Raw genomic sequence first — 70,928 nt, 5'->3', positions numbered from 1 at the left:
TTAATTATACTAATATTTTATATAAATATAATGTATATTACATATTAAATATAGTTATTATTATATATTATTATATTTAAAATAATAAATATAATTATATAATTATATAATTTATTAATATTATATACATGTATATATTATAATTATATGCACATATAATATACGTTTATAAATACACATATATATTATCAATATATTATTATATATTATTAATAAATTTATAATATATATTATATAAATATAATTATATTTAACTAAATAATTATAATATATATTTATTTAATATACTAATATTATAATAAAATATATAATTATAATAAAATATTATAATTATAATATATTATAATATAAATACAAATATAAATATATATAATAATGATACTAAATATTATGTAATTATAAGATTTGGGAATCACACTTGGGTTTTGGACAAAACCTACCAACTTACTAAGGAATGGTGGAATGCTAAATTTTTAGATATCATTCCAAAATTTCAATTCCGATAGTTGTGAACCAAACATGAATCATGGGGTTTATTCCAATTTCTCATTCCGAAACCCCTTTACCAGACGCCACCTTAGATCCTATTTGATAATCCAATTCGACACTTAAACTCAATAAAATCAGATCTTAACATATTTAGACTGTTTGATAACCAAAAATTGAACATTTGAATTAATCAAAATGAAATTGAATTTCCTAAACAAAACTTACTCTCAAAATTAAGTGACAAGCTATTCATTTATCACTAAATTATACTCAAATGTATTAGATTTAATACTTAATAATTTAATAATTTAATATATTTAAATTTTAATTTTCAGACTTCAGTTTTATCAAACGTATAGAGTACGTTTCTTTAATTTTTGTGGGGTGTATGGGTCGTACTCACAATTAAATTTTCCATACCGACTTGTTTCTAGTGACCCAATTGATAATGCTGCGGTGGAAGTCAGCCCAAAGAAATGGAAACCTTTACTTGTAAGTTCTTAGGTGGTGACAAGATAGCCCAACCTATTTCAGTTAATACTAGGACTTGCTCATTAATATTGAGATCTGAATCCATTTAATTTAAATGCTAAATTGAGTTATCAAATACGGTCTTATTAGAGTTGAACGCTTAATTAACATCCACCAGTTAAACAGGTGGAATTCTACCTATTTATACCCAAACAAAATCAATTACACGGGAGAACCCAACAATAAATCGACAAACATTAACAGATCAAAACCTAATTAAACGCGAAATTGACAACTATAACTGAAGCATGAGTAAGGGGGCAAGATGAGTAAATAAGAAAGGAATCAACAAACACGCATCACATCTCAATACATGATACAATTTCAAGAAAACTTTAATGGTAGATGACTAGCTTGCAAATGAGGTCCGGAGACGGGAGGCTGCCAATTTGGTGAAAATTGACCATGCATGACTAGATAATGAGAAGACAATAATGAGGGCTGAGATTTTAACTCTTCTATATATCTCACTAGCTTTCTACATCAACATCACAGCAGTATTTTATTCGTTAGTAGAAAAAAAGTAAGCAAACAAGTAAATATATGAATTTACTTGTTTGGGCAGTGCCATTGGCAGTGCCAAATTCAAGCTGCTCAAACCCAAAGCTACAGGAAGCAATGGCTTTAAGAGCTGCCACGCTAGTGGCAAAACATCAGGATTGGAGAAGAGTGGAGTTTGAAACAGATTGCAAGCAGGTAATTGATGGGATAAATAGAGAGGAAGATGATGTAACAATTGCAACAGTGATTTCAGGCATTAAAAAACTAAAGTCCAGTTTTGATGAAAATTGATACATTCTACACTGAGTTAAGTTTCTTAAATTTGTTTTGAATGTATCAATTTTCCCATTTTCTTTTTTTTTTTTTTTTGTCCTGGCTAGAATTTCTTTTTCATTGCATTTTTCCATGGTAGCTTTTCAGTAGCGAAGGATAATTTGAGGTGTCACTTTTTTAATGAGTGATTCTTTTTTCTTCTTATTTATACAATGGTTAGGATTATGGTATTTTTTTTTTATAAAATAAATTATGATTTCTTACGCATTATCTTAACCACGTGTTATAAGATCGAGTATAAGAAAATATGCAGGATTTTGTGAATGTTCTATCCTAGAATTTTCCAAATTAGGTGGGAATTCCTCTAATTGATGTTGCATGGCAATTTTGAGACGCCAGCTGATTATTTACTTAAATATATTTGCTTACATCTCATCATTACAATTTCCAATACACCTTTTTATCTTCCCAATTACCTTTTTATCTCACATACATCACATCACAAAAATTGCTACAGTAAAAATATCACAAATAACTTACAATCCAAACAAACATACGTCACTGCAGCAGCAATCTCTTGATGAACAGTTGGGATATTATTCGGATTTGATCTTCCTTTTTTATTGTGTATCTCTGCAAGAAATTCTTATATATAATTCAAAGATTATTTTCTTGGTTTATAAACAAGAAATAGTTTGCCTACGTCTCCTTCCTCTTGTAAATTTGATTATTAATTCTTCCGTCTTGACTGATCTCATGAGGTCCTTGTAGATGCATATCTGTACCTACTTCATACTTTGTTTTCCCCCATAAACATAAACATGATTGTAGGATGACTAATGAACTTGTGGATAAAACAGCAAGATGCAGTATACTCCAACTACAGGTTCAAATTGACAAAAAGCCGAAAATTTTAGGACTAATTAGCCAAGTGTTCATGAAAAACTTCAACAAGTCCGAAAATTCTAGATTTCTTAGAATAACTTTGTCTTTTTTTTTTTTTTTGCGTAATCATGATATCTACAAACCACCCCCATTTTTGGCGTAATTACATGGCACTTCTAATGGTTCAAAAATATTATTGACCTCCTTTAAAACCATATCTATTATAACAAACTCACCCCCATCATAAAAGTATTCTTAAAATAATAACTTAAAGAGAAAGATGTATTTTTATTCCATCTTTACCCTTTTGTGTTGGCCTATCGTCAATTTTTTACCAAATTGATTTCTAATATATTGTTGCTGGGTAGAACTAAAAATATTGGAAGGGAGCATTAAGTCCAAAGAATTGGTAGAATAGTATTTTTTTTCTATTTTTGAATTTTTCTACTTACGTATAATTGTTATAATAACAAAAGAAACTTAATTAAAAAATTGGTGCATGAAGACCAAAAATGTGGCGAACAGAGACGTTTGCGTGCAACAATTATTAGATTAGCAATTTTTGTTTTATAGATTTAGATTTATTATCTTCCTTTTTTGCATATATAATAGTTAGAATAATGAGGATAATTTGATATGAAGTTAATATAGGAAGAATAAAAGTCTAGAGGGCTGTTTAGGGCAAAATAATAATTAGAATTCCCAAATCTTATAGATTTTTTTCCAAATTCATTTTTGCATAAATTTTTTTTAAAAAAATCAAGAGTAAATATAGGATTGGAATAAAATGACAAAAGTAGAGCAACAGGGATGCTAAGCACTTCCAACTTTTCCCCCATGTAAATGTTAGTTTTATTAAGAGTAAAATATAAGAGAAAATCATTCAAAACGTCTCTCACATTTCGTCGAATGAATTTTTTCGTCCTTAATTTTTAAAATATTAACTTTACATCCCTTATAAATTGAAATTAGTAAAATTTGGTCATCACTGAAATGTTTCATCATTCGCTCTTTTCTAACCACTTTTTAGCTAGAAACAGGTTTTCTTTGCAAATTCAAGTTAGCAAAAATAATAGTAGTTATTGAATATGTTTGCACAGAAACAGTATTACTAAACAAAGTATGTCAGGGTTTTTTTTTTTTTCCTTTTGTCATTTCTATTACATGCTAGTCATAGTCACATGTTAATCACTTACACGTATAGCTGCATGGGCACGTATAGTTAGTCATCTTTTATATATAGAAAAAAAGTGAAATATGAGAAAAGGAAAGGATTGAAACCTAACGAAAGAGAGCAACATCAAAATAGAGTTTTGCATGTAGCGACATATTTATTGCTTTGATTTTTTTATTCTGGTTGAAAATTTAGTCTCAAAATTTCTTCTGGCAATAAAATTCTCAACTTGAAACCAATCTACTTGGGCCTAGTTTAGGATTGTAATGGCTTATAAAAAGTATTTCTGATACAAGTGCTTTTAAGTTATCAAAGTTGAGGTTGCTGAAGATGGAGGCTCAGGTCCCTGGTTCGAACCTTATTGCCAGCAAATTGCTGAGGGTGGTGAAATAGTCTGCGGGGTCCACTTCCTGCGGGACACACCAAAAAAAAAAAAAAGTTGAGTTTCTTTTAAGTTATGAAAAATTAGTTATCAAACCCAAGTTGGACTCCATAAATTATAAAAATTAGTTACCAAATACTCTAAAATTACCTTTAATGCTTAAAACCGCTTGCCTTAATCAACTTTCATGCTCAATGCATTAATTCCTAAATTTGTGAATTTTTTAAAATTTGTTAGCAGGGGAATATTGAGATTCAAGAAGTGATGAGGAGAAGGGAACTAGAACTTAGAGCTAAGGATGGCAATGGGGCGGGTGTCGCGGGCACAGGGCAGTGGCGAGGGCGGGGGCGGGTCCTCCCACTTAGAAACAGGGCGGGCATCCGCTTTAAAAAATAAATAGATAAAATATATATGTATATAATTATATATAATATATAATTTAATTAGTTACAAACTTATGATAATGATATTATTAGTTATATATATTATATAATGTATATTAGTATATGTAATATAATTGATATTATCAATTATACTAATAATCATATATGTGTACTAATACAAATTATTAATTGGTTATACTAAATTTTCTAATACATTTATACTAAATCCCTAATTATACTTAATACAATAACATTTTTTTCTAAAAAAAAAAAAGCACAAGTACAATAATGAATTAGTGATTGTATTTGTGCAAAAAGTGAAAACTTGACTACTTTAGTTGTATTTATTTTATCATGTTGAATTGTATTCAAATAAATTTTGTTTAATTATTTTTATAAGTTTCAATTGTGAAATTACAATGAATAATAATTTGGTGATGTGTTAATATTTTAGTACTTAATTATTTGCTAAAACTTAACTATAACAAATTTTTATTAACCTCACGAGTGCCCCATGAAAGAAGCGGGGCAGGGGCAGGGGAAATTTGTAGGCAACCCCGCCCCGTTGCCATCGTTACTTAGAACTGCGGGGGGCTCTCGAGGCGCGGGTTGGGGGCGGGGGCGTGGGGGAATTTTTTCCCCCCGCTTAGAAAAGGGGCGGGGGACGGGGGAGTATACCACCGCCCCGCCACCCGTAAAAAAAAAATATATATATATATATATAATTATATATAATATGTAAGTTAATTAGTTATAAACTTATGATAATGATATTATTAGTTAGATGTATTATATAATGTATAGAAGTTTATGTAATATAATTGATATTATCAATTATATGAATAATTATACATGTCTACTAATAAAATTTATTAATTAGTTATACTAAATTTACTAATACATTTATATTAAATTTCTAATTACACTTAATAGAATAACAATTTTTTCTCAAAAAAAAAAAGTACAAACACAATAATGAATTAGTGATTGCATTTGTACTAAAAGTGAAAACTTGACTATTTTAGTTATATTTATTTCATCATATTGGATTGTATTCAAATAACTTCTGTTTGATTGTTTTTATGAGTTTCAATTGTAAAATTACAATGAATAATAATTTGGTGATGTGTTGATATTTTAGTACTTGATTATTTATTAAAATTTAATTATAATAAAATTATATAATAAAATTTTATTAACCCTGCGGGGGAAGCGGGGCAAGGCGGGGCGGGGCGGGGCGGGCGCGGGGGGAGCGGGAGGCGGGGGACGGGGGGAACTAATAGGCAACGGAGCGGGGGACGGGGGAGGGGTCCCCCGCCCCAACCCCGTCCCGTTGCCATCCCTACTTAGAACCTTTAAGTCCTAAGATTGTGAATTAATCATACGGTTTTTTCCCCCATTGTTTCTTTCGATTTCCCAAAACAAGAGTTCCAATTTGAAGTTAACACAAAATAGTAATTTCCTTCCAATTTTACTATATCAAAAGGTAATTTTTCCAATTCCCAACACACATATATCAAGTGCATATTTTGATTTTTGAATTCAAAATGTACCCATATAAATGTATCCACTATGTTCAATTAAACATAATAATCATCTGTCTTCATAAATTTTTTTGTCGTTCAAGTTGCTAAAATGCCCAATAGGACAACAATAGAGTACATGACACTAACTTTCAAAAAAACAAAAATGTAAATGAGAAGGGGCTAGAAAAAGTAAAGAAGAGTAGACAAAAAACATCGTACAAAGCATACAAACGTTATCCGGATAAAAATCGACCTTTTCTTTACTACTCACCACTCAATTTCACCCTGTCATCTCGTTCTCCAATTATTCACAACTCCTTCAATCCTCAGATCTTACCTTTACTTGAAACGCAATCAGGCAGAAGAAAATGTCGAAACCCACAAATCCCTTCAACCTCTTTCGTTTCCTCTTCATTTTTCTTGCATTGTGGAGATTCCCTGTATTGGCGAACCATGACGGACCATACAGTCGCAGTAGCAGCATAGTCTTCACCACTCTTGGAAGAGCAAGCTATTGTTTTGATATCTATTCGCTTCCACTCTGGGTCGCACCCGCTAGCTCCAACGAACTTCAGCTGACTGATGGAGTTTCCGTTAATTTCAACGGCTATTTTCCTTCGCCCTCATCAGTCTCCATGCTCTTCGGAGCACCTGATCGGACCCAGGGTGATGTCTCTCCTCCTCCTCTCCATCTCGTCTATGTTACGGAAAGAAATGGTTCTTCGCATGTATTTCTGGACTCGCTTTATTACGGTGGACGCGAGCACGCTGGATCGAGAGCAATCCTCGAGGAAGACCCGTCTGAGTCAACTCGGAGCGAGCTGACTCGTTTTCAGTTCCCTCTGGTGGGTTTGGAGCAGTCCGATGGCCGGGTTTCGATGAAGGACAAGCCGACTTTGGTGGGTGAGTATTTGATTTACGTGTCGACTCATGAGAACACGGGTGTGCCTCGGACGAGTTGGGCTGCTGTGTACTCGACCCACTTGAAGACCGGGTCGACTCGGAGATTGACGCCGTACGGGGTGGCGGATTTTAGTCCTGCAGTTTCGCCTTCCGGGGTTTGGACTGCGGTGGCGTCGTACGGGGAGAAGGGGTGGGATGGTGAAGTTGAGGACCTCGGTACGGATATTTATTTGTTCTCGACTCGGGACGGGGCAAGCCGAGTCAAGGTGGTTGAACACGGTGGATGGCCGAGTTGGGCTGATGATTCAACTTTCTACTTCCACCGGAGGTGCGAGGATGGTTGGTGGAGCGTTTTTAAGGCTAGTATTCTGAAGAACCAAAAGCTCGGTGTTGACTCGGTGGTGACTGAGCGAGTCACCCCACCGGGTTTCCACGTGTTCACGCCTGCAGCTTCGACGTCTAACAAGAGCTTTATTGCTGTAGCAACAAGAAGACCCGACTCGGAGTTTCGCCACATTGAGCTGTTCGACGTCGTTTCGAAACAATTCGTCGAATTGACCCAACCCATATCGCCCAACGTCCACCACTTGAACCCCTTCGTCTCTCCGGACTCAATCCGGGTCGGGTACCATAAATGTAGAGGGTCAAGCAATGGGCACATGAGAACCAACCTGATACTTGAGAACCTTAAGAACCCGTTCTCTGAAAAAATCCCCCTTTTCCGATTTGATGGATCTTTCCCTTCATTTTCGGCGGATGGATCACGGATCGCCTTTGTAGATTTTCCGGGTGTTTATGTGGTAAATAGTGATGGGTCGGGTTTACGGAAGGTTTTCGAGAGAAATGCTTTCGCAACCGCGTGGGATTGGAAAAGAAAAGGGGTGGTTTACACCAGCGCAGGGCAAGAATTTTCAAGTGAAAGTACCGATGTGGACATAGTCTCTATCAATGTTGATGATGAAAATCTTAGCTACAAACGATTGACTAGAGGAGGAAAAAATGATGCATTTCCATCCGCTTCGCCCGATGGAAAATGGGTTGCGTTCCGATCGGGTCGATCCGGGCACAAGAACTTGTATGTAATGGATGCCTTGGAAGGAGAAGCGGGTGGGCTTTATAGGTTGACGGAGGGTCCGTGGTCCGACACGATGTGTAACTGGTCTCCGGACGGTGAGTGGATACTCTTCGCATCTGACCGAGAAAATCCGGGGTCGGGCAGCTTTGAGCTGTTTATGGTGCATCCGAATGGAACGGGGCTCCACAAGTTGGTCCAGAGTGGCTCGGGCGGGCGGGCGAACCACCCGTGTTTCAGCCCGGATGGTAAGTACGTTGTGTTCACCTCGGACTATGCTGGAGTGTCAGCTGAGCCAATATCAAATCCTCATCACTATCAGCCATACGGTGAGATATTTGTGATCAAATCGGACGGTTCTGGGATACGCAGATTAACTCACAATTCATATGAAGATGGGACTCCTGCCTGGGGCCCCAAATACATGAAGGATGATGATGTTGAATGGCCTAATGGTGGAACGACGTGTTCTTTCGAGGACTGTCACTGGCTCAATATCAGTCCTGACAATAATGCTGCCACGAAATGTTCGAGCCTGTACTCTGCACCTGTTAAACCTCAGTGTTATACTAATTGAGTGGACAAAAACTGCTTGTCTTATGATCATGCACTTACCACTTGTTCTAGAAAATCTAGTCAGTTTATGATGAGTACAATGATGTAAATGTTGCGATGAACTGCAATCACGCACTCCATGTAAATGATGAGTACAATAACGAACTTTATGTGAATGTTGTGAACTGCCCCTAACAAACAAAATTTTGGCTTTATGAGTTGTGGACGTTTGTATGGGTTAGGGAAGTTTGTACTAAAAAGATGCCAAATATGGTGCCATCTATATATTTCTTATCTAACCAACCAAATCTGATAAGTAGTTGGCTATCAAAGAACTTTAAAATTCTTGGTTTGTATTCTTAAAAATTTATTTAGCTTTTTTTGTGGAATGAAAAAAAAATTGTTGAAAAATTGTGTTGTGGAACGTAAAATTTTAAAATTTCCATTCAAGCTTTCTTGGAAAAGTTTGCCAATGGTGTGGAGTCATATGATATTAAAGAAAACCAAAAAAAAAAAAAATTTGTGTTGTGGAATGATAAAAATTTAAAATCCCCAAAACTTCTACGCTAGTTTTCCATCATCTTTCTTTTTTTCTTTAAATCATAAATAGATTAGTCTTTGATAATTTTTGCTTATTTTGCAACTTTCATAAGATTCTCACGCGTAAATAAGATGCAACTTAGTGTTTTTATGCCATAATAGTACCTTACTTTATATTTTGTTTGGATTCTAAATTATTTGGAAAAAAAATTAGTATTCTCTAAACACATTTTTCACTGCACTTTTACTTTTTTTTTATCCCATATAAATCAATTAAAACTGTGCTATAGTAAAAAAAATTATCAAATAATCTTCATTCCAAATGCACTAATTAATTAATTTTACGTAACTAAGGTTTTCTTAGGTGTTGAGATAAACACATTAAATTGTTTAGATTTTTTTTTTTTTTTGCAGATTTTCTAAAATTTTTTATTATTTTAAGGTCGAATACATGGTGTAATTGTATTCAAATGGATCTAAATATTATTGAAAATTAATCATTTATTAGGTTACAATTGTCATATGCGTTAAAAAATTAGTTAGGTGTATTTTGGTCAGGGAAGAGGGAGGGATAAAGTGTGATTAACTTGAAAAACTCAAATTTTCCATTTTCTTATTGACAAAAAAGGATAACGCTCTATTTTTTAGTTAGTAAACAAACTTACTAAATTGCAATCTAACTTATATACAAAGCAACAGTTTCTTTAAGGGAAAATTTTCAATCACCATATATGAAACTAAAATTCAATAATTGTCATGCTAAATATGCCCATTCAATTTAGTTTTAAGTTTACACAGGGGCCTTTTCTTTTCCACAATCTTCAACATAATAACTTCTCTAAAAAAAAAAAAGATAGATCGAGAACAAATATACTTATTTTGATAAATGATTTTTCTAATAGGTTTCTAGTACCTTCATTAGTGCGCCTAATATACAGTAAATTTACTGATACATGCGCTCATATTTATTGCACTCTTGACGTTTAAATATTTTTCTAAATTAATAAATTCTTACCAAGAAATTAATGTTTGAAACTCACTGAATACATATTAGTCAAATCCTTTGATTAAAAAGCACATATACTAAGGTGTGCTGAAAAATTAGCACGCTTCCAGTTGACATGGCAGCGGTGAACCTGTATCCTCACTATTTAGTTTTTTTTTTTTTATTAAGTGTGAGATTTTGAATCTTTCCACATACAATCCCTTCTATTGTATCACCTAACACAATCCTCTATCACTATTTAGTTTGGTTTGTCGAGTCGTTTAGTTACTTTGTTTGTGTGTAGAAATAAGATAAATATTAGAGAAAATGGTCAAATAAGTTATATCTGTTTATAAGCAAAATTAACCCAAAAAAAAAAAACGTTTATAAACCTAACTTAAGATTTCTGACTATTTCACTGGCTTCCCTCTAGATTTCGAAAATTACACTAATCTATCTTGAGATTAATTATCTCATAACATTAGGCCCAATCGATAATTAAAAAGTAATATTAGGAGAGAAAAAATAACATGATTCTATCATTGCCCCTCATATATTACATTATTTAATTAATTTAACACCAACCCACATGTTAAAGAAAAATGCTAAAATTTTTTGTTTATCATTAGAGATCAAATCACCTATAGCATCAAAAAATAGTATACTATTTTATAGCTTTCACTTAATACAAGTTTCAAATTACTCTTTTCAGTTACGTACCCATTGTTAAACATGATCAACAATAAATAATCAAAAAATTGTAACTAAAATATTACATAGAATAAATTTTAATATTATAAATATTCTTGTCAATATATTAAGGTTAGTTGTTGAGATTTTTATGGTATTAAAATTTGCTCTTTCTAATATCTGTTTTTTTATTATTTGTTGTTGATAATGTTTGACAATAGGTTTGTAATTGAAAAGAGTAATTTGGATATTATATTAAGTGAAAAATGTAGAATGATATACTATTTTTAATGTCATATGTGATTTAATTCCTAATGTTAAACAGTAAATTCTAATGTTTTATTTAACATTTTTGCTAGTATTAAATTAATTAAAAATTTAGTAGATGATGGGTAATGGTAGAATCATATTATTATCTCTCTCCTAATATCACTTTTTGATCATTGATTAGATCTAGATTTTATAAGATAATAAATCTCAAGGGAGATTAGTGTAATTTTTAAAACTTGAAGGGAGGCCAGTGAAATTGTCAGAAACCTCAGGGGAGATTTCTGAAACTATCCCTATTTTTTAAGATAAAATTTTGGTTACTAGGGCTATGTTTGTCTATCTGAGATTGGGAAAGAAGAAAAGGAATTAATATTTTCCTTGGTTCATGATGTGGCTTTTACTTGTCTCAGCAGTTGCTTGATATTCGTTTTTGTTTCAACTTTTTTTATCATTCTTTCTGATGGTAGATGGCTACTAAACCACATACAAAAAAGGTATTTTTTTTCCTGGCAGAAAAGAATATGAATATAATTGCTGGTGTACGATTTGTTTGATCAAATGTATATAAGGTTCCCATTGGCATGCGCGTATGCATATGACATTGCCAATATTTTGAAAGAAAACGAACAAATTTTTTGCCCATGCAATCAAATCTCAGGATTTCCACGCCTAACCTTCCATGATATAATGGTGGGTTTTCATATACAAAAGAATTTTGTTTTTTCATTTTACCGTTGACAACCTCAATTACTTCAGTTGCTGCTAATCTAGGACACAAATGGCTTCATCATTGTTGTTTTCCTTCATAAAATTTTAGATCTCCTTTGCTATATTTACCCAAAGTATGAGAAAAACTTGATACTGGTGTTTGCTGGTTTGATGATTTGACAATATAGGTGGATTTGTTTGAATATGCCTAACATAGATGATCACCTTGATTTGGTAAGCTTGAAATTCACACTATGATACTATCACATTGTGTTCACCTCCTAGTTCTCCTCCTCAATGTGAAACTGAACAAGTTGTTTCATAGGATGACAATAAAAATTGGAAAGGAAACGAGAATATGTTGGAGCATACACAAAGGAAGGAGGATACTTAGACCTTATTCTATGTTGGGGGAAACACCTTATTAATAATTTTCATTTTTTAAAACAAAATTGTGATCATTGATGATAGAATTGTGTCGTGCTTCATTTTTAAATGAAAAATAAATAATTAATAGTTTAGAAAAAATGAATTTTGGTCAATTTTTGAGCGAAAATGGGAGTTTTATTTTTAGAAAATAAATAAAGAAAATGGGCCTAAATGGGACTTAAAAGTGCGACAATTTTGATCCAAAAATAATAGTTTAAAAAGGGATTTTAATAAAAATTAGGGGTCGCCACTTGGTATTGAGTTAAAGTGTACCAAGTCACCTAAAATGAATTTTGAATAAAAAAAAGTAGAAAAACCCTTTTTAAACGACTCCAAGTCTTCCGAAATCAGAGAAAAATGTATACAAATATACATGATCTAAAGGAATGCATCATAACGGGTGCGGGGAGCTAAGATTCGTAACTTCAATTTTTCCTTTTATAGAGGGAATACGAGCGTGTTAAGGTTAGAAAGCCAAACTCGTCCATATCCCATATTCGAAAGGTATTTCTTCTATCTAATCATGCAAATGTACTAACCTAGTTCTAATTTTTAAATGGAATGCATGGCTAATGTCATATCTCACACGTAGGGGTAAGGGATATACATATAGGGGGAATATGGGATAAGGGATATACATGTAGGGGGAATAAGGGATAAGGGATGTGCATACAAGGGAAATATCATGCAAAATGATAAAAACCTTAAAAGATAGAAAATATGCATGAAAATGTAATGATTTATCACACAAACATGATCTAGCGCGTGGATGGTCCCTAAGGGTCTAATGTTGGGGTAGCCCATGTCTATATTTTCTCACTAGCATTGGACTAATGAGAGATCAGAAAAAGGGACCACGACTAGCGTTGGACTAGTGTGGAATAGGGAAAAAGGACCACAACTAACGTTGGACTAGTGTGGTGACGTCACACATTGATTATAACTAAATTAAAACTTAATAAAGCAAGGAAACACATAAGATCACATAAATGCATAACAAATAATCATGATATCTAAATGCAAGATCCTAAGAAAGCGGATAACACGTAACACATAAGCATGTAAAAACACACTAGACAAATAAAGCAAATAAAACCCTAACTATTACACTTGGAACCCTAACTACAATCTAAGGGGGGAGGAATAAAATAATAAAATAGATACCTAACTATTACACATTCTATCTAAATACATATCTCGAGCTCCCTAACTATTACACTTTGGCATTTAAATGCCCTTCAAATAATCAAAATTGAACGAAATTAAAACAAATAAAACGAATAAATAAATAAATGAAATGAAAACATTTAAAAGGCATGCAATCACGCACATAAGATCACATAAGAGCACATAAGATCAAATAAAATCAAAATAAGGGATAGAGTGTACCTCCCTTTAATTGGTGACCTAATGAAGTGAAATTACTTATTTACCCTCCAAAACAAAGAAAAGATCAAGGCATCACTTTAATTAAAAATAATCACAAGAAATGAAAATAAACATGAGAATAAATCAATCAAAGCATTCAAAATAAAAGTAAACAACCCCTAGTCAACAAATTAAAACAAACAAGAATTCAATTGAAAGAACTAAAGAAGGTTTAGGGGTCAAATCACTATTATTGCAAATATTAGGGGTCTACATTAAAACAAAATAAAATTAATGGCTTAATATGAAACCTACCTAAATCAATGCTAAAATTCCCAAAAATGAATGAAAAAACCATTTGTTATAATTAAACAACAAAAATACCTATAATTCCTAATTATTTACTAAACACCAACTCAAAACTATAAATCTATCAAACAATTATTAAACTTTCAAAATTTCATCCCAAAACTCGTGAATATTCTGTACAAGAATCAAATTAAAGCATGCCAAAGGAAAACAACATGTTAAAGGGGTAAAATATATTAGTTTTTTCAATTTATTTGGTCATAGTAGAGTAAGGGGAAACTTTAAGGGTTAAAATGTAATTTCTCTGAAGTTTCCATGCAAGCTCTATGCAAGCTATGAAGAAAATGAGCTTCTGCAACTTTTTTTATGCTTTTAAACCTCAGCAACCTCACGCGGCAGATTTTCACAAACATCTCAAGTCAAAACCCAACCTCAAGTTCTTATTCTAGGGAACAGACTCCTAGCAGAATCACTAAAACATCAACAAGACTTCCCTATTTCAGCTGAAGACAACAGATTTCGGGAAACAAAAGAAAGAAATGAAAAGATAGATACAAAACTACAAACTTGCTCAACTAAAGGAAATCTAATGTTAGTCAAATCATTCACATGCAAAACCATGAGCAAAGTGCAAAAATTTTTTGGAAAATTCCATACAAAGCCACGAGGAAACTTTCTTTTTCAGCAACAATGTTTCTGCAATTCTGATGCAGAAATCCCATGTGAAACTTCAAACAAAACCAGCTAACCTATCACCCAAACACCCCTTGTTGAGCCACAAGGTTTGACCTTGTGTGGCAAAATTCTTCGTCCCAGATTAGATGCTGCGTAAGAAAGTTTTCTTCCTTTCATCCCACATCGCAGCAGACAGCAGGAAGGCTTCGTTGGAGAGCCTATAAACAGAAGGGGTTTATGAAGGAATCAATTGCACCACTCAAGAGAGTTATATGGGTTATTAGTTTCTTGAGTCATCTAACTCATTTGTAGTCAAATATTTTAGATTCTCTTATTTTGTATTTAGGAATATTTCCTAAACCTTTTATAAGTGCCTTTCGGTTTAGAAACCACTTTCCTATGACTTTTGTATTTCTTCTTCATAGTAGAAATATTGTTCCTCCTCCGTCCGTGGACGTAGATCAATTTGACCGAACCACGTAAATCTTCTATGTCTTTTATTTGCTTTGTTATTTTGTCTTTATTGGGTTGCCACAACCCTTTTATATGGTCGATTTTACCGCCTAATTATTATATGGCTGGTGTCTACTGTCTAATCATTATATGGTCGGTTATACCGCCTATTTTATTTTAACTTTAGTTTGTTTATTTTTGGGCTAGTCCTAACAAACTAATATCAGAGTTGGTTGATATATTTTGCAAGACAGGTTCAATTCGTGGGGCCCGTTCATCTGGTGGGGCCCATCTATCTTGTGGGGTCTGTTCATCCCATGGGACCCGCTCACCCTGTGGGACCCACTCACGAGATTTGCATATTTATTTGATCAGTTTTTTGAGACAAATTTCAAGTTACAGATTTTGTGGCAACAATGACGATAACAAAAACAGTTGTCGAGAAATTCGACAGGAATGTCAACTTCGGCATGTGGCAACTCAAGATGGAGGTCATTTTGGTTCAAAACGGAGTTAACTTGGCAATTCAGGGAATTGAGAAAAAATTAGAAGATGTAAAGGATGCGAATTTCGCCGATATGGATAAGAAGGTCAGATCCATCATAATCTTAAATGTCTCCGATGGGGTATTACATGAGGTAGCAATGGAGACTTCGGCCAAAGTTATGTGGGATAAATTAAAAGTTTTGTATATGAAGAAGACAGTTGAGAATCGGCTATATCTGAAACAGAGTTTATATATGCTTCGGATGTCTGAAGGTACATCTATACTTTCCCATCTTGATAAATTTGATTCCATTATTATGGATTTAGAGAATATAGATTCGAAAATTGATGATGAAGATCAAACCCTATTACTTTTGTGTTCCCTTCCCCAGTTCTTTAATTATTTTCGTGATACTATGATTTATGAAAAGAAAACAATTTAGTATCAAAAAATTAAATCTGCATTAAAATCTAAAGAGCAGATAGATAGGGATATTACTGGGGAAACTAGTGGAAGTCAAGCCGATGGCTTGTTTGTTCAGAATAGATCTGAAAAGAGAAACACAAAAAATAGAAGTAGATCTAAATCCAGACATAAAAATATGGTGTGCAACTATTGTAAAAAAAAGAGTTATGTTATCTCTGATTGCTTTAAATTAAAAAATAAAGAAAAGCAAAAAGGGAAATTTGTTGAGAAAAATACTGAATCCGCTGAAACTAGTATAGTAGATGATGAGAATGATGGAACCATTTTCTGTGCAACAGAAAATAATTTTAGGCCTAACAATGAGTGAATTTTAGATTCGGGTTGTTCGTATCATATGTGTCCCATTAAGGACTGATTTTCAACATATGAATCAACTGAAAGTGCAGTTGTCTTAATGGGTAACAACGCCGCTTGTAAAGTTGTTGGTAAAGACACAATCCAGATTAAAATGTACGATGGTATTGTGAAAACGCTCACAAATGTTAGACATGTTCCAAATTTGAAGAAAAATCTCATTTCTTTGGGCACTTTTGAGTCTATTGGGTGTAGGTATTCACGTGGAGATGGAATTCTCAAAATCACTCGAAGTGCTCTTGTTGTTATGAAAGGACACAGATCTAGTAATTTATTTATTTTGTAGGAATTTATTGTTACAGGTGCTGCTACTGTTTCAACATCATCTTTGTCAGATACAGACATTACCAAAATATGGCATATGCATTTGGGGCACATGAGCGAAAAAGGTTTGGGCATACTGAATAAAAGAAGACTTTTTTGTGGACAAAGTACCGGATCGTTGGAATTCTATGAACATTGTATTTTTTGGAAGTAAAAAAGAGTCAGGTTCAATTCACCAGCAATTCACAAGATAAAAGATACTCTTGATTACATTCATTCAGATTTATGGGATCATTCTCGTGTTTCTTCTAAAAGTGTGCCAGGTACATGTTGACTTTCATTGATGATTATTCAAGGAAAATTTGGGATCTATTTTCTTAGGTATAAAAATGATATTTTTCTAACTTTCAAGCAATGAAAAGTTTTGATTGAAAAACAAATAGAAAAACATATTAAGCGGTTGAGAACAGATAATGGCATGAAATTTTGTGGAGGTGAATTTAATAGATTTTGCAAAAATGAAGAAATTGTTCGGTATCACACCATCAGGATTACGCCTCAACAAAATGGTGTGGCCGAACGTATGAATAGAACGCTTTTGGAGAGAGCAAGATGTATGATCTCCAATGCAGGGTTGACAAACGATTTTTGGGCAGAGGCAATCAATATGGCATGTTATATTATCAACCATTGTCCTTTTCCATCTCTTAATTTCAAAACTCCTGAGAAAATTTGGTCAGGTACTTCTGCTGATTACTCCAATTTAAAAGTTTTTGAGTGTCCAACATACATACACGTAAATGATGAAAAATTGGAGTCGATGGCTAAAAAGTGTATTTTTCTTGGGGTGAAAGGATACAGATTATGGTGTCTTGATTCCAAATCTCCAAAATTTATAATCAGTAGAGATGTTACTTTTGATGAATTGTCTATGTTATCTTCCAAGAAGGAGTCTTCTAGTCCTTATACTATTGATAGTACACAAAAGCAGGTAGAGCTTGATATTGGCAGTTTTGGTTCTTCTCAGTCCAAATTTTCTATTCAGCAAGTGTAAGTAGATGCACCTGAATCTACTGTTGAAAATAATTCAGAAGAAGAGGAGTATTTCATAGCTAGAAATAGAACAAGAAGAGACATTCGACCACCACAAAGATATGCAAATTTAATTGTATATGCTTTGTCTGTTGCAGAAGAAACTGATGCAGTTGGTGAGCCTTCCACTTATTCAGAAACAGTTTCTTGTGATGATTCTGCAAAGTGGTTGATTGCGATGAATGAAGAAATTGAATCTCTTCATCAAAACGAAACTTGGGTTCTTGTAAAGACGCCGTTAAATAAGAAAATAGTTTGTTGCAAGTGGATTTTCAAGAAAAAAGAAGGTATTTCAGGGGTTGAAAATGCAAGGTATAAAGCACAATTGGTTGCAAAGGCCTATAGTCAGGTACAAGGTGTTGATTTTAATGAAATTTTTTCATCTGTTATTAAACATAGCTCTATTCGTGTTTTGCTTACTTTAGTTGCCATGTATGATTTGGAGTTAGAGCAGTTTGATGTTAAGACACCTTTCTTACATGGCGAACTTGAAAAACAAATTTATATGAAGCAACCCCAAAGTTTTGAAATTGAAGGTAAGAAAGACCATGTTTGCTTATTGAAGAAATCCTTATATGGATTGAAATAGTCTCCAAGACAGTGATATAAGAGATTTGATTTCTTTATGTTGGGTCATGGTTATTTAAGAAGCATGTGTAATAGTTGTGTTTACTTCCGGAAGTTAAATGATGGTTCTTTCATTTACTTATTGTTATATGTTGATGACATATTCATTGCTGCCAAGAATTTGTCGAAAATTCACACTCTAAAACTGCAGTTAGATAGTGAATTTGAAATGAAAGATTTGGGAGCAGCTAAAAAAATTCTTGGCATGGATATCAATCGAGATCGAGGAGTAGAAAAGTTGTTCTTGACCCAGAAAAATTATCTTGAAAAAGTATTGGAGCATTTTGGCATGAAAGATACTAAACCAGTATCTACTCCTTTTACTAGCTATTTTCGGCTATCTGCTGCTCAGTCACCACAATCAGATGAAGAGGAAGAATATATGGTGCGGGTTCTTTATTCTAGTGCAGTCGACCGTGTTATGTATGCAATGATTTATACTCGTCCAAATATATCACATGCAGTCAGTGTTGTTAGCAGATATATGTCTTGCCCTGGTAAAGCACATTAGCAGACTGTGAAGTAGATTCTCAAATACTTGCGAGGTACTTCAAATGCATGTTTGGAGTTTGGAAAAAATAATAACACTTTGATTGGTTTTGTAGACTCAGATTACGCCGGAAATCTTGACAGAAGAAGATTACTCTCAGGTTATGTATTTTGCTTTGGCGGTTGTGCTATTAGTTGGAAAGCTACTCTACAACCTGTCGTAACTTTGTCTACTACAGAAGCAGAATACATGGCTGTGACCGAGGCAATCAACGAAACCTTATGGTTGAAGAGTTTATTTAGCGAGTTTAGTCTACATCAAGGTGTTACTGATATTCACTGTGATAGTCAAAGTGCCATACACTTGACTAAAGATCAGATGTATCATGAGAGGACGAAACACATTGATGTGAAGTATCACTTCAGGATATCATTGCTGAAAGAAAAGTTCTTATTCAGAAAATCAATACTAGGGACAATCCAACTGATATGTTTACGAAACCTCTTCCAGTTTACAAGTTCAAGCAGTGCTTGGACTTGGTTGATATTCATTGTTGGTGATTTACGCCCATTGGGGTTTATGTGGAAAAGGTGGAACAGTTTTACTATTGTCGATGGTGAGACTCAAAATTATGCCAAGGTAGAGATTTGTTGAGCCACAATATTTGACCTTGTGTGGCAAAATTCTTCATCCCACATTGATGCTGCGTAACGAAGTTTTCTTCCTTTCATCCCACATCGCAGCAGACAGCAGGAAGGCTTCGTTGGAGAGCCTATAAATAGAAGGGATTTATGAAGGAATCAATTGCACCACTCAAGAGAGTTATATGGGCTATTAGTTTCTTGAGTTATTCAGCCCATTTGTAGTCAAATATTTTAGACTCTTTTGTTTTGTGTTTAAGAATATTTTTTAAACCTTTTATAAGTGCCTTTTGGCCTAAGAACCACTTTTCTACAGCTTTTGTATTTCTTCTACATAGTAGAAATATTACTCCTCCTCCGCCCGTAGACGTAGGCCAATTTGACCGAACCACGTAAATCTTCTATGTCTTTTATTTGCTTTGTTATTTTGTCTTTATTGGGTTGTCACAACCCTTTTATATGATCAGTTTTACCGCCTAATTATTATATGGTTGATGTCTACCGCTTAATCATTATATGGTCGGTTATACCGCTTATTTTATTCTAACTTTAGTTTGTTTATTCTTGGGCCAGTCCTAACATCCCTTAACAACTGAACACTTCAATTAACAAATGAACCTAGCGTTGATTACAAAACTTGGATTGAGGGCATGACAAAAAGCAAGGGCAAGAACAAGGAAACTTTAAAGAGGGGAAAGCTACGCGCATTCAAAATAGATACTATACCCAGAGCTATTGCCTATGAACACAAACTTCAGCAAATCACATCTTGCGGCCAAACAATGTTTCAAACAGAGCTGGAGTAAATAATGTTTCAAAGTTGCAAAACAATGTCAATGTTGCGGCCTGCCGTTATACCACATCTTGCTGCAAGTTATTCATGATAACATATTCTAAAACCAGCAAACCAGAAGTTCATGCCAACCAAGACTTCTTGCGACTAAGCAACGCATCATTTACCACATGCTGCAACAAAGCCGAGAGCTTCAACCCTGTTGCAGCAACTCTCAGCCTCTCATAAGCATTCTAACATGTTCAAACAAGAAATGACTCGTTGTATCCAGACCACGAAGCTTTCTTAACCATTCTTATGCAGTTTCGTTTTTCCTTATTCAGCCTAAAAGTGTTCATGCAAAATGACTCAAACTCAACCTATTAATTTACCAACCGAAACCAAGTGCAGTGATCTTCAACCCATTGTTACCATTACCCTAAGAATACAACTACCTATTTCCAACAGATTCGAAAGTGCAACAGGTATGAAAAGTGCAGCAAAGATGTCAAGGAAGAAGCTTGCGGTGAGCATGCACATGATATACCAATCGAATAACAAGCCAACCACAAACTTCAAGCAAACTAAAAACATGGAATCTGGAAGAATTGCTGCAATTTCATTGGATTTTTTAGACATAACAGATTCATCAAAACAAGGACGAACCCAGCGTATACACTGCTATTGTCATACCATGAAACGGTGGGAGTCAAGACATGGTTTGGGACGAAACTCATGCAGACGTCGTTCTTATTTTCACAACAAAAGACCCCAAAACATCAGACGGGTTCCTAAACAGATTCTAAGAACAAAGTGATGATAGATAGGAAACCTCAGACATTGCTATACCTAAGAATGCAAGTAAACAAGAAAAAGGGAACAACTTTGGACTGTAAAACACAAACCAAATCGCAAAGAAACCACAATTCGTTTGCAACCCAGTAAGCTTCTTCACCAAAGACAGAAATCACATCTCAACTTAAACGTATAAATACCAGGGAAATGTAAGAAATTTTACCAAAAGTAAGGAGAAAAAATGTCAGCAGATAAACTTGCCGCCAAACCAGTGCCTTTCCAGCGTTGTTTCCTCTCTTGGCCTTCCTTCTCTCAGTTTCTCTCTTTATCTTCCCCTCCAAAACCCTTGGTTTCTTCCTCACTTCCTCCTCAGCCGTAGCCTTTCTTTTGTTCTCTGGCCGAGCCCCCCTTCTCCACTGCCAAGTCTTTGCTTTTTGCTTGTTCCAACTCTCCCTTTTTTCCTCTCAATCTCCTTGCTGCTTCTAGGTTCCCCTCTCTCGATTTTTCTTTCCCTTCTTGTCCTCCCCGTCGGATTTTTCTTCCCTTCCTCCTTGCTGCTCGAGACCCTTTTTCCCCTATTTTCTTCTTTTTGTGTTCAGCCTTTTCTTTTCTTGCTCTCCATTTCTTCTTCTCTTCCCGTAGCCTCCCTTCAACCCTAGCCGCCAAAGCCCTTTTTCTTCCCTTCCAGCTTCTTACCCGAAGCCCTTTCTTTTCTTTCTCTCATGGCCTTGTAGTTTTATCTGGTTTTCCTCACTCTCCTTCTTTTGTTTTTCTTCCTTTCTCCCTCACAAATCTCCGTTCTTTCTATCCCATAAACTCTTTTTCTTTTCTGTTTTCCCAGCCCCCGAAGCTCCTGGTTTTCTCCTTAGTTTCTGGTTTTGCCTCAGTTGCTTTATAACCATCACCTTCCATCCCTTATCTCCTCATTCCGATTCTCTTTTTGAGGCTATTTTTCTGAAATCTTAGAGCCCTTAGATGATTCTTGCCACACAAGAATTTATGGTTTCCAAATTAAGGCCAAATGGCCTGTACTAGAGTGATCCAAGGGAGCCAAAAAATGAGTGGAAAAGAGCTGGAAATTTGCAGCTGTATTTTGGTACTGTAGCTTCGTTCAGCTTGTACAATGAAGAAGAAGCAGCGCGTGCGTATTACATGCGCGCGTGACTCCTTTTTTTTAATTATTTTTGTCTTTTTTTTCTTCAAATATCAATTTAGGTAAACAAACAAAGTTAAAAAAAAACAACTTAAAGCAAATTGAAAATTTTCAAATGTCAATTATATATTTTTTTGTTTTTCAAATTGAATCTAAGAGGATTAAAACAACTTTTTTGTGAAAATTTTCTCTTTTTTTTTCCAGAAATTTAATACAAAATATCTCAGAAATAAAATAATGAACCCAATAAAAAAAGTAAAAATAACACTAACTGTAGACATCAAATTTTTAGTATAGTTTTATTTACTATTTTTATTTTCATGTTAGTTTTTATTTACTTTTAATCTCTTATTTTTTATTTTTTATAATTTTATTTTTAGTCATTTTAGCATAGAATTTATCGAAAAAAGAAAATCATTCACAAAATATGTTTATTTCTTTTAGATTCAAGTTTACTGTTTATTAATTGAAAAAGGGAAAAACAAAACAAAACAAAAAATTTTTTTTAGCATTTCATTTTTATCTTTTTATGCTTAGTTTTGCTCATTTTATTCAATTTTACTTAAGTTGTTATTTTTTCTTTATATTTTATTTATTATTAATTAACTGAAAAGAAAAAGAGAAAAAATGAAGAAAAGAAAAAGCTATTTCATGCAAGAATCCAATCGGATGACCAAGTGAGAAGGGCTGAGCTGAGGTTTACTGGTGACCATTGAAATGAGGGTTTAGGGTCTTCCACTGGATATAAAAAGGCTGAGAAAAGAAACGCAGCCAAGGGGGGAGAGTTTTGACGACTAGGGAAGAAAGAAACCAGAGAGAGGGGGACGGCTGAAAAGGAGGGTGAAAACAAAAAGAAACAAGAGGATTTGAGAGAGTGAAGGAACTGAGGAGAGTCTGAGAGAGAGGGGAGGATCGGTTGGCGGCTGAGAAAAAAAGGTGAAGGAAAAAAGGGCAACGGGGAGAGTGAAACGAAAGAAAAGAAAAGGAGAAAGGCTTTCGGCCAAGAAAGATTGGTATTGATGGCGGAGTAGAGAAAAAGCAGAAGAAAAGGAAAGGGGCTGGGCCAGAGAATCTAAGAGGGAAAAGAAAAGGGAGAGAAAGGGAGTTCGAATAACAGAGATTGAAGGAGGCATTGGCTGGACAAGAGGAGAAACCAAGGAGGGAAGTGAAGAGGTCTTCAAGTCAAACCAAAAGAAGGAAAGGAGCTACCGGAGTTTCTTCTTTTTTTCCATCGCTGCTAAATTCCATCGCAATAGCATTGTAAGATTTCTGTTTTTTAGCTTTTCTTATAGATAGTTTTATGAGAATCTTGAGTTGGTTTGGTGCTTTAATGGTTATATGTTTGAATGGTAAAATTATTTCATTTGGTTTGAGCCTGCGAGTATAAAGAGACTCCCGGTCACTGTTTTCTTTATATTGGTATGGTTGATAGCTTAAAGCTATGGTCTGTCAGGGTTCTAAATCCGTTTGGTATTGTCCATTTTTTGTTCCCAAGCTGTAATTGAGTAGCAAAGGCATTAACTTTGAAAGGAAAAATGATATTTACTTGGCCAGTTCATTTGAAAATACGTCTGAAGTCATATGTTGGATAAGTTGTGAAGGTCCCCAGTTTGTGCGTGTTTTCCATTCTGTTTTTCATGCTGAAATCCAAAGGTCTTACATTTGCAAAGTTGGAAGATTGTTTGAGGATTTTGTTGGCTGAATTTAAATGGTGTTTAACTGATTTTTGCGCATAAAAAGAAATCTGCTGCAACAAGCTCTAAGCTTTCAGCTTGTTGTAGCAGCGTTGGTGAAGCTTAGTCTTAGGTTTTGGTTTGGCCTGATTTTGTTGCTTGTGCCTGTTTGCTATCGGATGGTGAGCTTTTGCATACGTTCACTACCATTTAAAAGCAAGAAATGCAAGACATAACAGTTGGCCGCAACAATGACTTTGCTTGTAGCTTTAGTTACTCCTGATCTGTTTGAAATTTTGCTTGGCCGAAAGATGTGTTTGCAGAATTTGGTGTTCATAGGCAATACTAGTTTCGTGTGTGAAGGCTCTTTTCTTTTGTTTATTTTGGGTTCGGTCTTGGGTGAGGGGTAAGCATTGTGATTTCATTCTTATTACTTGTTTCTTTTCCTGTTTCGCACATTCCGGTCTTGGTGGCTGAAATGGGGTAGTGTAGTTCATTCTCTTGATGTCAATTCTTGGTTAGTTCATGCTAGAAAGATATGTATAGAAATTTTGTTGTTTGATTCAAGTTGAGTATGATTTGAAATGGTTAACTTGCTGTTGAATATGTAATCTGATAAGACTGCCATAGTGAACAAGGAAATTTTGCAAAATATCTTTCCAATGTTTGCACGCTCTTTGGTCTGATTTTTGTGCTTGAATCTAAAGTTTATATTGCAATGTGAGAGGATTAGATGGTGGTCTTGTTGTTTTAAGTTTGAATCTTGTTAGCAAGCTACGGCTGGAATAGTGCAGAAAGCTTAAGAAGTTGCTGAAACTTTGTTGCAGAAGCATATGTTTCGTAGCTTTGCATGCTTGCATGGGAAATATCTTTAAAATATTCATTTTTGACCCCCTAATACTTGTTTAATGTTGCTATGGCCCATAAAATCGTAAAAGTTAATCAATTTTGTCATCTTAACATGCCATTTTTTCTTTAGTATGTCTCGACTTGTTTTTTGGGTAGGTTCTTAAGGAGTTGTAGGATGAATTTGAAGGGTCTAATAACTTTTTCTAGATTTATAGTTAATTTGATTTTTGGAATTTTGGCATTTTTGTTGTTCAATCATGGCAAATAGTTTATTTATTTATTTATTTTTGTGAGTTTTGTCATTTGATTGGTAGTTTTTATCTTAAGCCATTACTTTTAATTTCATTCCTTTTAGACCCCTAATATACAATAAATTGACCCCTCGAAATTCTTTGACTTTTACAAGCAAGTCTCTATTTGTTTTAATTTCTTAAACATGGGTTGTCTGCCTCCTTTTAAGTGTCTTTGATTGATTCAATTTCATGCTTATTCCCATTGCTTGTGATTGCTTGTTAATTAAAGCGATACCTTGACCATTTTATTGTTTTGGAGGGTAAATAAGTAATTTCACTCCATTAGGGTCCCAACTCAAGAGAGGTACACATTTTCCCTTATTTCTTGCTTTATTTAACCCTACGTGCCCTATGTGACTTTACATGTTTAATTGCATGCCTTTTGAATGTTTATTTATTTGTTTATTTGCTTTATCGGCTTTAGTTTTGGATATTTTATTTTAGTTCAATTTTGATCATTTGAAAGGCACTTGAATGCCAAATTTGTAATAGTTAGGTATTTATTATTTCATTTAATATTTCCTTTTAGATTGTAGTAGGGCCTCCCTAATGTAATAGATAGGGCTTTCTTTACTTTATTTGCCTTGCGTGATTTGCATGCTTACTTGCTACGTGTTACCGCTTTCCTAGGATTTAGCATCTAGATATGCATGCTTATGTGTTATGTGAAACTATGTGTTTTGCATGTCTACTTACCTTAGTATTATATCTGATCATGTGAATGAATGCACGTTACCGTGGCTAGTCTAATGCTAGTCATGGTCTTCCCCTCGAGCCCTCACAAGTCCAATGCTTGTGAGAGAACGTTAGTTAAGGGCTAGTCCAACGCTAGACCATTAGGAACCATCCGCACGTTAGATCATGATTGCGTAATAAAATCACTTCATCTCATGCATATTTTCACTTTTTAGGGTCTTTTATCATTTTTTGCATGACATCCTTCCTTATACGTATATCCCCTACTCCGTATTTTCCCCTTATATATATATTCCTTACCCCTTTGTTTGAAAACATAACATTAGACTTGCATTTCATTTAAAAAATAGAAACTAGGTTAGATCATTTGCGTGCTAGATTAGGAAAACCCCTTGGATATGGGATATGGACGAGTTTGGCTTTTCTAGTTTTAACACGCTCGTATTCCCTCTATTAAAGGGAACATTGAAAGTCACGAACATTAGTCCCCCGCATCCGATATGATGCATTCCTTTAGGTCACGTATATTTATACAATTATTTTTATTTTCCTTTTCTTTTCTTAGAGTCTCATTTGCATTATTCGTGACCTCTCCAAAGAGTCCACAATGGGCATCACAATTAATGTGATTGCCACCAATTGAGTTTTGAAGAGAAATTTCGACCGCGATACCCTCTTAGGTCTAGGGTTTACATTCATTTAGTACATTCAAATGTGATAAATCTTTAGGTTAAAATATGAAAATCTTTGACTAAATCGCGCAACTAGCCTTGGTTAGGTTGAAATGGTGCCTTGAATTCTTATCCTTGCCTTCCCTTTCTTCAAATATGACTCTCGAATCTTTTTCTCTGATTTTCGTAGATTTGGAGTCGTTTAAAAAGGGTTTTCTACTTTTTTCTTTAAAATTCATTTTTAGGTGACTTGATACACCTTAACTCTATACCAAGTGGTGACTCCGATTTTTATTCAAAAACCCTTTTTAAACTATTATTTTTGGGTCCAAAATCGTCGCATTTTCAAGTCCCATTTAGACCTATGTTTTTTCATTTTAAATCAAAAATTCATTTTCCAATCCAAAATTGAATCAAAAGTCATTTTTCTAAACTCGTTTTTTATTTTCTTATTAAAAATGGGGCGCGACACTAACTATCACTTAATAAAAATGAAATAAGATAAAAAAATAAAACTAATAATAAATTAAATAAATGAATTTTTTTTTGTGTCTACAAATTGTAGTCAAGCAAAAAAAGGTATTATTAAAATAATGTCAATTTGATTTAAGAGGATTCCAAACTTTTAAAAATGCTCTCGCTACTAAAGTCAGGAGCTTGAATTTTACCTTTAGAAATAATTTAGTATTTATCCTACTATGTATAGGTTGTTATTCCTATCATTTGTGTGAATTACTTGTGGTGTAAATGGGTTCCCTTACCTTCATTTTCTCTATCCATCCACCTGCTTCGTTGTTGCCAGCTTAGATATGGACCAAATTTAGTTCAAAAAGGGTATGTGAGAGTGTAGCTGTGTTTGGTCCAAAAGAATGGATGAAAAGTGGAGAAAAGGGAGAATAGAAGGTGGCAGGTTAGGGAGACGAGAGAAAGAGGAGACAGGGGAAGGTGGTGGCTAGTATTGACATATTAATGGTGGGAGAGAGTGGTGATTGTGGTTGTGGGTGTCTTTTTGTTGTATTTTTTAGGTGTTTTTATAAAATTTTTATGTGTTTAACATATTATTATTGTAGATGGTTTTTTGATAAAATCTTTGTTAATCTAAAACAAGATAAGAAAACACCATACATTTGTATTTGATTCCTTCTTAAAAGCAAAACAAACATTTTAACTTTTGCACACATGTCATGAATCAAACGGTGATAGTGTATACACTGTCAGTGCATATAAGATTTACTCTTTATGGATTAATTTTTTCTACACTGACAGTAAGCGTTAGATAAATAGTAACTATGCAAAAGTTAAATTAACTTTTGCACACATGTCATGAATCAAATGATGATAGTATATACACTGTCAGTGTATATAAGATTTACTCTTATTTTATTTATAAAAGAAAAAATAAGTTAAAAGTCACAAATGTATAGCCTCCCAGAAAATAGTTATTGAAGTCAGAATCCTTAATTAATACCCACTAGTAATTAGGTGGAATCCCACGCATTTATACCCTACCTTATTCAATTACATACGCAAAGCCAACTATCAACAGACAAAGGATCAAAAGTAAATTAAGGGTCTGTTTGTTTGACTGGAAAACATTTTCCACATTTTCCGGTGTTTGGTAACCAAATAATTGGGGAAAATAAATTATTGAGTGAAAAAAAAACCAAAATTATTGATGTGAAGATGGAATGTTATGACTTGAAAATCAATTATTCCAGTAATTAATTATGTATAATAGGGACATTCTTTTTTAGAGAAATTTTCAACAGTGAGAGTAAACGATACATGTCACAATTAGCATGGCGTGTGATTGATATTTGACAATGAATGGTTAACAATTTTTTTATTGCTTGAGGAGAAATTTTTTATTCATATATACATTTCTCTAAGATTTTTGTAAAGTTAAATAATGAGATAAATTTTTTTTTTATTTTGCATGGGAAGGAGTATGCGATTATGTAGAAAATAAAGATAAAGAGGTAAAAGTGACAAAAAAGTTGGAAAATATTTCAAAAGTTAAACAAACACTAGAAAATAAAGTAAGAAAATATTTTCAATTGGCTAACCAAACACCTGAAAATGATGAAAGGGAAATGATTTTCCTAGAAAATTACTTCCATGAAAAATATTTTCCCAAAGAAACCATTTTACTTCCAACCAAACGGACCTAAATGTGAAATTGTAAACTGAAGCATGAGTAAGGGGCAAGAAGAAAGAAATGAACAAGCATACATCACATCTCACTAAGTTCACAAGTCCAATAGCGACAAAACAAAAAGGAAAAAAAAAAATCTTGAGTACACGATTTAATTTCAAGATAGCCAAAACTAAAGTAAACTTTGATTATAGATGCATCATAAGATATGCTAAAAAAGACATGTACCAGTAGCTATGATGATGAGATCTATCTTCAATTCTTCAATTCCATAATGACTAATGAACTGATAGCTAAAATACTAGCCAGATGCAAGTAACATTTCGACAAGAAGTTCAAATCTGCAAAAAGCTGAAAATTTTAAAATTTCATAGCCAAGTGTTCCCTGTTTTTGGAGTGTTTTTAAAATACAATAAAAAGTTTTAAAAAGTACTCTAAAAGATAATCTAAAAATTAGTTTAAATTTTTTAAAATTTTAAAAAATATCTCAAAATATATTCTAGAAACTCTTCTACTCTTAAATATTCCAAAATATTTTCTAAAAATATTCCAAAATATACTCTAAAAACTATGCTACATCAAAGTTTTTCAAAAACACCCCAAAAACAGCTAATCCAAACGGACTGGACCTAAAATTACTTTTTCGTGTAACCGTGAGATCTGCTAACCAATTGCTAAAACCAACATCAATTGATATATTTCTTTCTTCTCTTTGAATTAGGCATGAGTTCCTTGTTTACACTAGATCACATTAGCGTTCCATTTACCCTTGTATTCCTATTGTAGGTTTCAGTTGTAACTTGATCTTATAAGCTTGTATTTCTATTAGTAATAAATAAAAGTTAATGTCAATTTCTATTTGGGATAGTTTTAAAAATTTCCCTGAGATTTTGCTAATATCACTTAGCACATCTAGAGTTTCAAGAGTATCATTGAACTTCTCTAAAAGAAAACCTTTTGTGGCAAATTCAACCCTACATCATAAAAATATTCTTAAATTAATCATTTAAAAAGAGATGTATTTTTGTTCCAACTTTATACTTTTGTGTTGTCTTATCTTGTATTTTTTACCAAATTGATTTCTATCATATATTTACATGGGAGAATAAAAAGATTAAAAGGGAGTATTAAATGCAACAATAATTGGTAGAATAGTATTTTTTTATTTCTTGCTTTTTCTGGATTTTTATTGGCTTACATAATTGTTAGAATAACAAAAGAAACTTAACTACAGATTGGCGTATGAAGACTATGAGTGTGGCGAAGAGAGACATTTGCATTATAGAAGCTACGTCAAGAATTGTACAGCCAGACCAGAGAGGATGATGGTTATTATGTGTATACGGATACAGTTTTACTTAACAAGGTACGTTAAGCCCTTTTTTTTTGGTCATTTCTAATACGAGCTAATAATAATCACATGTTAATCACTTACACGTATAGTTGAATGGGCATATATAGTTAGTCATCTTTAGTATATAAAGAAAAGGGTTAATCACGAAAACTCCCCAAAAATTTAACCAGTTTTGCATTTTATCCCATAGCGTTTTTTTTTTCACTTTTTCCCCTAAACCGTTAGTTAACTTTAATCTTGTGTAACAGAAATATCAAAAAGACATTTTATACCTAGGGGTTAACTGTAACAAATTCGCTTAAGATATGATGCATTTTACACTTTACTCTCTAATATTATTTTTCTCTTAATTTGTATTCCTGTCCCTAAAACCACTCAATACAGAAAATATTTAAAAATATCAATATCCTTAACATAATAATAAAACTATTATATATTTATGGATATAGGTCTTCTTAAATTTTATCTCCATAATATAGGTTTTTAGATAGAACAAAATATCCTACTCATTTTACATACTAAAGGGAAAAATAAAAATTATTAGTGAAAAACTAAACTATAAAAATTATTGAAGATTATTTGGAATTTTTATAAATAATATTATAATATTTTTTATGATTTGATGTTTGTAAAATAAAAAGGTGGTTAACAAATAAAAAGATGATTGAGAAATGTGCTTGTGATGCAGAAAAAATTAAAAATTTAGAAAAAAAATGATGTTAGGGGATAAAGTGCAAAATAAGTTCAAGAAATTACTGCATTTAACTATTAAGGGTATAAATGTTTTTTAGGCATTACCATTACAAAACATTAGAGTTAACTAGTAGTTTAGGGGATAAAGTGAAAAAAATAACATTAGAGGATAAATGGCAAAAATAGGTATGCCATAGGGGGAGTTTTTGTAGTTAACCCTAAGAAAAAAGTGAAATATGAAAAAAGGAGAGGCTTGAAACGTAACCTAAGAGAGCAAAACTAAAATAAAATTTTGCATGTAGCGACATATTTAAGGCTTTGATTTTTTATTCCTATCCAAAATTTAGTCTCAAAATTTCTTCGAGGACATATCCGATAAAATACTCTACTTGAAATCAATCTACTTAATCAACCTTCAAGCTCAATGTATTAAATTCCTAAATTTGTGAATCCTTTTCTTTTAATTTTCTAATAAGAGAGGGATGGAATTTAAAATAATTTTCTAATAAGAGAGGGATGGAATTTAAAAAATAAAGAGATAGAAGGGGAATTAGAGCTTAAGACCTCTTAAGTCCTAAGGTTGTGAATCAATCATATGGTTTCTCCTTTACTTTTTTTTCTGATTTCCCAAAATAAGGGTTACCAATTTGAAGCTAACACAAAATAGTAATTTCTTTTCAATTTCACTATATCAAAAATTAACTTTTCCAATTCCTAACACACATATATCTAGTGCATATTTTGATTTTTGAATTCAAAATGTACACTTATAAATGTATCCACTATCTTCACTTAGGTGTCATAAAAAGTTAGGCTCGCTAAATATGACTTCCGCGTCTCGATTTCAAATCCTTCTCTTTCCTCTTTCTCCGTTGCTGGTATTCTTTCTTCTTTTTTTTTTTTTGTCTTTTTTTTAAAGGACAACTCTAATCTTGAAATGGTGGGATTTTTTTTTTTTGGTCGTTTTAAGTTGTTAAAATACGCAACAGGACAACAGTAGAATACATCGCACTAACTTAAGACCAAACAGAAAAAAAGGGTTAATCACAAAAACCTCCCCTAAGGTTTAACCAATTTTGAACTTTACCCTCTAACATTATTTTTTTCTCACTTTACTCCCTAAACCTATAGTCAACTCTAACATTGCATAATAGAATGGGTTAATCACATTTTATCCCCTTAAAGAATAACCCATTTCTCAGTTTACCCCCTAACCTTTAATTTTGCTCACTTAACCCCCTTTAGGACAATATTACCCTTGCATTATTTTAACTTTTCATTTACCTTGTTTTCCTTTTTTTTTTCTCTTTCTTCTTTATTTAATTCTTCCTTTTTTCCATAAAAATCTTCACCTTAATGATTGAAATTAAAAAAGAGGAATTGCAGAGATCTATCTTCTCCTTAAATGATTAAAAAAATATTCAAATCACTTTCCTAAAATACAATTTTTTAGCCTTTCAATTCTTTTAATTTTGGATTTTCCTCTTTCCTTTCTAGTTTCTCATTTTATTCTCAAGAAAATATCATAAGATGAAATTGTTTTCCTTTCTTTTATTTCTTTTTCTCTTTCTTCTCTCTTTCATCTTTCCCAATAGAAATTCCATTTCAACAAAAATTTTTGTTTTGAGTTTGTAATTGCATATTTCTGGGTGAAGGTTTAAAAGGCATCAAAAACTAATTTTAATTTTTTGTATGATGCCATGTGTCACAAATTTCAATTGATGATTATTAATTAAATCATAATTTCATCTTAAAATATTTTCTTGGGATTAAAATGAGAAACTAGAAAGGAAAGAGGAAATCCCAAAATTAAAAGAATTGAAAGGCTAAAAAAAATTGTATTTTAGGAAAATGATTTGAATATTTTTTTAATCATTTAAGGAGAAGATATATCTCTGCAATTCCTTTTTTTTAATTTCAATCATTAAGGTGAAGATTTTTGTGGGAAAGAGAAAGAATTAAATAAAGAAAAAAGAGAAAAAGAAATAAAAGAAAGGAAAACAAGGTAAATGAAAAGTCAAAATAATGCAAGGGTAATTTTGTCCTAAAGGGGGTTAAGTGAGTAAAATTAAAGGTTAGGGGGTAAACTAAGAAATGAGGTATTCTTTAAGGCGATAAAATGTGATTATATTAAAAAGATATTGATACCCCTAAGGATTAATTATAGTAAATCCCTTTAAGCTATAGGATTAATTTGTTTATTTGTCCATAAAACCATTAGTCAGTTCTAATATTTTGTATCACTCAAGACAAATAATGTTTAAAAAATTAATATCCCTAACATAATAATAAAAATTATTAGATATTAATGATTATAGGTTTTATTAAATTTTATCTCTATAATTACAGGCTTTTAGGTAAAGAAAAATATTTTGCTCATCTCACATGATAAGGGAAAAATATTAATGCAAAATTAAACTATAAAGATATTATTAAAGGTTTATAGATGGGTTTGTTTGGATTGGAAATTATTTGAAATTTTTTTTTAGAATAATAGCACTTTTTGTAATTTGATATTTTTCAGATAGAAAGGTGGTTAAAAAAAATGCCTAAAAAACGCGTTTAGATGCAATAAAAAAATTTTCAATAGTAATATGAATAAATTTTAATAGCATCTAGCATGGTATATTAAAAGATCAACTCTGGAAACTTTAAACTCCAAATTAACTATGTTTTCATTTTTTGGTATTATAAACAAATGTATACTTCTATATAAAAAAACATCTGGCTACTTAAAGAAAGGCTTAGTCTTATGCACTTTTCCAAAGAGACAGTGACAATATCCTCATTATTTTTAGACTTTTAAAAATATTTTTACATTTTATTTTTTTAATAACAAATTTTGTTTTTTTCCCCATAATTAAGCCAAATAGCAATATATTCTCCTCAATTTTTTTAAAAAAAAAGTGCAATCATAAAATGAAATTTAACCAGGACCATATAAATAAAAGTAGGGATAATTTAGAAACCTCCCCTGAGGTTTTTCTTAATATCACCTAGCACTCTTAAGATTTTAAAAATATCACTTACCTCCCTTACTTTTGTTATTTGTGTAACAAAATTTTTAAAAATTCTAAATTACCCTTCTACTTCTTAAATGAAAATACTCCTAGATCACTTTGCCTATTTCAAGGAAACCATCATTTAAAAAATAATTTCTAATAGTACTATCACATCATAATACTATACTACATAAAAATATATATTTAAAAAATAAGGTATTTGTAAAGAAATACAATTGACTAATTTAACTCTATATGCTCAAAATCAATTTCTTATGAACTTTATCTTGTTTTTTCCAACTTCTTCTTAACTCGTGGCTAATTCTTTAAATTGTACTGATCATTATAAAAAAAAACTCAAAATAAGCAAATAAATCATACTCCACTCTATCACAATTATAAAAGGTAAAAGATAACAAATTTCAATTTATTATAATTTACAAATAGAAAATTGCATAGTCATCCAAAAAATGAGTAAGAGAGAATATTGGAGAGAAGAGAAAGAGAAGAAAATGACTTTTGTTTCCTTTTTTTTAAAAAAAAAAATTTAGCTCTGCTTATTTGATATGTAAATTATGTTTCAAGTGAGAGTTAGTATAGTCTTTTTACAATTACTAAAGGAGGTAAGTAATATATTTGAAACCTTAGGAGTGCTAGATGATATTAGAAGAAACCTCAAAGGAGGTATCTGATATTATCCCATAAAAGTATTATTTTTCATTATTGTGTTAGGAATATGATTGTTTTTTGGATCTTAATTACCTTGGATGTTATCAAATATTAGAGTGTACTAATGATTTTAGTAACAAATAAATAAATTGATAAAAAAAATTATCTTAGGATATAAGGTGCAAAACAAGTTATACTTTAAGATAATTTATCATAGTTAGCTTTTAGAGGCACAGATGTTGTTTTGATGTCACCATTACACAATGTTAGAATTGACCAAGGACATAAAGTGAGAAAAAAACAATAATAATATTAGAAGATAAAATACAAAACTGGCTATACCTTATAGGAGTTTTTTTATTAACCCCAAAAAAAAAAGTGTAAATGAGAAGACGCTAGAAGAAGTAAAGAAGAATAGACAAAGACGTGGCACGAGTATACAAACATATTATTCGGATAAAAATCGACCTTTTCACGACAACTCACCACTCAATTTGGTCCCTCGTCTCATTCTTTAATCACTCACTTTCACTGAACTCCTTCGATCGTCAGCTCTTACCTTAGCAATTGCCTTTACATATATGATATGATGATACAAAGCCCGTCCATCGTTAGGTTACTTGAAGCACAATCAGACGACAGAAAATAAAATGAAACCCACAAATCCCTTCAACCTCTTCTACTTCTTCTTCTTCACTGTTCTTGCAGTTTTGGAATTCCCTGTATCGGCGTTCCATGACAGCCCATACAGTCGCAGTAGCAGCATAGTCTTTGCTACTCTGGGAAGATCAAGCTATCATTTTGATATCTATTCTCTTCCACTATGGGTCGCACCCGCTAGCTCTAACGAACTTCGGCTGACTGATGGAGTTTCCGTTAATTTCAACGGCTATTTTCCCTCGCCCTCATCAGTCTCCATGCTCTTCAGAGCACCTGATTGGACCCCGGCTGATGTCTCTCCTCCTCCTCTCCATTTCGTTTATGTTACGGAAAGAAATGGTAATTCGCATGTATTTCTCGACTCGCTTTACTACCGTGGACGCGAGCACACTGGATCGAGAGCAATTCTCGAGGAAGACCCATCTGAGCCAACTCGGAGCGAGCTGACTCGTTTTCAGTTCCCTCTGGTGGGTTTGGAGGAGTCTGATGGGCGGGTTTCGATGAAGGATAAGCCGACTCTGGTGGGTGAGTATTTGATTTACGTGTCGACTCATGAGAACCCGGGTGTGCCTCGGACGAGTTGGACTGCTGTGTACTCTACCCACTTGAAGACCAGGTCGACTCGGAGGTTGACGCCGTACGGGGTGGCGGATTTTAGTCCAGCAGTTTCGCCTTCCGGGGTCTGGACTGCGGTGGCGTCGTATGGGGAGAAGGGGTGGGGCGGTGAAGTTGAGGAACTCGGTACGGATATTTATCTGTTCCTTACCCGGGACGGGTCAAGCCGAGTCAAGGTGGTTGAACACGGTGGATGGCCGAGTTGGGCTGATGATTCAACTTTCTACTTCCACCGGAGGTGCGAGGATGGTTGGTGGAGCGTTTTTAAGGCTAGTATTCTGAAGAACCGAAAACTCGGTGTTGACTCGGTGGTGACTGAGCGAGTCACCCCACCGGGTTTCCACGTGTTCACACCTGCAGCTTCGACGTCTAATGAGAGCTTTATTGCTGTGGCAACAAGAAGACCCGATTCGGCGTTTCGCCACATAGAGCTGTTCGACGTCGTTTCGAAACAATTCGTCGAATTGACCCGACCCGTATCGCCCAACGTCCACCACTTGAACCCGTTCATCTCTCCGGACTCAAGTCGGGTCGGGTACCATAAATGTAGAGGGTCAAGCAATGGGCACAAGAGTACCAACCTGATACTTGAGAACCTTAAGAACCCGTTGTCCGAAAAGATCACCCTTTTCCGGATCGACGGAAATTTCCCTTCATTTTCACCCGATGGATCGCGGATCGCGTTTGTGGAGTTCCCGGGTGTTTATGTGGTAAATAGTGATGGGTCGGGTTTGCGGAAGGTTTTCGAAAGAACTGCTTTCTCAACTGCATGGGATTGGAAAAGAAAAGGGGTGGTTTACACCAGCGCGGGACCCACATTTGCCAGTGAAAGCACTGACGTGGACATAATCTCTATTAATGTTGATGACGAAAATCTGAGCTACAAACAATTGACTAGAGGAGGAAAAAATAATGCATTTCCATCCGCTTCGCCCGATGGAAAATGGGTCGTGTTCCGGTCGGGCCGATCCGGGCACAAGAACTTGTACATAATGGATGCCTTGGAAGGAGAAACGGGTGGGCTTTCTAGGTTGACGGAGGGTCCGTGGTCCGATACCATGTGTAACTGGTCCCCAGATGGCGAGTGGATAGCCTTTGCATCAGACCGAGAAAATCCGGGTTCGGGTAGCTTTGAATTGTTTATGGTGCATCCGAATGGAACGGGGCTCCACAAGTTGATCCAGAGTGGATCGGGCGGGCGGACGAACCACCCGTGGTTCAGTCCAGATAGCAAGTATGTTGTGTTCACCTCAGACTATGCTGGGGTGTCAGCTGAACCAATATCAAATCCCCATCACTATCAGCCATATGGTGACATATTTGTGATCAAATCAGACGGTTCTGGGATTCGCAGATTAACACATAATTCATATGAAGATGGGACTCCTACATGGGGCTCCACATACATGAAGGATGATGATGTTGAACGGCCTAATGGCGGAACAACATGTTCTTTCGAGGATTGTCACTGGCTCAATATAAGCCCCAACTCTTCAAGCCTGTACTCTGCACCTCAGTGTTAAACCTCAGTGTTCTCATTGAGTGCTTTTCTTGTAATCAAGCCTGTACTCTAGCACTTAGCACTTTGTTCTAGTTTTTGATGAGTACAATGATGTACTGATTGTGCATTACAATAAAGTAGATTGTTGTCCTAAACTACTTCATGTTTTGCTGCAATATGGAAACTGGAAATGACTCATGGAGGGATCAGTTGGTATCTTTCCACTTGTTTGCAGGAATGAGTTTCATCTCATAGAAGACAATCAAACTAACAAACCCTCTAAAGAAAGGGGCATGCATTACTCAAGAAGCAATTATATGGCTAATCTGTACATCAGATGTCAGAAAGAAATCTGGACCAAGTTGTTTGGTACTCGTAACAAAGATTATAGCATCGGTACAAGGCACCTGCTGGCTTTCCATGAAAAATGCCAGATTATCAGAGCACAAATCATATCCGAGAATCTGCAAAGGAGACTAATGAGTGTGATGGAATGCACTCAAATTTCGTCCAACGGATGGTTGAACGGTTAAATGTTACACTCTCAGCTAGCTGCTCACATTCTGGAAGAACTCCGGAGGTATTGATGGCGGGCAGTACTTCTTTGCAACAAATTTGTACTGATTCAGAAAACAGAATATCAGTCAAAAAGCCTGGCAGCATTATGCAAATACACAGATTTTCATCCCTGTTTGGCTTATATTTGTTGTGAATGTTCTATCCTACCGCTTTACTAACATCATCAGACGAGCATTATTTTTGTGCAAGCGAAACAAAAACCTTGTTGCGAGAGAAAAAACATGCACACCTTATGCTGACTGTATTTTTCTCTGATTGCAGGTAAACTGGAGTTGTGACTGCCGCTACAAAGGCTATGCAGAGCCTTGACACAGTCATGCAAATCAGAGGGCTGGTACAGAGTGTAATGCCGCAATGTGGAGTTCTGTAACAGACAACGTACCAAAAGTCAGGCAGAGAAGAAGACGTTTACGAGTCAATAAATTAGTATCTGTAAGACAACCTGTAAGTACTCTATTTTTCGCTCAAAATAACATACCCAAGGTCTCTTTGCAGGGACAAGTATGTATTTGGCCAAGAAAATGGTAGAAGCTGCTATGAGTGACGGTGCATAACACAGCATACTGTACTCGAGAAGAGATAGCTCTGCAATGTAGTTGGCCAAGCACTCCAACTGTAGTGACTGAGCCTGCGACCATAAAGGGCACACACAGAAAAGAAAGAAATGTAATTGTTGTACAAAAAGATATGTAATTTGATGGAATAGAAATGTACAAGGGAACTTTGGTGCAAAATACATGTAAGGGTGCAAGGAAGCTGAGTTTTACTTAAATCCAAAAATAATTTAACAAGTATGAACGAGAAAGTTTTCTGGGTTAAGAAACTCTGCTCGAATTTCCTAACGAACCATTTGACAGTTAATAACTCTGCTCGTATCACTTGAGGTGTTCAAATAAGCTATACGTTGGGAAACTATAAGCTGAATTCAATAGAAAAATTCCACATCCAAAATATTGTAACTTGTTTTAATATAACGACATACCTCATGGACTACCAGACCCTGAGCAGCACGAACAAATCTCCTTCAAAATAGTGCAAATAGGGCAAAGTTAATAGCAAGATCAGCTTAATAACAATTTTGAGTATAAAGCGTAACCATCATCACCTTAGGAAACATTTAACTGTAGGGGCAGTCATTTCAAACTTCAAGTAATTCAGGACAGCAGATTCCATTTCCAAAACCTGTAGAATAGACAGTGCTTAGAGGAATTCTAGAACTTCAAATCATAATAAAAGCCAAATCATAATAAAAGTCAAACCTCATCCTTAAAGTATGTGTTATCAGTTATATAGCAGAACTCTTCTACCTGAGGTGCGCAAATCTCTTCATATTTCCTGGCAAAATTAAGCATAGTTTCCTCAGTTAAAGATTAAGAAGGCTGCATTATGCACTTACAGTATAATTGCTACAGCAAAATGACATGGAGAAAAGATAGGACGGGTCTTGATCAAATAGTGCATCAGATCCAAATAAAATAGATAAAACAAGAGAAGGCCATGATGTCTTAGCATACGAGGCAATCATCATGCAAGCAACACCCAGCAACTGCAATCTTTGTCGGTCCATCACATTGCCAGATAGATAACGATCAATGTAGTTAATCGTAAGATACAATGTCTCGGGAACCAGCCTGTACTCCTCAGCAACCTATAATAAAGAAAAGGTTGTAAGAGAGCCACTTTCTTGTCACAAAACATATAAAGGCCAAGAAACATCTTAATGCATGATAGATAACGATCAATGTAGTTATTCGCTATTTAGACAACTCATTCCCCTTAATGCATGAACTGAGGAAACAAGAGAAACATAAGCTAATAGGTTATCGAGATAAAAAAAAATTACCTCAACAAGCCAATCTATGAGAATTGCACGCATGCTGGCATTAATGTCTTTCTGTACTCTTTCCATGAAATCTATAGCAGGCCTTTTCTTCACCTAAAATTGCATAATGAAAGAATAAGAAACCAGACATAAGTGGCTTATGAGGAAAATATTGAATTTTATATTCAAGTCAGTTGCTGAAGAGATGTCAAAAAGTTCTCTTATAAATAATATGTCTTTAAAGCTGAAGAGATGGCAAATGGTTTTATCAAAGTTGAATTTTATATTGAAGCCAATTGCTCATGAAATGCATATTACTGCAGAGTACAGGATTAACTTGAAATAGCTGATATGAAACATGCCAATGAACAATTAAGGGTCCAGCATAAGCATCTAAGTAAAACAAGTATCTTTGACATTGAATCTTTTTACGTCTTTATTTGCTTCCAAAGAAAAATTTCAAACCTCAGATGCTCGCAAGTGTTTGTATATATCACAGGCTATGGTTGCACATGACTGTGGGTCCATTAGATTGTCATCAACATCAATTATGTCATCATCTGATACCACCTCTGAAAGTGCCTCTCTTTTACATATAATCCCTGCAAGGATCAAGACAGTAATTGCTTAAGCTACCCCACAAAAGCGGTGCATTAATTTCTCATGACCACAATCAAGAAATCCAACCTGGAGATTGGACATGATCAGAGATGCAGAGTTTGGTTGATGCCTTCTTCTCTATGGAATCAACTGCAGTTATTTCATTGTTGTCCAGATACTCAACTTCAGGACTGTTCAAGGAATCACAAGTAGACATTGACTCGTCCATCGAAACAGAAAGTCCCTCTGATTGTGTTGGGGATACATCCATGCTGCAAGGGACAGGGCCCGCAATTGCAGGAAGAATTGCATCAGTTAATGCACTTTTACTGCAAGCAACTATGTTTGGTTTCATAAAGGAGGAAGCTGGCAGAGTAGCCGCTGAGATGCCTGCATTACTAATATTGCTCGTAGGAGCCCCCTTCTTGATGCTCACGATTTTAGCAGTACATGGTGCCTTCAAAATGCAAAACACATAATATTAGATAAACTGTCTTTTCTTGATCTGCATATCTTTATCGGCAGTATGACCCAGAAAAGATGAGAGTTGACAGACGTAGTTATGGTCAACAGCTGCTAATCAATATGTACATTTTCTTCACCTCCAGCAAAATATGCTCAAACATCAAGAAACAAAATCAAGGAAAAGGAGTTGACCAAAAAAGCAGATACTAAAGCGAATAATTTTAATTAGTTTCTAATCGTTGTACACTCTACTCATGATCGCATTGAACAACTGAAACACTTTGTAGTCATATAAAAGCAAAGATATTTATACATCTTTCCCGACAAATGTGGAGAAAAACTTCATCATACAAGTTTCTGCAGACTAAATTACACGCGACACCAGAGACGGTAAAACAACCTTCCTTCTTTGCCCTTAATTCACAGAAAATCACACTAATAAATCTTCTCTACAATCCCAATTCAATTCACTCCATAATTCATCAACGTTCCTTTTTTTTTTTGCACATAGTTCACCTACATTCAACCCCAAAAAAAATCAGAACTTATCAAAATTAACCCAAAAAGACTAAGGACAAACCCAAGAAACTCCCATAAAACTCAAAGAAAAAGAAAACCCAGAAAATTAAATCCAAGACCCATAAAAACATACAATTTTGGAGGGCTCCGAAAGCGTGCTTCGGTTATTACTGAAATTCCCCTGTGCCCTCTGATTGGTGACGTTAGCAAGAGCTGGCCTTTTCTTGGCCAAATGTTGCTGAGAAGGCAACCCTGACGCCACCATCTTCCCCACATTGTCCGACGAGGAAGACCTCTTTGCCGACGATGACGCCGTCGACGACGTGAACCGCCGGCTCTGGTTCTGCCCCGCCGCCGTCGACATCTTTTCCCCTCAACTCAATTTCGTTCTAGTGGCGAGAACGAAATTTCACGAAAAACTTGGTGCTCTTTTTTCTTTCCAAGTAAAATTGAGTAAGAAATTTACAGAGGCTTCCGTTCAGTCTAGTGTGTGTTGTGCGTGTTTTTCTGGGGAAGGAAAGCGATGAGGGTGAAATAAGGAGAGATTAGTGCGTGTCGTGCGTGTTTTATTTTGGGGAAGGGAATATTTGGGTGTTATTTAATGAGTTATCGATGATGCTTTTGAGGCGGGGAAAAGGGGTTGATTTGAATTGAGAAGAGATCTGGACCGTTGGATCAACAGGCTTGGGTATTCGTTGGGAGCGGACGACGAGTGGGGCCCAGAAGAACTTTTTCTACAATTGTTTGAATTTGGGGAGTAAGGGTGACAGGTTGAAGAGTGACTGACCAATTATACGGAAGCATGATCGACCTTTGAGAGTTTGTCTGTGTTGTTTTAGACGGGAAGCTGTCGTTTTAGCAAGGGAGGGTTTGAAATTGTTTAGTTTTTCTAATTTGTTTAATTTGAGGATTTTGAAATTCGAATTTTTAAAACGTTATGAGAATTGTGATCGTGTCAGCGACATATATTACCGAGTTGGCACTTTTGCAGAGGATATTGAAAGTCTCACTGACATTAGTCCAGTTCAATTTGAAGGCTAATTAGGGAACAAAAAAGAAAAAAAAAATTCTATATATGCTGAGTATTAATAAGGATATAATGACTAAATATCTACTTAATGATTAGCAAATGCTTTGAATTATCTTTTTAATTACATTATTCAAATTTTTTGACCATACTAATGGCATAATATGTCTATTTAATTGGTAAATTAACTAGAATTAAAGCCTTTAAGTGGAGGGCTCTCCAAGTTTTGACACATTTCCTCTTACAATATGCGATATGCTATATTAGACGTTGGTGAGGTAGGGTGGTGTGTCGAAGTTTTTTTGCCTTATTAAAAGTTGTACCCATGAATGAAGTTATGATTTTGCTCGTCCGTTCTATTTTGATAGTTTTATTTTAACAAAATAATCATTAGTAGGCATAAAATTTCTTAAAATCCTCACCCGGCCAAAGCCATTTTGACCTGCTTTCAATTGCTTATGGAAATCAGAAGATAATAGGCCAAAACTCTTCCTATGTTTGGATTATAAATTATTACGCTTTATTTACGTCTTATTTGCACACACTAATTTGCTTGCATCATCAATACATTTTTTAATTATTTTTTTATCTCACATATATCATATAAAAAAAGCGCTAGAATACTTTCTCCACAAAATTATCTCAAATAATTTACAATCCAAACACGCTTTTGGGAGTAGAAGAAAATAACTTCTGTAAAATTAAAAGCTAAAGCCGAGTGTTTATAAGGAATTGAGAAAACGTCTATAACTTTAATATAAGCTCTTATAGTTATAGGTTGTTAGATCTTAATAATTTATAATCTTAAGTAACCAACAAATAGAGACCAATCAATCTATTGCATCAATTTAGAAATTTTAGTACACGAATTTGGTATTTTTGGGCGTCATAACAAAGAATTGAGAAAAAAGGACAAAAAATATTTATTTGCAGCCAAGGGAAGGCAAATCACGCTCATCATCAGCACAAATTAATGAACAAAGTTGAAGACGAATGCCGCGGAGATTGAACAAGTTCACCGTTTTAGTGTAAGGCGTCAATCTACGTGTAGCTTTATTTGCCTCTCGTAAAATCCAACCAACATCAATGTTAGAAAAGATACAGATAACCAGCACCAAATTTCTCAATTATTGGCCCTATTATAGAAATGATTCTCAATTATGATTGGATAGCACAAATATCTCAAATAATATTTTGCTTGCATCATAAACATATTTTCCAACTCACATTTTTATATTCCCAATTATCTTTTTATCTCACATACATCACATCACAAAAAGTGCTACAGTAATTATTCCAAATAATATTTCAAATAATACCCTATCCTATCCAAACAATTATAAAGCTTGCCAAGTATATAAGATATTCAACTCCAGGTTCATTAGTACTTACAAACTTAATTAGATTAAAGGAGCAAAAATAAATCTTGCCATTGTGTTCCACATTAAAGAAGGAAAAAGGAAACAATACAATAAGGCTTTTGAATTAGCTGCATTCAAATTGAACTACTAACCTCCTATGTCTCATTTGCTAGTAATTTAGGGGAAAATAGTCTTGTTTGGATTGCATTTTTGTGGATTTTTTGTAGAAAAATTACTATAGCGATTTGATATATATGAAGTAAAAAAACAATTGAAAAATGTATTCACGAAAAATGTCTTGATAACAACAAGACATAATATATTCTTTGAGAGTATAAGAAAATATCATGCTATCCCTTCCTCTTCTTATATTTTTCTAACAGCCCTTGCTAGTTAGGTCATAGTGAATAGTATACCATGCCTTGTGACTTGCCAGTTAACTTGAAATAGACACATCATTACTCTTTTGTCCTAAAATTTGCATACAAACAAAAAAATGCAGCGTCTAGATGTTAGGTAACGTATTTGTATTTTGTGCAAAAGACAAAAACTCGAATAATTATATTTGAATTTATGAGAAAAATTATGTTAAATATATTTATGAATAGATCTTATATAAACTGACAGTGTATACATTATCACGGTTGGATGCATGACACGTGTACAAAATTTGAGTTTCAAATTCAAATTCGGATTGTGTGTCATGCATCCAATGATGAAAATGTATACACCGTCAGCGTATAGAATATTAATTCTATAATTAATATACTTGTATGTGTGCTGTATCTAATAGTTAAGCATCTAAACCTTCGTGCAAATAGATTATATCAATCTTGCACAAAACAAATGGAATCTATGAAAACGTTACAGGTTAGAGGGATTTGGGTGGCAAGAAAGTGTGTTTTCCACTGTGATTCCGCTGCAACCAAAGTTTGAAGGACTAATTCAAATTTTGAGCCTGTCCTTGGAGGCATATAACAGTCAAATTATCATGTACATTAATTATCAAAGAACTTTTTCAAATCACTCTTTTACTGTATGTCAAAAAATAAAACAAATAGTAGAATTATTGTCATTGTTTACTTTTTTCTTGAAAGATCAAAACATTGAATCAATTGAGAGAAACTCAATAACTCCTTCACAATATGAACTTAAAAGACATCCGGATTACAATGATCAGGGATCATAGAGTTGCCTTGGTGATCAGCCTGGCGCAGGTACATTCTCAAGGCATAATTCTTCGCCTCAAGACTTCTCAACTGTTCTTGATACTGAGCCACCAGTTGCTTCAGCTGCTGCACTTCTTGATTTCTTCCATCGTAATCCTTCTGCCTTTCATGCTGGATGGCCACAGCCCTTTTCAGAATCCCATTCTCTTTCACAATCCATTCAATTTTCTCCTTCATCGAAATCTGTTCCTTGTCAAAAACCTCTGCTGCATCGGCTCGGACACGGGCACAGGGCACTGATGGATTTCTCTAAGCTCTCCAAGACCTTCGTGGCACGGGATCTGGCATCCTCTATGCTCGTAGCTTTCATCATCTCCTGCACCAACAGTTCCACCCATCCCGCTCCATCGACCGGAAGAATATTGCTCGCCGTGCAAACATCTCTCGTCATGGTTGCTTGACATCCAAGGCGAAGCTCATGCAGCTTTTTAATAGTGGAATCCAAGTCGCTACTGCCGCATTCTTCCACTGCTTTCTCAAGAAGCTCACGATCCATGTCAGGAAAAGCAATTATCAGCCGATCAAGAAGGGTTGGCGAGGTTGGCCACTGCTGCTGCGGCGAAACCTGAACGGGATGAGGCAGGGAAAAGCAGCGGAGCTTCTTGGTGATGGGCAGGGGAGACGGCGATTGAATAGCTTCCAAGAAAGATCTCTTTCGACACACTAGAGCAGTCATCGTAATTCTTTGATCGGCTCCTGATGACAAATTTAAGTGCTTTAATCGGGCTGAGTTAGGTTTTGTATTTGCAGAATTGGAAATCCTTATACAATTCGGATTCTGATTTATGAAGAAAATATATCCTTAATTCTTTATAATATGTATAGGGTTATTAGGCTGCGTTAGGATTTGTTATTTGGGAAAATAGGAAATTCTCTTATTTTGTCGACAAACTTCCTTTTTTTTTTTCTTTTTTGTCCGATATAAAACAAAATAATTAACTATTTTCCCGTTTTTGGATAGAAAAGGAAATAATTAACTAGCTAAAAACGTACGAAATAATAACTGGTGTTTCCTAGGTAACATCTACCGAATGTGGTTGGATAGAATGTTGACCACAAATAATGAATTGAAAGTCGGATAGATTTACTAGAAAGTCTGTACAACTGTTTCTCAAAGGGAATTTTTTCCCCCTAAGAGCTACTTAAGTGAGTTAAAATTTTGTACTGGTAAAACAATATTAATTTGAATTACGATAATCACTTTGATATTAATTACCTAAATTCGTAATAAAAAGCAAATGAAAGTTTGGTAGTAATTTTATTTCCTTGAATCCAAATTCAGAATGGATTTGTGGACTGTCTACTTTTATTTTCTTTACGCAGCACTAGGGTGAGACTCAGGTTTGGCAATTGAATAATTGGATGGCATGGAGGAGAGAAAGGGTGGGGGGAGGTGAGGGAAGATGAACAGAGATGGTTAGCAAACCAAATTTAGGGTCTGTTTGATAACATAAAAAAGTGTTGAATCTGAATTTTTTCAGACATTCAAATGTTTTGAGTGTTTGATAAATGAAAATCTATTTGTTGAACTTGTTAAGCAGTGCTGAACCTATGTGTATTTTTTTCAGCACAAAAATCCTAACTGAATGCTTAATTCTGATAAGAATCAATAAAATTACTTCAACTACCTTATCTTATCTATCAAATCTACCATTGTTTGTTAATTATGTTCAAAATTCTTATCTAATTAAACAATCTAATATTTTCTATCTAACGATTTTTAGTTTCTCTTTTCTCCCTTTTTAATGACTTTCACATCTTCTCCATAGTCCTCATATAATATATTTCATCTTTTATATTAATTTGATTTAAAAATAAATATTGTCATTTTCATACCTAACAATTTTAAACTAATTAAATCATAGATTCTATTTCTTTTTTGAATGAAAGGATATAAGGGCAAAATTGTCAAATTAAACTTATTAAGCATTCAGCTATAAATACTTGTCAAACAGTATAAATAGGTTTAGCATTAAAATTCAGACATTCATATATTTTTTTCAGTGCTTAAAATTTAGCAAATTAATTGTTTCAGTGTTCAGATTTCAGAATTCAAACTTCAGAATTCAGATTCAGTTTTATCAAATGGAACCTTAGTTATTAAACATTGCCCCTACAGGTAGACCGTTTAATTAGCTAGATATTGAGTTCACAAATCCGACCAACAGACCCATCTATTCATCAACTTTTTTGAAAGTTTACGAAATTAGAGTATTGTAGTAGTTAGCTAAACAATAGCACAAAATTTTTCTCTAGCGTAACGAGTGATATTTAAGAATTAATTTTTGTTACACATGACAGCATATACGTTATAGTTTCATCTTGAATTTGAATATCAAATTTTACACGCGTCAACATGGAATATATAATGTTAATATGGAAAAGATTTAATCTTATATATAATATAGAACTAGTTTGGTGGTCAAGGGAGAGAACTCATGTTCCCATATATTTGCCAATGTCTCGAAGTAAAGAAAAATCTGAGTATTGGACTCCATGATGGACATTCAAAGTGAGGTCCCTCTATTTCATAATTTCATGCTGGACGTCGAGAAACTGAACAAGCGTTTTGATGCTGTATCCTTCTGTTTTGAAGCAGCACCGAACCTGTGCTATTGGAGTTGCCATTTATTTGAAGTGATGGAAAATGAGATTTGAATGAAATCTTTTGATGAAATGGTGCTAAAGAATTTAACCCCCAGAGTTGAAGGTTTACATGCTTTGCGACTATGTAATGCAGATGGCCCCCTTGCGGTAAACACTACTGCAGTCCGTAAAAGATATTCCTCACAGAGGAGACTGACAGTAAAGGTTTACAAAACTTCTTCAGCATCGTCGCGGGGATAGCTCAGTTGGGAGAGCGTCAGACTGAAGATCTGAAGGTCGCGTGTTCGATCCACGCTCACCGCATTTTTACTACTGTCGAGTCAGGATCTAACCCTTTACTGGATGGATCCCCTCGCGGGTTTGGCTGAGAGTGCTCATATAGTTATAGATTCTCAGAAGTACCTTGTTTTGTTTTTACTTTCTTCCGGAGTTCCATGACTGAGTTTTTACATCCTTCTAGGCATGCAACTTCTTGATCATTGTTTGTTTCTTTTAAATATTTTCAACTCTTAATTAACACTCTCCCTAGTCAAACTCACACGGTTATTTTGTGATGGAGCAAATTAATCTTCCAAACACGCTAAAGAAATGTAAAACCCTACAGTTTCTTGTGTGTTTTATGTGCTTTTTACATTGCTGAAATATGCTTTTTAATCACTGAGTATGCTTGCAGGTTTTTATCTGGACTCATTTGACTGAGCTATTTGGCAATAGCTGCTTACTATAGTGACTTGTGTATTCAAATTCTGAATGTTATCTCTAGTGATTGAGTTACAACCTTCAGTGTTTTTGTATAGGTACGAAATTATTGCTTGGCTTCTGAATATAAATTCTTTCCAAAGTTCTGAAGAATTCTTCCGGGAATAAGGTCAATCTATTTTCTCGTATTCTAGTTGATGGCTCACCTCAAGCACTTAACTAACGTTTTCTTGACTTTCATCTGTCTATTTGAAGGTCTAGATTGTGCACTTCTTGCTGGTACGTTCCAATTATAATGCTTTCCTGTGTTCCTCAGAGAATTGATCAACTTTGTTGCTACTTTCTCTCAGTTTAAGAAAGTGATGGGACGTCCATAGCATCTTAATTAGACATTGATGTCATAACCGGTGAACAAGTTCTTATAAACTGCATCCAATCATGCTAGGAGTATTCGAGGGAGTCATAAAAAGAGCATCGATCTCTTGTGTTGGATGAGTTTGTGTATCTAACTTTAAGCTATACATTTTTTACTTTTAGTGCGTCTATCTTTATTATCTCCCCGTACCGAGCAAATGCAGAATGCAGTGGATGGATTTGCTGTATGGAAACCAACAAGTCGATGTGGATGATGTACCTTCAACAATCCTTTGGAGTATGGAAATCATCTGATCAACATACTGATCTGGAGTTACCTTCATGTATAACTTTTCTGTTGGTTTAAAAGACTCGTCGAAATAAGCGAAAGCATCATTTGCTTCCAATCACCACAAGAAACAGAGAGATTTCTGATAAATGCTGCAGCACCAGGTCCAAGCTGTTTCAATAGTCTTTTTGTTGGGACTTCGGACAGGGAAGGGCGCTGTAAACAAAGACTGAGGGTAGAATTTTACAAAACCTCTTTAGCAGCATCGCGGGGATAGCTCAGTTGGGAGAGCGTCAGACTGAAGATCTGAAGGTCGCGTGTTCGATCCACGCTCACCGCATTTAACTACATCATCGAGTCAGAACTCAGAATCTAACCCTTACCGGATGGATCCTTTTGTGCATTATCTGGACTCCTCTATGAAATTGCTAACTGCCTCCCTCCTCCAAATTCGGGGGAACAGAGATTTGGATAGTATTTTTGTTTCAATAGTGTTTGAAAACTCCTTCAGCACCATCGCGGGGATAGCTCAGTTGGGAGAGCGTCAGACTGAAGATCTGAAGGTCGCGTGTTCGATCCACGCTCACCGCATATGACTACTACATCAAGTCTGCAGTTCATTACGTGAACTCCTCCCTGAAATTGTTAACAACTGCCTCCCTTCCTCCAAATTTTTGGAAATTTTGTCTGAGAATCAGAATATTTTGACACCACTATTTCCAAAAAAAAAAAAAAAACTAAGGTAATAAATAACAAATTAGGGTGTTTTGAAAAATCCAAACACAACAACAATTGAATTGGACGAAAATAGGGTGCTTAATAATCCTTTGTTATATACATACAAAAAAAAAAAAAAATCAAAATCTGATGGTAGTAAGGGGTTTGGATGCTAGTTGTTTATATATCTAGAAAATGGCTGGATCAAGGGTTTACAAGTTACAAAATAATTTTGACGTTTACTTCATTTTTTTCTTCTAGCATTTCAACTGTATATGTTAATCCTCTTCTAAACAAAAGCTCAATTTTCGATGCCATTATTACTTCTTGTGTCTGTACAACAAGGACAAAAAGGGCTAGCAACTAGTAACAAATTTCAACTTAAAAAAAAAAAAAGATACAAATACATATGGATGTAGAGAGAAAGGGCAGGGGGACAGGGTTAGATGATTAAGGAAGAGATTATATACGCAGGAGAAAAAGGACAAAAAAGCGTTGTAGCATGAAATTAATTTCATGTCCCTTGGAGTAACAATGTGAATTGGAAATTGAAAAAGGCCTTTGAAAAAAATTTATCGATGAATTACATGTTTGAAAACAAAGCAAATAAAATTAATATCTCACTATTTTAATGAAAAGGAATTTGACTATTTTGCCTGTTAAGTAATGCAAAATTAATGTAAAATTTTCTTCTTGTTTTTACACTTGCTAGGGGCCTGAGCTGCATAACATAATCAAGACATCTTTGCTTAAGAGTTCCAAGACGAGCAAATACTTGCAAGAAACATCCGAAATTTTCTAAAGTTGGCAATGCTCAATTGAAAATTGGGGGGAAAAGATGGAGGAAACAAATAAACAAAGCAAAGCAAAGAAAAAAAAAAAAAAAAAACCCTACAAGTGGGCTGCAACTAAAAGTGATCACAATCCAAGTTTAAATTAAAATCAGCCTAGCAATTCGTTGAATTAAAAGGGGAACAAATTAAGTGTTACTGAAATTTCCAAACAAAACCTAATCTTAAAAAATAAGTAATAAACTATTCACTTATTATTTAATATGAATACATTCAAATATATCAGATTTAATATTTAATAATTAAAACTTAATTGATTCAGATTTCAGATTTCAATTTTCAAATTCTAGGTTTTAAATTTCAATTTTATCACACGCATTCTAAATTTAAATATTAAATTAAATTATTAAATAGGGGTTTAGTACTTGAATTCAAACTTCAGTTCTTTTAGAAATCCTTTTTTTATGCACACAATTTTTTAGTTACTTTTTTTTATTGTATATATATTAAATCGATGTATATGTTTTTACAAAAAAACAAAAAAACAGCAATATAAAGGAGAACTTAAAATAGGCACAGTGGGCAAGAGTGTAGACCTTGCTGAAGCGGGAAAATAAGAACCAGCTTTTGTTGACAGAGGAAGTAACAGAGATGGCGCCATTGCTGCAGACCTCGCAGCCCTGGGTTGAGAAATAGTAACAACTAATTCTCTTCTCTCTCTTCCACTCTCAAAACACGCACAAAATCACACACTCAGTAGCTACACCTTTATTTTGCTCTTTTTTTTTTGAGTAACATTTTTTGTAATAAATTGACGCAGTCGACCGAAGCAAGTGAAGGATGTGGCGCACCAAGACGAGGTCGTTCGAGTCCTAACCAACACTCTTGAGACTGCCAATGTAAATTTCAATCAATTTCATTAGCTAATTTTGATTCCTTTTCATTTTATCATTGCTTTTAGGGTTAGATTGAAAGTATATTCTTTGATTGCTTCATAAATAATATTGTAATTTTTTTTTGAATTTTTTAATATAGTGCCCTCATATGCTATTTTATGGACCTCCCGGCACTGGCAAAACCACCACGGCCCTCGCCATTGCTCATCAACTTTTCGGGTTTGAAGCTAATTACTTTTGCTGAAATCCCTTTTTTTTAAATTTTTCCTTTTTTGGTCCTTTTTAAAAATTTCATTTTGATTTTCTGTCAGCTTAATTGCTTGTAATTTATGCTATATTCTATTTGAATGTGGAAACAAGAAAATTGTAGAAATTGAGAGAGAGATTGGTTTTAAACTATATCAGTCAAGGCGGCAAATGTATTGTGAATGACTTGAATTTCAGAAACAAAGTATGAAATTTTCTTCCATGGTAACAAATGAAGAAGATAATATAAATCTAATTTTCTTCCATTTCTTTCTAATGGTGATACCGTTATTCTTCTTGACGTGTTAGTTTCTTCGCTTTCAGATTTTGGAGTCGCGTGGCTAATATATGTGTAGCTGCTAATGATCTCACTGATGTGAACTTAGAGAATGTTGGACCAGCTAAATTATGAGTGTAATATATGTCTGTTGAAAGTCTTCAGCTGCTTCAAACTTGTATCTAATATTTATGGTGGTAAAAAATTTTTTTTTTTTCGTAATATCTATTTGAGCAAGTGTAGGATGATCACGAAAGAAAAGAGAAATTTAAGTAGTTAATAAATTAATAACTAAGCGTCCAACACTAGCAGGTAATTTGTGTTTTATCTAGATTTTAAGAACAATTGGCTTTTAAGTAGTGAATGAAAAGAAAATGCCAAAATCTAAGTGATGTTTAGTGACCGGAAAAGTTGAGAGTTCATGCCTCTCGGTGTATTGCTCATTGAAGTTGTCTTGTCGTGTATTTGTCCTGCTTTAACTTTGCTCTGTGTCTTTTGAGCTTGTCAATAAACTTATGAGCATGTAAATCATGTATTTGCATGAAGATTGGTAGTTGACACACGCATGGGTAGAATAACTAGAAATGCTCTAACACTTAAGAATTTAGTTGTTTTTTGAGAAAAATGATAATACATTTGCCTCTACAAATTATACCTGAGTTCAGTGGTGAATGTAGCAATTTAAGTATTATCCTTTTTTCTCTGTTGGGATAGTGGGGCCGGGGAAAGGCACCTCTCTAGAAATGCACATGTCCTTTCTTCCATCTACTATAAAGTCATTAGGTATTTTGATCCTTTGCATATTGTGGATGGTTTACAATGAAATGCAATGGAAGCATAACCACAGTGTCAAGTTTTGGCCTTCTTTCCTTTTTAAGTTTTCTTTGGGCAGAATAGGTTCCATGTGCTGTTAAACTAATTAATGATCCCAATTTAAATGTGGCAAATTATGTCTTTGCTGGGATATTCCTTCGCCTTATGTGAAAACTTGTAGATGCTTTTTTTATCCTCTGATTAGCACATTGATATGATACATTTAGTCAAAAAAACTTTAACCAGCTTGGTTCCTTGAGAATGTTGGTTCTGTGTACCAAATAATCACGACCTGAATTATCATCTGTCTTTTTTTGAACTCAACCATCTTCATTCACAGGCCTGAACTCTATAAATCAAGAGTATTGGAGCTAAATGCTAGTGATGACCGTGGAATTAATGTCGTTCGAACTAAAATAAAAGATTTTGCTGCAGTTGCTGTTGGTTCTGGTCGTCAAGGGTACATATAATTTCTTTTTCTCTTTGCCGTTGCATTTGTATGTATTTTAATCTGATTTGTCTTATGACTCGATTTACTCTAAGCTTATTTATGTTCATTTGGTTGTCTTCCACTAAATGCGTTCTGTACTTTAGAGGCTATCCTTGCCCCCCTTACAAGATCATAATCCTTGATGAGGCAGATTCAATGACTGAAGATGCTCAGGCAAGTATGTTAGCTTTTGTTGATTACTTATGATCTGTTGTAATATGACGCAAGAGACCATTTTGTTTGCAGAATGCCCTACGACGTACTATGGAAACATACTCAAAAGTTACAAGATTTTTCTTCATTTGTAATTACATCAGCAGGTTACTTCCCTTAAATATTTTTCATTTAACTGTTGCAAATTTTCTTCTCCCTATCTCTCAGTCACCCAATGAGTCAGCCAGTCAGACTCTCTCTCTCTCACTCTCTCCCCCCCTCCCCTGTGTGTGTGTGTTGCGCAGCCAATATACTCATAGATTGAAAACTGTAAATTTTGATGATTTACTTTTTGTGCTTTATTTACGCTTCTTCTATTCATCATGATTTTGCAGTACAATTCAATAATTGTCATACTGGCATACTTCAAATCAGTGTTTACCATGGAAAAACTTGTAAAAATCAATTCCTGGAGGAGTGGATCTATAAAGTGAAGAATTTGGCATGTTATTGTTGGAAAAGGAATGCTTTCCCTAAATATATGTAGCCTATGAACCGTACACTCTCTTGGCTGGTAATTAATCATTTGAAATATATTTTTTTTGTAGGATTATTGAACCACTCGCTTCTAGATGCGCTAAGTTCAGATTCAAGCCACTAACGGAAGATATTATGAACAACAGAATCCTCTACATTTGCCAAGAGGAAGGCCTTAGTCTTGATTCAGATGTGAGGGTTTAGTCATGCAATGCTGTTTATAAACTTTCCCTGCTTATGCATAAAGTAAATTCTTGTATTTTCCTTGAATTTATCTTATTGAATTATGAACTGGTTCTGACTGCAGGCTCTTGCAACATTAAGTTCTATATCACAAGGAGATCTCCGTAGGGCTATAACATACTTACAGGTGGGTTCATTCTTAACAATGAGCATGAATTACCATGTATGGATGCATTGGTACTCAGGAGCGCTGTATTCTCAGTGCCAGAAAACTAGTAATGCCCCAAATGAAAACTTTGAGACTGGTAGATTGCTAAATCAATGTGCATTTTTTAAGTTCAATTTGTGGGTGATATGTGAGGTTGCTATAGAGCGATTTCACACTGATGAGGAAGTGGAGATCTGTTACTGTAAAAGGTCAAACATATTAATAGATTGCATCAGCCCATAACCTGGGGCATGTGTTACTTATTTTTCTTATTTTGCTATACCAGGGTGTTCTGCTCAAACTTATTTATAGTTTCCTAAATTTTCTTGTTTTCAGCCTTTTCCTGTTCTTCCTATTCTCCCCTTGTATATGGAAGTACCATTTACTATTCAATTTCTATTTTTTTTAGCTTCTTTAAAGTTACTTACATGCACTTAGAAAAATTATATGTAGCATTTTCCAATTTTGGATTTTACTCCTGCTGAATATGTTTTTTATTCATAATTAATATATTTCTTTCATTATTTTAACTGAAGGTTTTCTCATCTTCTTTCGAGATTTTCCATCTTTCTTACCTAATGGGGATTACAATCGTGATAATCGTGATTCTTTTGGCCAATGGCTTATATCTGCCATGTTTTTACTGAAATCAGCTTCCATTTGTAATGGGCTTGTTCTTTTGTTTTGGAATGTTGCAGAGTGCTGCTCGCTTGTTTGGATCTTCTATTTCATCCAGAGACTTAATTAGTGTTTCTGGGGTAAGTTGGTTACTATAGACTTGTCAAGTGTTTGTTCTAATAGCGTCTTTGAAAAGGTAAGAGAGAATGGGTTTCAGATTTTAATGTGTCTGAGGGCTTTAATATTTCTTTAGTTTTCTTGTTGAGTGGCTACAACAACTAATTTTTCGTCTGCTAAGGCTGATTTCTTATGTTGCATATTTTTACAGTGCATGAGTCATCTAACTTATCTGGTTCTGGCTTTTAATCCTAAAATCTGTCTTCTTTTTGTGTTCTAATCCTGATAAATCTTACATCTCTTATCTTTCACATGTTGTCTAGTGCGCTTTAGTTTGTGCTGCATTGTACTAGGGCAATATGTACCCTTCTGTTCTCAGATGCATGGTTGAAAGCTTTGTTAGAGTTGTCTTCTGTCCTTGACAAGACACATTGAGTACTATGAAAGACACATTGATTGTCATTGACGTTTGCTTGACTTTTTTCTTAGGAGGTAAAATTTTTAATATTCATTATTTATATGCAGACCCTGTCAACTGAGTATGTGTTGTTAAATCATGGATATACGATTATGATTGTTTGGTAGTCTTGTACATGTGATTGCCTGTCCTGATGGTTTGGTGGAGGCTGTGGAATGTCCTTTTGGCCTTTACTGATGCAGGAGGGAGAAAGGGGATTCTAACTTCCAATTTTTTGGGGCCTTTGGCAAGGAACATGAGAATATCATCTGCTCTTTAAGCATTTGAAATGGGTGGTGTTGGAAAATGTCCAAAAGAAGCATGTAATAAAGTTTGAGGTGTCAACCTAATGTTATTAACAGTCTCCAGAAACAATAACTACCCAGCTGTAATTTGGATTTTGCAAGACACCAACCCAAAAAATAGCTTCGACTTTAAAACCTATAAGTTGAGAATTGTAAGGTGGTTGGAAGTAAGTTATAGGAGATGTTGATACCACTATTTAACATGCTCAACAAGCATCTATATGATCTCCAAAATTTGAAAGAAAACTTCAAGGCACTGCTTTGTCAAAATCTTTTATCCATTTTCTTTGAAATTGAATTGCTTTACAAGATTCCACCTATATGGAGTTAGCTTTGTTACATGTAACTTTCATGCCATTATTGTAAAATGGCCAAAGTTCAGCATGAGCTTGAGCGATGGCTTGATTTTAGATCTTTCTTTCTTTTTTGTTGTGGCAAATAGGAAATGTGAAGTTGTCCTTCGCATGGTTAAATTTTCAAGGGCCTTCTTTTCCCCATTAAGCTTCCTATAAATTTTAATTGCTCTCTAAGGGCTATTGTGATGTCTTTAGATTTTGCCTAGAATTAGCATTTTTATTGCAATAATCTGTACGACACGCTTTTAGGATCTTTTGTGCCTCCTTGATGTCGGAGAAAGATATTTTCTTGTGGAAATTGTGATTCTGGTTATAAGGTACATCCTGTAGAGTTCAACCCCATCCCAAATACCCCAAAAAAGAGATAGCATGCAGGGCCTTGGAGAATGATGGAAAAAGGAAGGACAATTTGATCAAAGTCCTGCTTACTGTACTCTTCATCATTGAATTTAGATTGGAGAAATATCGGATTACTGTTTCTTCGTTCAGAGTTCTCTACTGTGGTCTATGGTGCCTGCTACATGCTTGACCCTTTTGTCTGGCAAATATTCAGGTTATTCCTGAGGATGTTGTTCAGGCTCTCTATTCAGCTTGCAGAAGTGGTAATTTTGACCTTGCAGACAAGGAAGTCAAGAATGTAATAGCTGAAGGATATCCAGTTTCTCAGATGCTCTCTCAGGTGCCATTTTATTTGCATGCAGCAAAATCTACACCAATTATTTTTACTTTTTAGATACTGATGTGATGCTTCTTCCAGTTGTTCGATTTAGTTGTTGAGGCAGATGACATATCAGATGAACAGAAGGCAAGAATATGCAAGAAATTGGGCGAAGCAGATAAGGTGTTTTTGCATATCAGTCAATTCAAAATTTTCAAAATGCTCAAGTGTTTGTCTGGATTTATATAGAACAGTATTAAGGAATATCCCTTGACCAATTACTTGGACTCCTCGTACAATTTCCAGGATTTGAGTTTCAGTTTCAGTTTCATATGCAGAAACTTGTGGAATTCTCTAACTTTCATGCTGGTTTTATGGACTATTGACCTGAGAGTGCAGTATTGGTAGCCTTAATATGGAACTGTGCATGTCGAATATGCTTTTCATTGTTAGTGAGCAATTTACCGGAATATTGTTTGCATGGGGCTTGTATCACTGATTTCTTGATTTTGCTTATGGTATCAACTTTCCCCACAATAGAACCAACCATAACTCAACACACAATTCCATAACTTTGGCTCTTTGACTTGGCCCCTTTCCTTTTGCTCTGAGTTGACACTGGAACATGTACAAGTTTTGACTCGTACTCATGTTTTGTCTGGTGGTTTTTTCAGTGTCTTGTTGATGGAGCAGATGAATATTTGCAGCTGCTGGATGTGGCCAGCAAAACGATGCAAGCACTTTGTAACCTGCCACAAGAATTATGTTATGAGAGTTAGGTATGAGAATTAGATGGCTAAGACATTTAGATCTGCTAGGCTCATTTTAAATTTTATGGTGCCCTTTTCTGTTTTCCAGTTTTTGTCTAAAATATTTGGTGTCATTAACTTTACTAATGATGGTTTTGCTGCTCTTTGTTATCTGTAACCCTATGGCTTGCTTAATATAGTTCTGGAGACTTGTCCTCTTTAATACTCTCGTGCATTATCCAAAATTTTGCAAGGTCCAAAATGTTTCCAGTCATCATGTTAGTCATTGTGATATGTGAAAGCTAACGCTTTACAGTTCCCACAATGCAGGACTGAACCAAAAAAAATGTCTTGGCCTTTGGTGGTCCTGAGTTGCAGTATTTAAAGGATTAAAAATAGCTCATATTGCTGCTAAATTCATTTTTCTTTTTTCTATATGTTTGGTCCAAGAACTGTTTGATCAGTAGATGGTCTTTAAAGGAAGGAAAACACGGTTAAGCATTTTATATTCAATCAACAGGTAAAGGTAAATTCGGCTTTCATTTTTCTGGTGGAATGCATTTTTGGCCTCTTCTAGAATGATTCTCCGTCCATATATTGCCTTCTGAACTATCAAAATATCGAAAAATATCCCTTCCTACCAAAAGAGCATATTTCTCCTCCACTTGAGATGAAATTCCTGAACAATTAATTTATGGTAAAATTTTTGCAACTGATAGGAAAACTTTGAATAGAACTGTGCAAATTCTGTTAGTCTAACTTGTTAGGTACAAAGGTCTTTCAACTATACATTTCCCATTCCTCTAGGTTCCACGCTTATGATATTAGTTGACTTTGTGAGTTTTATTCAAACCTAAGCACCGTTTAATTCAATCATCTTGCTGAGGGACCATTTAACGGACATACTAATTGAGACAGCAGTACGAAGTTCCATTGTTTGTGCTTTTTCATTCTTGATACCATTCTACTAACATTCGAAATTTCAAACTTTGCAATTGGAATTTACCCATGACACCCACCTAATTTTAGGTGGATAGATCTTTTCTAGCAATTATTTACTATTTTTCTTTAGCTACCACAAAATTGGAATCTCTCTCTCTCTCTCTCTCTCTCTCTCTCTCTCTCTCATATGCGAAATCTTTGCCCTATGGTAAAGTTATGATGATTCGATGTACTCACAGTTCTGCATATTTAGTTCCTTGTCATTACCTAAATGAATTTGAGGTGCAATTTAGGGATATAAATTAGGGTTAATTCCACTTTGCACCCTTCAACTATACGTAAATTTCCAATTTAGTCCTTAAATTTAAAACTGACACACTTTAGTTCCTAAACCATAAAATTTGTCCCACTTATTAAGGAAGTGAGATAGATTTTACGCCTGAGTGGATACATTTATAGTTCCTAAACCATAAAATTTGTCCCACTCATTAAGGTAGTGAGATAGATTTTACGCCTAAGTGGATATATTTTAGACACTAAATTGGAACAAGTGTCACACTTTGGGGATTAAAATGAATAAGTTCTATATTTTAGGGATGAAAGTATAACCCATATAAAGTGGAATTAACCCATATAAATTACATCATTTGAAATTGGAATAGCTTTTTTCTAAAAAAAAAAATTGGAATAGCTCAAATTACTCTTTGTATACGTAGACATAGCGGTAAATACGGCATTGATAACTCCTGTATGGATGAGGGTGTGTATGTGACTTGAGACAAAGCTTGAGTTCATGCATTTTTTAAATCATTTTATTTCCAAGTATGAGGTGATGCAATCGTCTCTAAAACAATCAAGCATATTTCCTAAGCACCTTGACCTTGCTATCATTGATCTCCCCTTTTTTCCACAAAGGAGCATTTTACCAGTCAAGAAGGAAAATACAAGTAAATTAATTGACTGACATGTTCAACAAAATAATGCAAAATCACTAAAAAATGACTTATTATTTATTCCATATGAGACACGTTTGCCCGGATAAATCATCCTTGCTTTCTTCATAGTCAATACTAAGGTGATCGTTTACCTCACATAAATCAAATTGTTACAATATATTTTCTACAAAAACTTCAGAAAATTACAATCCTATGTTATTCTTGGATCCATGCTTATCCAGGCATACATTTTCTGTTGTCACTCAAAATCAAAATAAAGAAAAACACAAGCACGTGGTTGACCACATCACCTTCATATGATCATCAATCAAGAATAGGGAAAAGAAACAAACAAACAAAGGATTAATCACCTACCGATCTACTGAAAAGTCCATGCATGCTATATAAGCAAATGCAAATTGGTAATTAAAATTGTATACCCTAAAGGTCCACCAACCCCACCTCCAACGCCTTTAATCAAGCCAAGACTATGCCTATCATGATGACCATGACCCTTATCCCTCCCCAATCTTTCTCCATCTCTATATAAATAGAGTTCAACACTCAGCACATGAGAAAGGGAAAAAAGGGAATTTTCCCAATCGCCTTTTTGGGTAGTATGGCCGTGGTGGATGATTCATTTAAGAAGCCAGGGGCTGTTCCATTCAAGTGGGAGGTCCGACCCGGAGTCCCAAAGGCCCAACTCCAACAACCCGAACAACATCAACAAAAAAGAAGATCTTTTCATTGCAGTCCTTCATTTGTTCTCAGACAGCAGCTGCAGGAACAACTAAAGGACGCAGCAAACAAGAATTCAGATTGTGGTGCATTGCCTGACACCCCAACAAAACTTGCACCTCCACCTGCCGGATTCTACTTTCAGGCGGAGCCCCGTACCCGATCCCTTCCGTCCGCTCCTCGAACCCGTTCGGAGCGCTACCATTTCGACAACTCCACTGTCGCACAACCCGAGAATGTATTATCCAGTGGATGCTTTCCAACATCTCCTTTGCTCATCAGCATGAAGAATGATAGAAAGAAAACAAAGAAGCAGCACAAGCTTAAGGTCCGACCTGAGTCCAAGTCCGACCCTGACTGTGCTTCGGATCTTGGAAAGTTGTCCCCTTGGTCAGTTTCAAGTAGAGCGTCCATGTCTCCTTTCTGGGATTCTCCATCTTCTTCTTCATTTTCATCCCGCCGGTCATCACCCCGGCCGGTGAACGATGCCGAGTGGGCTGGCTTTGGGCTATTTTAGAGGAAGAATTATAGAAATAAATACATTGTACTTGTGGGGAGCATTTTTATCCCATATGATCAGTATTGGATATATATTAAGGTCTTAATAGTTTCCATGTATAGTATTGCATATTAAAAACGTCACACTTACTTCGTTTCTTACTCGTAGTAAAACTTTGGGATAGAATTTTCATTTACCAAACTCATGTACTAACGTGCACATGAATACAAATCCATGCAATATCTTATTAAGGTATGAAGAATGATTATTGTAATGGTCTTTTCCTTTCTTCTTCATTTTTTTTTTATAGATATTGTTATGGTTTGCCATCCTAAAATATAAAGAGAGAAAAAAGTTTGATGTTGTCACAATTAATATGTAAGACAAGGCTCCTTATTTTGCCAGGCAGGGAAGAAGATTTTCCTCCGTGATTAAAGGGCGGTATTTTGAAATTTGAAGTCCAATATTATGATGGTAGTTTTGAATCTTTGATGGTATATGTGTACATATATCTTCCGGATAGAGACAACTTTCCTGGACGTCTGGAGTTTCAACTTTCCGAATCATTAAGACAGTAAATCATTTATGTTCTTACAAAAGCAGAACAACTAATGGGTTTAATTACGCTAAACCCTAATGGCTGGCCACATTTTTTTATTTGCCTTCCTTCATTCTCTATATTCATTCTGGTTTAGGTATATATGTATGTATGTATGTATGTATTTTAAGTTAATTAATGAAGCAGTAATTTTCTTTTTGCATTAAAAATGTGGTGTAGATTTGTTGAAAGAAAATAGTGATATACGTTTAACATATACCATTGCATGGTCAACAGCATTCGGTTAATAAACTACGAAAAGTTTTCAACAACAGTCACACAAACTATGATAAATTAGAACAAAAAAGTGAGGTTAATTTGAAATTTTTTGGTGCCAATGAAGGATATATGTGTCGGCATATAGACTTGACAAACAAAAAAGGTGGAAAAGAAAGAAATTGGACCATGCATGGTACGGAAATCATTAGTCATAGTCTCATATGAAACATCTTACCATCAATTTTGGCTCTTAGTCATGATGGTAAAGTGGCGATAAACAAAACTTAAAAGAGGATGAAATGCAACTTAAAGCTTACCCAAAAAAAAAAAAAAAAACAAAATGAAAGCAGTCATATAATTTTAATACCTTAATTTGTTTTCATTTTAGTTATGCCTTTGATCTCTTATTTCAAGAAATGCCACCTAATCTAGAGTTTGAGTCCAATAAATGTAACCTAAACACTGATCTTTAGTTTCTTCTTTAAGTGTATTGTCTTATCACCAATCCCTTTTCTTAGGAGTACCTCAGCCTCTGAAGAGAACCATATACACAGAATAAAGCACGTTGAACCAGTTGAATGCACAAATTGGCTCTTAGATAAGAGTGAGATTCCAGAAAGAAGGTAAAGTTGAGTAACATGACAGAGGTATCGCAGGTTGGGTTATTGACATTTCCAGTATAGTAGATGATATGATACATACCAAGAAAATCTTTCAAAAAAAGGTGTGCATTAGGGAGGATTAATGGTGAAGGAAATATGAAACGAATACCCGAACCTTGATATCCCTCAGGACACGAAAGGCACCACCTGCAAATATTATCCCTTTATCGCTATTGTCAATTTTATTTTATGGCGAGGCGAGCCTGAGATGAGTTATGCCTGCTTAATTGAGAGTGGGGAGTAGGGCTATGTACGTATGGCAGTGGATAGGATAAAATTCAATACCAGCTAGTAATCGATCCGATGGTTAATTCGATTAGAGGGTCGATGAGTAATTCGTTAGGATTTGATATTAATTAAGAGTTATTGACGGGTGACAAGTAATTTGATAATGTGTGTATGTGTGTATTCACCGGTTCTCAAATTTATGATCCATATTGAAATTTGCATTTTGCGAGTGACTGTTTTTACCTATCCTAATTTTTTTTTTAAAAAGAGAGGTTCTAAATTTTATATGTAGTTCTAATTGCATAGAAATGTCCTAGTACAATTATTATGGTTGATTTTACACTAAATTGAGAACCTATGACGAAATAAAAAATTAATCTGCAACATATTGCAATTCTAAACCATTCAAAATTTTCTAACTTACTCTCCCATCCTTGAATGAGTGAAGTAGTCAATTTCATTCTAAAATTGAGTACCGCTTAAATTGCAGATCTATTAATTACTTTTTCTATAGTTTCTTGAACTACCAATGAAAATATAAATCATGATTTTTAAAAATGAATTACTTTTTTATGCGTTAATAATATAGTAATTTTTTTACACTAGCAACTTTAAATGTATATCACATGTCACATTATGTGACATAATTTAAACCAGTTACTATAAAATAAATTATACATTTACAGTGTATAAAAAAAGTTATCATTTCAAAATTCCTTTCCTTTGATATTGAAGCCAAAAACAAATGTACATCTACTCCCCAAGAGTAGATAAGTGGATTGGATTTGGGATTTTGTAGTTTTTTCAATACATCGTTGGGAGGCGAAGATGGTGACAAGAGGGTCAGATCGTTGGTTCAAAGAGACAGTAGAGATGATGAAGATAATGATGATAGTGTTGATAACTCTATATAAACGTGGGGCAAATTGGTGTTTGATGCGACTGCTAAAAACCAGATCCGAGCTGAGCTGTAGCGAGCCGAGCTGATCAGGCGCAAGCGACCTGAGAGAGGAAGCCGAGCTAACGTACCTACAAAGAAAGATCAAGTGCGGGACTGGTGTCCCCGGAATAACTCCGACGGCCAAGTCAGTCAGGATTGTCCGCGAAGTGATAGCTTAGAGTTCTCGTGTTGGCGTACCTTGTATAGTCCTTACGCTTGCTATATATAGAGCAGAATGGGTTGCAGTTTCCTTGTTGGAGTCAGTGTCCCCTTAGGGTTCGGAGTCTTCTTAGGGTTTCGTGCGGCAGCTCCTACAAGTTCGGAGGCGGCGGCCCATAGGCCCATCTCAAGGAGCAACAGGTAAGGCCGAGCTGGCATCCGCATGCCGAGCTGGTGTTCGCGAGTTGCGAGGTCTCCACCGTCTACCCGGCGCGTACAACCTGCCGATCTGACACGTGTCATGTGCAGATTTGCCCCCTACACTAGCCCCCTTGAGTCTAGAGTCACTGATGAGTCACGTGGGTCTGGACCAAATTTCGAAGCGTCACGTCGGATTCGTGCGGGACCCATGATCCCACGATCACGCACCTCCTCCGAAAAGCCACCACGTCCGTCGTAGTAACCGTCACTTCAAGGGTCACGTCCTTCATGATGGCGGTTTGTCAGCTCACGCGTCTTCCAAGGTAACCGCCCCCTTGCAATAAATTCGTATTTCTTCCTCAGGACTCTTCGGCTTCCCGCCCAGGGAGCCTATAAATAGGCCCCACCAAACGTCACTTTCAGGCCTCCCTTCTCATTTTCTCTTCTCCTCCAGTCTTTTTCAGCTCGCTCCGCATTCCGTGAGGTCGTCCGAGAGTAGGATTACCTTCTAAACACATCCCAGCTCTTCTCCTTTATCCACCAGTAAGTCCTCCTTTTCCTTTTATGTCGTCTTCCTCCACACACTCAGACCTTACCAGCTCAGCACCTAGGCGTAGGATTACCCGACCTGCACTCATAGAAATACCTTCCTCCAGCCCCTCTTCTTCCAGCTCGTCTGATTTTGAATACCTTCCTCCCCCAGCCCCACCTCTTGCTATAGCCATGGACCAACCTGGCCCATCTGCTCAGCCCGGGGCTGGAGCTGCTGTCCCAGGGATTCCTCTGGAGGTAGTTCTAGCTCGCTCTAGGGTAGGACCCCCTAGGGGGCCAGACATCGACTTTGGAGAAGTCGAAATTATTCCCCCCCTTCTCGACCAGGGGGACGTAGATGAGCTGGTGGGGAGGTATGACATCCTTCCCCAGTTCGAGGCTAGGGCAGCCCGGCCAGGGGAGTACGCTTGCCAACCTCCCCCTGGGTTTGTAGCTATCTATAGGGATCAGCTCGTGGCTGGTCTTCGCCTTCCCATTCCCCAATTTCTTTATGACATCCTAACCTTCTGGGGCATTCGAATCACCCAGGTCGTTCCCAACGCCATTCGGTCCATCCTCGGCTTCTTTATTTTGTGCCGAGCTCTTGAAATCCCTTATTCTCTGAACCTATTTAGGTCCTTCTTTCAGATGAAGGTAAGCGGCCCAATTCATGGTTGGTTCTACTTCGCTCGCAGGAGGGGAGGGGAACTCCCTACCCGCGAGCTGTTCACTCATATGCCTTCTTCCATCAAGGGCTGGAAAGCCCAGTTCTTTTTTGTGAAGAATACTGGGTTTCCTCCCCTAACTTGGAGGGAGGATACCCAGGTAACCGATCCAATCCCTTCTCCTCTGCCCGAGGCCGAGCTAGACCGCTTGGTCAGCTCGGAAGCTCAACTGAAGGTGAAGGAATTTAACAATGCCCAGCTCTGGTCGGCGGGGCTAATCCGAGCAGAGGTGAACGACCCTGCCCCCGATCTCCGACCTATCACCCCCGAGGAGCTGACAGCTTGTAATTTTCTCGACCTCCTCCTTTCCATGAGTCCACATCACCCTAACTGACTAAGTGTTTTTGTCCTGCAGTGAAGAGGTTTTCCCAGCTGCTGAACATTGGCGGAACTGGTAGCGCGAGCACGCCAACTCCCGCGCCTTCCACTGCGCCAAGCAGCACGGTTCCTCTACCTCCACCTGTGTCCACTCCCCAGACTGCCGCTCAGTCTTCACTGGGGGAGGGACCAAAGAAGAAAAGAAAGAAATCCACGGCCAAGAAGGCCAGGACAGAGGCGGCTTCCCCCCAGTCCCAGGAGGAGCCCTCTACTGCCGTTACCTCTCATTACGGGGTGAGCTCCGCCGAGCAGCAGGTCTCGTCACAATCTCCCCCCGCTATGTGACGCATGAGGAATGTGATTTCCATGAAACCCCCTATCGAACTGGGCTCACACCCGCACCCCCTCCATTTCTGCCCGAAGTGGGGGTTGTCAGTGAACGACCAAGCTCAGTTCCCTGAAGTGGCGAAGGAGCTCGTCAAGGGCGCGGTACTCCCCCGCGATCACCACTTCATCCAACTTGCCACCAACGCTGAGCTGCTAGAGCACTTCTACCTCAGCACCACCCAGGTAGCTTCTTAACCAGCACTTTCTTTGGCATCCTTTCGAGTTTTACTGCCTACTTATCCTGTAACTAATATGCAGCTCAATGTTGCGAGGGCCGAGCTGGCTCAGCGGTATGAGAACATGGGGGTCAACCTGTCCCAGGTTGACGCCGCCAAAGAGAAGTTGTCGAGCCAGCTCGAGGCTGCAGAGTCCGAGCTGGAGACCCTGAAGAAGCAACTTGCGGATGCCAACTCCTCCTGCGAACTGGAAAAGAGGAGAGCGGCCGAACTGGCTGCGACTCTGGAGGCAGAGCAGAAAAAATCTGCCGAGCTGGTGGAGGCGGCAAGGGAGGAAGGGCGCCAGCTAGGCGTCAAAGAGTTCAAGAAGTCTGAGGTCTTCATGAATGACCTAGCCCTCCTCAACGGCCCTGTCCTGCAACTCGGCTACACGAAAGCCTTGATGGATGTGGAGTCCCTGAAGTTGCCGGGCTTTGACCTGAGCAAATGGCCTGACTACAACCCCCAATCCACCAACCAAATTGACAGGCTCGTCACAGGCTACTCCAATGACCGCGACCTGGCCGCCTTGATTGCCGACCCAACTCTTCCCGCACCCTCCCCAGAGCCAGAGCAAGAACAGCAAGGGGAGAGCTGAGCAAATAGGGCATAGCCCAGACTTGTAGGGTTTAGGCTAGATTAGGGACCGAGCTGGCCAGCTCGCCTTTGTATGGCCCCCCACCTGTACATGCTTTGTGATATGGAATATATGTGGCCTTTTTCTTTCCTAACACTTGTAAAAATTTCTTTTTATTCCAAAGTTTGACTACATTTATAATTCAAATGCCGAACTAATAAAACAAAAGCAGACTTGTCCAGCTGGCTATTAGCAGCTCGGTCAGGATATTAAAGAAAAAGCCTTAAATTTGAGTTGTGCCAAGTGCGTGGGACTTCGCCTCCCTCCAGACGAGCTAGCTTGCAATAACCTGTTCGGTCAGCTTCCTTTACGACATAAGGGCCTTCCCAATTCAGGTCTAACTTGCCTGTGCCCACAGCTCGGCTTACGGAATTTTTGTGTAGCATCAGGTCCCCTGGCTTGAAAGAGAGGTGCCTTACTCTGGCATTGTAGTAACGCGCGACCTGGCCTTTATACTTAGCCATTCTTATAGCTGCTTTTTCCCTTCTATGCTCAAGCAGGTCCAGGTCGAGCCGCATTCCTTCCTCGTTGCTCTGGGCCACGAAGTGCTGCACCCTGGATGATGGCATCCCAATTTCCGCAGGGATTACTGCTTCCATCCCATAGGCCAGAGCAAATGGAGTTTCCTGAGTAGCCGTCCGAGGCGTAGTCCGGTAAGCCCAAAGTATAGTGGGCAACTCGTCTAGCCAACCCGTCCGGGCAGATTCTATCCTTGTCTTTAAACCGTGCAGGATGGTTCTGTTGACATTCTCGACCTGCCCGTTGGCCTGGGGGTGCCCTACCGAGGTGAAGTGCTGCTGGATGCCGAGTTCAGTGCACCACTCTTGGAGCGAACGATCCGCGAACTGTCGGCCATTATCCGAGACGAGAGCCCTGGGTATGCCAAATCGGCAGATTATGCCTTTCCACAGGAACTTCTGGATCGACCTGCTGCTGATCGTACCGAGGGGCTCAGCCTCCACCCATTTGGTGAAGTAATCAATAGCTACTACCAAGTATTCATAACCCCCCGGAGCTCGTGGGAATGGTCCCAGCAGGTCAATTCCTCACTGGAAGAACGGCCAGGGGCTGCTGAGTGGGATCATTTCCTGAGTGGGAGTATGATGAATTGGAGCGTGTAACTGGCAAGACTTACACCGAGCCACTAGCTCGGCCGAGTCTCGGAAGATGGTGGGCCAATAGTATCCGGCCAGCATTCCCTTCTTGGCCAATACCCTGGTACCCACATGATTACCACAAATGCCCTCATGCAGCTCGCGCAAGACATAGCCCCCTTCCTCTGGTGTTATACACTTCAGCCAGGGTTGCAAGTAGGATTTCCTATATAGGACTCCCTGCGCGAGCGTGTATTTCTGCGACTTAAGGAGAATTTTGCGGGCCTCTATCCTGCTCGGGGGGAGCTCCCCCTGTGCCAAGTATCGAACAATAGGATCCATCCAAGAGTTCACCACCTGGATGACCGCAGTACTGACCTGGTCATACGCACGACTTCTGACGACCTCCACCACTATCTCCCGACCTAGGACGCCAGCCGAGGTGGAGGCCAGTTTGGACAGGGCATCAACTCTCTTGTTCTGGCTCCGCGGGATCTGCTCCAGCGCGAACTGCTCGAACAGGCCCTTTAGTTCGTGTGTGTTTGGCCACGTATTTTTTCAGCGCCCCCTCTTTGACCTCGTAGCTTCCCCCTACCTGGTTCACTATCAGCTGCGAGTCGCTAAAAATTTTCAACGACCTGGCACCTAGTTTCCTGGCCATCTCCATTCTTGCAATTAGAGCCTCATACTCAGATTCATTATTAGAAACTCTGAAATCAAACCTTAGTGCATAGGGTAGCTCTTCCCCAGTGGGGCTGATTAGGAGGAGTCCGGCACCACATCCTTCTTTACTCGACGCGCCATCCACGTACAACGTCCAGACGGGATCAGCTCGCCCTACAGCTTCGGTAACATTTCCATCCTGGGCAGTCTCTCTGGCCAGTTCAGTCTTAACGACTTCTCCAGGGTACGTGGCCTCGACAGCGTCTATGGCCTGTTCGACCTCAGCTGCCTCCTTAGTCTCCTCGACCTTGGCAGTCTCGCGAGTCTGTTCGGCCTCAGCTGCATGTCCGACCTGTCTGTTCCTGGTGGCCTTTTCGGCCTGTTGGGCCATAGCTGCCTCATCAAGCAGTCTGACCTCTGCTACCTGGACGACTTGGGTGACCTCGGCAGCGTCTCCGGCCTTCGCGACCTCTGCTGCTTCTTGGGTCTGCGTGGTCTTGGTAGTTTTCGGGGTCTGTAAAGCTTTAGCCTGATTGACGTCTGCCTCGGGCGGTCCAAAGGAAACGCCATCTGCTATGAAGTCTGCCAATGCTTGGGCCTTGATGGCTGTCCTAGGCTGATATCCCAGATCGTACTCTGATAATTCCACAGCCCATTTCACCATTCGACCCGAGGACTCGGGCCTGGAGAGGATCTGCTTCAGGGGCTGGTCCGTCATAACCACCACAGGATGAGTTTGGAAGTACGTCCTGAGCTTCCGAGCTGCATGTACTAATGCCAAAACATACCGTTCTACAGCCGAGTACCTTGCCTCGGCTCCCTGCAGGGCGCGGCTGACATAGTATACGGGTTTCTGGACTTTGTTTTCCTCCCGAACCAGCACCGCGCTAATGGCCCCCTCTCCCGCAGCTAAGTAGATGAACAGGGTTTCCCCCAACTCGGGAGAGGTCAGGGCTGGCAACCGAGCGAGGTGCTCCTTTAGCTCATCAAACGCTTTTTGGCACTCCGGGCTCCATTCAAACTGCCGACCTCCCTTCAGGGCCTTGAAGAAAGGCGACCCCGAACTGCCGATTTAGACAGGAACCTGTTCAAGGCCGCCATCCTCCCAGTCAAACGTTGCACCTCCTTAATATTTCGAGGTGGAGCCATGTCCATAATAGCTTTGATTTTGTCCGGGTTAGCCCTCACCCCTTCTTTAGAAATCATGTAGCCCAAAAATTTTCCCGATCTGACTCCAAAGGTACACTTTTTTGGGTTTAGCCTCATCCGTGAGCTCCGGAGGACCTCAAAAACTTCTCTTAGGTCAGAGATGAATTGCTCCTGAGTGCGACTTTTTATTAACATATCGTCCACGTAGACTTCCAGGTTTCGGCCGATCTGATTCTTGAATAACTTGTTTACCAACCTTTGATAGGTCGCACCTGTATTTTTTAGCCCGAATGGCATGGTGACATAGCAATAAGTTCCGTCCTCGGTGATGAACGAGGTTTTCTCCTGATCCTCCTCGTCCAGGGCTATCTGATGGTATCCCTTGAAAGCGTCCAAGAAACAGAAAATCTCATAGCCCGCTGTTGAGTCCACCAGCTGATCAATCCGTGGAAATGGGTAGCAGTCCTTTGGGCAGGCCTTATTTAAGTCTGTGAAATCCACACACATCCTCCATGCCTTCTCCTCCTTCTTGACCAGCACCGGGTTGGCTAGCCAGGTTGGGTAGTAGACCTCCTTAACGATCTTAGCCTCCAGCAGCTTACTCACCTCGCCTCGGACGACCTCCTTTCGCTTGGGAGCAAAGCTCCTCTTCTTCTGCTTCACAGGTCGGACGCCGAGGTCCACATGCAGCCTGTGAACGGCCAGCTCGGTCAGGACCCCTGGCATGTCATCTGCACTCCATGCAAAGATCTCTGCGTACTCTTCTAAGAGAGATTGCAAGGAATCCCGAATTGAATCGCCCAGGCAGGTGCCGACCTTGACCGTGCGCCCAGGCTGGTCAAGGCGGACAGGCAACTCGGTCAGCCCTTCATCCGTCTCCAATCTTTCCCCCTTCTCCAGGGGCTCCCAAGGTTCTAAACAAGTAGTTTGGGCTACCAACTTCTCCTTGCCTTTAAGGATGGCAATATAGCAGGCCCTGGCTACTTCCGGATCTCCGAGCACCTCTGCCACCCCATCCGGGGTGGGGAACTTCATACTGAGGTGCAAAGTGGAACAAACAGCTCGGAGGGCATTCAGGGTTGGCCGTCCCAGGATCATGTTGTATGAAGAGGGCTCTTTCACCACCGCAAAGTTCACCGGAACAGTCCGGCACCTCGGTGAAGCTCCCACTGTGACCATGAGGGTTATCATTCCTTCTGGCCTCACGGGAGGACCTGCAAACCCGATTAACGGAGTTCGCACCGGGATGAGTTGCCTGTCTTCCAGCTGCAGCTCCTTGAAGGTCTTGTAATACAACACATCTATGGCACTTCTATTGTCTATGTATACCTTTTTCACCTTGTAGTTACAGGTGACGACCTCTATCACGATGGCCTCATGGTTATTAGAAGCCAGAGGTACTGCATCCTCAGGTCCATAGATAATTTTCTCATATACCTTCAATCGCTTCGCCGAGCTCTCCCCCGTGGGAGGGGGCGGTTGTGCCGCCGAGCTGTATGACTATCCCCGCCGGCAAGTCCCCTGGCAATGGTGTTAATCACCCCCGCCAGATTCTGTGTTTCCTACTCGGGAGTTCGGCCTCGATGCCCCTGAGGTCGGTTAGGGGGTAGCTCGGTCGTTCCGACCTAGGCCTTTCCCGTTGGGGACCAGCTCGTTCGTCTCGTACGAACTGCCCCAAGTGACCTCGTTTGATCAATTTTTCAATGTCCTTCCTAAGGTGACGACAGTCCTCCGTGTCATGCCCTACGTCTCGGTGATATGCACAATATAGCCCCTGGTCTCGTCTACTTTTGTCCCCACCCAGGGGTCGGGGAGGTCGGGACAGCCCCTCCTGCTCCATCACCGCGAGGACCCGAGCGCAGGGCGCAGTAAG

General features: G+C 36.7%; 6 protein-coding genes and 3 non-coding genes across 11 annotated transcripts; 7 read left to right on the top strand and 2 right to left on the bottom strand.

Annotated features, from left to right (window-relative positions):
• Positions 1-6,288: 6,288 nt before the first annotated feature.
• Positions 6,289-8,850, top strand: LOC113713199 (uncharacterized). Its single transcript, XM_027236857.2, has one exon. It carries the CDS (start codon positions 6,513-6,515, stop codon positions 8,694-8,696), a length of 2,184 nt encoding a protein of 727 aa, XP_027092658.1. The 5' UTR covers positions 6,289-6,512; the 3' UTR covers positions 8,697-8,850.
• Positions 8,851-34,783: 25,933 nt separating this feature from the next.
• LOC113714473 (uncharacterized) lies at positions 34,784-37,248 on the top strand. The gene has a single exon (XM_027238321.2). The coding sequence runs from the start codon at positions 34,968-34,970 to the stop codon at positions 37,113-37,115; it is 2,148 nt and encodes a 715-aa protein (XP_027094122.1). The 5' UTR covers positions 34,784-34,967; the 3' UTR covers positions 37,116-37,248.
• A 113-nt stretch (positions 37,249-37,361) lies between these two features.
• LOC113714475 (cyclin-A1-4-like) lies at positions 37,362-41,647 on the bottom strand. 2 transcript variants are annotated; one of them, XM_027238322.2, is made up of 11 exons: positions 41,212-41,647; positions 40,182-40,551; positions 39,960-40,096; positions 39,516-39,608; positions 39,187-39,320; positions 38,932-39,007; positions 38,778-38,854; positions 38,655-38,694; positions 38,151-38,300; positions 37,902-38,036; positions 37,362-37,713 (listed from the first exon to the last, which is right to left on the bottom strand). In XM_027238322.2, the coding sequence occupies exons 1-11, from the start codon at positions 41,440-41,442 to the stop codon at positions 37,642-37,644; spliced, it is 1,515 nt and encodes a 504-aa protein (XP_027094123.1). In that variant the 5' UTR covers positions 41,443-41,647; the 3' UTR covers positions 37,362-37,641. The 2 variants fall into 2 exon arrangements, with proteins under 2 accessions (XP_027094123.1, XP_027094124.1); XM_027238323.2 differs by having other exon boundaries at positions 38,980-39,007.
• Positions 41,648-44,549: 2,902 nt separating this feature from the next.
• On the bottom strand, positions 44,550-45,447 carry LOC113714168 (uncharacterized). Its single transcript, XM_072069834.1, has 2 exons — positions 44,933-45,447; positions 44,550-44,898 (listed from the first exon to the last, which is right to left on the bottom strand). Exons 1-2 carry the CDS (start codon positions 45,369-45,371, stop codon positions 44,618-44,620), a joined length of 720 nt encoding a protein of 239 aa, XP_071925935.1. The 5' UTR covers positions 45,372-45,447; the 3' UTR covers positions 44,550-44,617.
• Positions 45,448-47,532: 2,085 nt separating this feature from the next.
• Positions 47,533-47,605, top strand: TRNAF-GAA (transfer RNA phenylalanine (anticodon GAA)). Its single transcript has one exon. It is a non-coding gene; the product is annotated as a tRNA-Phe (tRNA).
• A 1,306-nt stretch (positions 47,606-48,911) lies between these two features.
• Positions 48,912-48,984, top strand: TRNAF-GAA (transfer RNA phenylalanine (anticodon GAA)). The gene has a single exon. It is a non-coding gene; the product is annotated as a tRNA-Phe (tRNA).
• Positions 48,985-49,162: 178 nt separating this feature from the next.
• On the top strand, positions 49,163-49,235 carry TRNAF-GAA (transfer RNA phenylalanine (anticodon GAA)). The gene has a single exon. It is a non-coding gene; the product is annotated as a tRNA-Phe (tRNA).
• Positions 49,236-50,703: 1,468 nt separating this feature from the next.
• On the top strand, positions 50,704-57,438 carry LOC113713468 (replication factor C subunit 2-like). 2 transcript variants are annotated; one of them, XM_027237195.2, is made up of 12 exons: positions 50,704-50,847; positions 50,973-51,051; positions 51,188-51,267; positions 52,725-52,844; positions 52,979-53,048; positions 53,121-53,194; positions 53,636-53,756; positions 53,872-53,934; positions 54,654-54,713; positions 56,362-56,487; positions 56,566-56,649; positions 57,141-57,438. In XM_027237195.2, the coding sequence occupies exons 1-12, from the start codon at positions 50,804-50,806 to the stop codon at positions 57,243-57,245; spliced, it is 1,026 nt and encodes a 341-aa protein (XP_027092996.1). In that variant the 5' UTR covers positions 50,704-50,803; the 3' UTR covers positions 57,246-57,438. The 2 variants fall into 2 exon arrangements, with proteins under 2 accessions (XP_027092996.1, XP_027092997.1); XM_027237196.2 differs by lacking the exon at positions 51,188-51,267 and having other exon boundaries at positions 50,766-50,847.
• A 2,273-nt stretch (positions 57,439-59,711) lies between these two features.
• LOC113713299 (uncharacterized) lies at positions 59,712-60,347 on the top strand. The gene has a single exon (XM_027236993.2). The coding sequence runs from the start codon at positions 59,712-59,714 to the stop codon at positions 60,345-60,347; it is 636 nt and encodes a 211-aa protein (XP_027092794.1).
• Positions 60,348-70,928: the final 10,581 nt, after the last annotated feature.

Source organism: Coffea arabica, chromosome 10c, assembly GCF_036785885.1.
Source record: "Coffea arabica cultivar ET-39 chromosome 10c, Coffea Arabica ET-39 HiFi, whole genome shotgun sequence".
NCBI classification, from domain to species: domain Eukaryota; kingdom Viridiplantae; phylum Streptophyta; class Magnoliopsida; order Gentianales; family Rubiaceae; genus Coffea; species Coffea arabica.
This window is presented reverse-complemented; position numbering and strand designations above follow the sequence as displayed.

What these genes read in the sequence shown, in the direction of transcription:
- LOC113714168 (XM_072069834.1), bottom strand. Translation starts at nt 45,371, where the DNA reads ATGACTGCTCTAGTGTGTCGAAAGAGATCTTTCTTGGAAGCTATTCAA. An exon ending in GAGCTTAGAGAAATCCATCA is followed by an intron (nt 44,899 to 44,932) that starts GTGCCCTGTGCC and finishes CCGATGCAGCAG; the next exon opens with AGGTTTTTGACAAGGAACAG.
- LOC113714473 (XM_027238321.2), top strand. Translation starts at nt 34,968, where the DNA reads ATGAAACCCACAAATCCCTTCAACCTCTTCTACTTCTTCTTCTTCACT.
- LOC113713199 (XM_027236857.2), top strand. Translation starts at nt 6,513, where the DNA reads ATGTCGAAACCCACAAATCCCTTCAACCTCTTTCGTTTCCTCTTCATT.
- LOC113713299 (XM_027236993.2), top strand. Translation starts at nt 59,712, where the DNA reads ATGGCCGTGGTGGATGATTCATTTAAGAAGCCAGGGGCTGTTCCATTC.
- LOC113714475 (XM_027238322.2), bottom strand. Translation starts at nt 41,442, where the DNA reads ATGTCGACGGCGGCGGGGCAGAACCAGAGCCGGCGGTTCACGTCGTCG. An exon ending in TGATCATGTCCAATCTCCAG is followed by an intron (nt 40,097 to 40,181) that starts GTTGGATTTCTT and finishes TGATCCTTGCAG; the next exon opens with GGATTATATGTAAAAGAGAG. An exon ending in AGGGTCTGGTAGTCCATGAG is followed by an intron (nt 38,301 to 38,654) that starts GTATGTCGTTAT and finishes TTATGGTCGCAG; the next exon opens with GCTCAGTCACTACAGTTGGA.
- LOC113713468 (XM_027237195.2), top strand. Translation starts at nt 50,804, where the DNA reads ATGGCGCCATTGCTGCAGACCTCGCAGCCCTGGGTTGAGAAATA. An exon ending in CAGCCCTGGGTTGAGAAATA is followed by an intron (nt 50,848 to 50,972) that starts GTAACAACTAAT and finishes AAATTGACGCAG; the next exon opens with TCGACCGAAGCAAGTGAAGG. An exon ending in AATTGGGCGAAGCAGATAAG is followed by an intron (nt 56,650 to 57,140) that starts GTGTTTTTGCAT and finishes TGGTTTTTTCAG; the next exon opens with TGTCTTGTTGATGGAGCAGA.